The 72,089-nt window shown below is 40.9% G+C and overlaps 1 long non-coding RNA gene across 1 annotated transcript; it reads left to right on the top strand.

Annotated features, from left to right (window-relative positions):
* The first annotated feature begins 55,472 nt into the window (after positions 1-55,472).
* LOC136789074 (uncharacterized) lies at positions 55,473-69,275 on the top strand. The gene is made up of 2 exons (XR_010827849.1): positions 55,473-55,976; positions 68,980-69,275. It is a non-coding gene; the product is annotated as an uncharacterized lncRNA (long non-coding RNA).
* The last annotated feature ends 2,814 nt before the right edge of the window (positions 69,276-72,089 follow it).

The raw sequence follows: 72,089 nt of genomic DNA, 5'->3' as shown, positions 1-72,089 counted from the left end.
TATCAGATCTTTACCAGATCAGATCTCATGCAATTTATTGGCATGGCATTTTGGAAGGCATATCATAACACCAGTGACTGATAAGAATAAAAATGTTCTTAAAACACATTCCCTCACTTGACAGTTAAAATGGACCAACAGATTCTCCTCACAGAGACTTTGCCCAGAATTCAGTCCTGCAGATGTAAGAACACATAACTCTACAGGCAGCCAAGTTTCCAAACAATATTTGTCTTTGTTTTCAGAAACAGTAGTATAGTAGATAAGCAGGCATCCCTACTTTATTTCTTTTCTGACTTTTTGCCTGTTATTGTCAAGAAACAGATCGTATTTCTAACACCTTTTATTGCTGTTCCATTGAAGCTCTGTAGAGGCAAGAGACCACATCCATTCAGCAAAAGCAGGCGAATATATTCCCATTGTCAGACAAGGGGGAAAAAGCATCAATTTCCTTGTCCCTGCAGTTGTGGATGGCAATGATGTTCACTACTTCACATTTTCAAGTTTTATAGAACAATTCCTGCCACCTATGACATCCTAAAAGAGGCATCCAGCCAGGGGCATATGTTGCAGCTGATACATCTAAAGGCTTTTTCATTTCTCATAAGCACCTTCTAATTTCTTGGTAAATGAAGCTTCTTTCAGTAAGATTACCACAGTAATCACAATAACTGGTGCAGACATGGACAGTTTAGGAGAGGCTGTGAGGCAGCTCAGGTCCATGAGGACTACTGAGCAACAGGAGGAGGACATAGCCTTCTGAGGTTTGGACGGATAGCAATGTACCCTCACTAGACATCACTTAAACTTACAAGCTGTAAAAAGAAAAACAAACGAACAATCAAACAAAACAAATCATTTGAGAAGCTGGTAAAATGTTTGTTAAGCCTCCAAATGTTCCAGCAGCAAAGAAACTTTAGCCAAGGCAGGTGATGTTGGTTGATTGGAGTGGTTCCCATCACACCTTTCAAATGCCTTTACAAGGGTCCTTCACTCTTGTCAGGCTTTTTCACACTTATTGGAAAGCATGATGCAAATATTGGGAAAGGGGGAAGTTACTGATGTGCACAATACCCTGGACATCAGTTCTTACAGACGTGAGTTTTCTCAAAACTCCAGGTTGTGAAGGCTTTTCTTTGTAGCTCTTCTCTTGTTATAGCCAGTTCCCCATCCCTAGGGTAGGGCAGAGGAGGTGGAAGTGGAGTGTCAGCACACTATTGGATCTGCTGCTCTACTTCTAATGAGCTGGGGCAGAAATCAGAGCTCAGCTACTCTCTTAATTTGTGAACATTAAAAAAATCAACAACAAAAATAGTTCAAATCTACAGCCTGCCCTAAGCATGTACTGTAGACAAATTAAATCCCTAATAAAGTATCTATGAAATGAAAAACAAACATGTTCAGCTTTTGTAGTTCCAGCCTCCCCTAATGGAAAATGGCTGTATTTCAATCAGCCACATGTCCGAGCTGTGGTTGTTCTCGCAAGTCTGAATTCTTCCCTTAAATGGGATCCATCCGAGAATGGGGCACTGTTGTTTATCTTTCTGCAGACCTACATGGCAGTTAGAAACAGCACACAAATGAGCTCAGTCTTGCAACACTGAGGTCCTCTTCAGAGATGCCGAGACCTTCCAGCTCCAGATGAAGATGTTCAGACAGCTGGAGAAGCCAGCAATGCTGGGCTGCTCAGTGCTGCTCTGGCAGCCAAGAGAGAACAGAGCTCCAGTGCGGTGAGGCACTGAGATGTGCTGGCAGTGCAGAAGGCAGCCTCAAAGGGCAAGGTCCCTCTAAGCCACCAGAGTGGTGTAGAGAGCTGCAAGTGGGGATGACAAGTGAGCCCAGAGTGCTGAGCGCATTGTCCTTAAATGGGAGAAGCCAGGCTGACTCCTTGGCATCTCCCACCTAGTTGTTCTGCTATTACAGACACTCAGCATGACGCAGCGAAAGAGAATGGGTGAATAGTTACAGGGCTCCAGTGACATGCACTTCTATTTAACTCTCTTTGCATTAACTGGGCTGTTTAAATGGGCCCCGATGTAAATATCAATTGGGTCTCCCTGGCATTGCTTGTTTGTTTGCTTCCCTGGGAAGTTTTTTTTTTTTTTTTTTTTTTTTTTATCAGAGCAGAGACAGAGCTGTCACATATTAAAGCATCATCATAGCATAAAAGACCAAAATGCTGGAATAAGTGATGATCTGGAATAGATTGATTCTCCTGATTGTTGCATCTCACCTTTGCACAGGAAGCATAAAATACTCTTAATAGGGCAGATTTTTAGAAAATGCTACCAGAGCTTATCTCAGTGACATGTTCAGTTTTTATGGGCTCATGCTGTTTATGCATGGTAGTTTAAGGTGTCAGGACTTTACAACTTTACTTTTTTTTTTTTTTAATTATTATTATTTTTTTTTCAGTCAGCATTCTAGTACCATTAATTTCCCAGACTTTGACATATACACCAATGTCACCCAGGGAGTTTCCTTTTTCATCTGTTTGATGTATAAGGTTTAAGCAGTGCTGGGCCTTGGTATTTGTACTCTTCCCTATGTTTCTACAAAGCTAAGCCAATGTTTTTGCATAGTAGATGAAGCTGGAGAAATCAATTTAATAGAAATATTTCCTATTTATGCTAGTCAAATGTCCCCCATGATACTGATGATGGCTGCAGTTCACAGACATGGCTTCCTTTCCACTGCATACTGAGGTTTTCATGTTGAATAACGAACCTGTTCAAGTAGCCCCCTTTACCTAGTATTTCCCAATAACTATCTTGGTGTCACTCTGTACTTTGAAGCTAGGTGGATTTTAGGCCATCTCAATACAACATTTTTCTGGGCTTTCTTTCAGTTTTCTTTCAGTTTTGGCTGTATCTTATGCCCCATCTACTGTCTTGCAGTGGTCACACACACTGCTCCCAGTGACATTAGTGGAAATTGTTATGTGGGCGCTTGTCTTGACTTCGCAGCTTGCTGTTGTGTGCAGTGAAATGGGAACTCAGCTGTCATCAAGCCCCCTGATGTTGTCAGACCGAGGTTCTCATTTCCTTCATAGAAGGTATTCTCTGCATTTAATTTTACTACATCTTCCAGTAAGGAATGCCCTTTTGGGAACCAAGGAATCAGTACTGACTTAGAGGTCAATTTGTAAAGCGGTGCTCCAAAGAGAAGCAGCAAAATTTCTCACACAGTCATTTGCAAATGACTGGCTCAAAAGACATGAAAGATACTGCTGGACTGCGAACAGCCTTCTTAAAATTTAATGAGGCTGTTATTTAACATGAAAAATTAATGATGAAAACTGTGATATGCAGTGCCTTGCGCAGTTAAATAATAGATACAGTTTTATTAATATCCTGATATGAAGCCATCCTTCTTGCTATTAAACAAGATCTTTGCGCAGTGTCAGTTAATGTTTTCGTAGGAAACATCCCACTCCTTCGTGGTGGGACAGAACTGGGAGGGAGGGAGAAAGCTGGGGGTGCTCCCTTCAGACCCCATTTTGGAGATGCTCCCTGTAATGCATTTTGTCAGCCTTTTGTTTCCATTTCCCATCACCCCCAGCCATATAGGCTCCCCCACTTCCACTCAACCCACATAGGACACGGCTAGGGCTTCTGCAGATGCTGAGTTGTGCGACTGGGTACAGCCAGCTGCCACTCCAAGGTGTACGATAGAGCTGCCGGGGCACAGCTTCAGCCCTGCCGAGCTCGGTGCCTTCACCCCAGGCGCCATGAGCTGCCCAATGCTCCTCGCACAGCATCCATGAGCCCTCTAGCGAAACCCACCCTCACTTTAGCTTTGCTCTGCTCCAGCAGTTCTCCCATCAGCAGCTTCTCGGGGGCCAGAAATGTTCAGATATTAAGATTTTAAGCCACTTTCTGAAACACAAATCAAGAAAAAATACAGGCACTTTTGTTACAGCTTAAGCCAGCCTAAGTTCTTATTTTTTTCCAGGTTAAAAAAATATATATATTTTTAATCTGCTCATTTTGAACCTGGCAAGAAAATGCTCCTCTGACTTAAGGAGAAAGAATGAGCACACCAGTATGTCAGCCAAAGAGAAGCTTTCCCCAGGCTTTGAAGGCCTGAAAATCAGCATGCCTATTGCTGTGATTTTGGCACTGAGAGCCAGAGTCCCCTCCCTCCTGGGGGACCAAGTGGGCAGGGGGGAATCATGGAAAGGTTGTGTGTCTTGGCATGCATCTGGTCTCAGAGCAGTCCTTGAGGCCTGGCCTGCATCCAGAGGCTTGTGCAGTTACCTCCACGGTTTCATTTTTTAGGTCTTTCTACACAACTGATCTGATTTTCAGGTGCTGCCTGATGGGAACCCCTGGACTGATTTGAAAACAACCCGGTCCTCAGCACTTTGATAATCCAAGTCTTTGGTTTTGCATCTTGAGCAAAAATAGCAAGAAACTGCTTTGTGTGGAAGGCAGGAATGATCCTTAATAAAATGGGTAAATTTAAGGGTGAGAATATAGCACTTGAAGTGAGTGAACACTGGTTGAGGAAACTGGCTGAGGAAACTCAGCACTGATACTGGCTGAAGAAACTCAAAACTCCAGAGTGCAGAAGTTACACTGTGCTTGAAGAGTAGTAATTTACCACTGTGAGAGATACCCGGGTGTACCTAGTTCTCTGACTTTATGAAACAGTCATAAGTTCGTATTCTCTGAATCCTGATGGTGAGACCTTGGCTTGATTGGAGTCATTGGGAATGGTGGGTCACCAAAGCCATGGCTTCAGTGTTAGACCTCCTCTGTGTCTGTTTGCATTGTGCTCCAAGACCCTTGAGCGACAAGTGCTGTGGTACTTCATGTTTGATTCTGTCCAAGTCATATTGTTGGGAAGTCACAGAGTTTTATAGTGAATGGATATGTGCCTGACAGTTCACTGAAAGAACTGAAGACCATGCTAACCCCTCTGAGGATTTAGGAGAGAAAGGGGGAGGAAGGAAGAGAGGGAGGGATTACAAGTGGGTGGATTTTCAAAGGCAGGTCTCAGATGCACTATCAGGTAGCAAGAGGACTAACCAGCTATTGTGCATCAGCTGAGCTGTGGTAGCTCACTGTGCATGTGTTTTAGCCCAGCACAAACTCAACCTAAATACATTTGCTTACTCTTTTATCTAAGGCCACTGATGTGACCTTGTATTTGCCATGACAAAACCACTCAGACTCCGTCCCTTATAATCATTGTATCTCTGTCAGATAGGATACAGACAGACATGGTCCATCTTACACCAAGTCTGAGGTCATGGAACAGGTGTCAGACAAGGGTTATAGAGGCAATGAGAGCAAGGGTGACTGAGGTAGCAAGTTTAGGACTCTAAACCAGAGCTGCAACTGGAGAGGTGAACTAAAATTCACCCATGTGAACCGCAGGACGTTCAACAAATCCAAGTGCAAGGTGCTGCACCTGGGTTGGGGCAATCCCAGGCATGAGGACAGACTGGGAGAAGAACTCACTGAGAGCAGCCCTGCAGAGAAGGACCTGGGGGTTCTGGTGGATGAAAGGCTCCACATGAGCCAGCAGTGTGTGCTTGCAGCCCAGAAGGCCAACTGCGTCCTGGGCTGCATCAACAGAGGGGTGGGCAGCAGGTGGAGGGAGGTGATTGTTCCTGTCAACTCTTCCTTTGTGAAGACCCACCTGGAGTACTGCATCCAGGTCTGGGGCTCCCAACACAAGAAGGTTGTGGGACTGTTAGAGCAAGTCCAGAGGAGGGCTACAAAGACGATCAGAGGACTGGAGCACCTCTTCCGATACAGAAAGGCTGAGAGCTGGGGCTATTCAGCGTGGAGAAGAGAAAGCTCTGGGGAGATGTCATTGCAACCTTTCAATACTTAAAAGGGTCTTATAAAAAGATGGAGAAGAACTTTTTACTTGAGTAGATAATGATAGGACAAGGAAGAATGGTCTTAAACTAAAAGAGGACAGATTTAAACTAGACATTAGGAGGAAATTCTTCACTCAGTGGGTGGTGAGGCACTGGAACAGGTTGCCCAGAGAAGTTGTGGATGCCCCATCCCTGGAGGTGTTCAAGGCCAGGCTGGATGGGGCCTAGACTAATCTAGTGGGTGGCATCCCTGTCTGGGGCAGGGAGGTTGGAGTTAGATGATCTTTAAGTCAACTATTCCATTCTGTGATTCTATGATATGAGTCTATGATTTACAGTCTCTTGGAAAGAATAATTTCCTCAATTACTGGGTGTTCCTATGAGTGAAAAAGCTGCTCTTTTCCTTTTGGTCAAATACAGCAGTGTAACAAAATACTGAACTCTTACAAGACTTTTCTCTCTCAGTTAAATTTTCCCTTTAGATTTTCAGGCTTACATGGACTGTCCTGAAACTTTTTATTTTTCCTGTTATGTGATTGCCACAAACATGTGATAATTTTTCAATGTGATCTTTTTTTTTTTTTGAGGGGGTGTGGAGGTGTGGGGAAGGTCATACACATTTAAAGAAAAACAGAAAATGAGAGACAGAATTCAGGGGTTCTAAGAAAGTTCTTCATCTGATTCCCTTTCAGACCATCTACACAGCACTTATGGAGCAAGCATGAGATGTGACTTCAGCTGACAGGAAGCCTGAGTGAAAATGCAGATCTTTCATAGCAATATGCATTCCATTAAATTTTGGGGGGAGGATGGAAATAAGTAACCCCACAAAATCATTTTGCTTACTTTGATTTCAGGAAGGAAGGTAGAAATAAGGAATACAGAGAGACAAGCAATACTTTAAAATATGAGGAGCAGCTGAGGAGCAGGTCCTCAGGTAATGTAAATTTGCATTGCTCCTTCAGTGTATAAACGGACTAAACTACCTAAGGCCTTCAGAGAAAACAAGTAGGAAATCACATGAAAAGTCTACTCTAAAGCTTAAAATGTAAACAAACAATTCAATCAATCAATCAATCAATCAAACAAACAAACACAAAACCCCAAATCCAACACTGCATAATGTTGATAATCAGCTGGTGTTTTATTCAAACCATCTTGTTAGTTCATATAAAATTGCAGGTCATATTCAAGACAGAAGAGTCAGAGGCTAGGATGTAATGCCATCTTTTGTACTCTCTGCTTATTCCGCAGTGGGAATCCAAGAGCAGAATTCAACCCTAAGGGGCTAAAAATATTTATTTTTCAAACCCAAACCCTGCTTTGTTTTCATTTTATTTTTTCTAAAGCATGACAAAATAAGTTTCTAATAAAATATGACATGCGCTCACTTTATTTTCTTTACCTCTCTGAATCTAAAACAAAGACAGAGTGAAAACGTAAGTAACATTTTTGTATTAAATGAAATTATTCCTGACAATTTCAATGTCAAGTTTCAGCTTGATGTGATTTAAAATGGGCAAGTTACAAAGACCTAAAAAAATGGGGTTTTATAATGGAAATGCTGACAGACCCTTAACTACAGCAGCGTTGCTGGGCGCCACTCTAATAAAAGGTGGCAAGGATCCAGGAGTCTTCACAGCTGCATGTCTAAACTTTATTAAGTATCTGACTATAGTTTGCAGGTCCTCGCCAGATCATAACTCATTTAATTCTGACACATTCCAGTTTATAATTAGTGTTGTACTAATATGTTCCTAACTGGTACCAGGGTGTTTTTAAAACTTTTTTTTTTCTTCTCCTGTAAAACAAGGCTGTTCCCCAAAACCAAAGATGCACTGACATTTGGCAACTGAGCAAGCTCATATTTTTTGATCCTTGGGCTAAAATAATTCAAATGCTAAAAGCCAATGTCTGCAAGGAAGCACAAAGAACACTGAAACATCTGTAATTCCCAAGGCAGGAGAAATAAAGCAATTTCTAACTTTCTCTAAGCAAAGTATTTTACTTGCCTTTAGCATCCAGCGACAAAGCAAATTGTTCTTAAAATACATCAGTGATGGCTTGCAATTAGGAAATAATTGTAAAAGCGAAATAAGCAAACACAATCGTTTCAATACTTTGCCAAGTAATAAAATATCTGTGTTAATACATGGAAGGTGTAAACATATTTATTTAAATCTACTGATGGATGCCTGCCACTTGAAAACCAGTACATTTTGGGTAAGCGCACACTTCCGTAGCTTGTTCATGTTTCATGATATCACCAATCTTTGGAACATGACTGATCCTTTACATACAGGGATGAAGTTTACTGACACAGAAATACCAGCTTGCTTTGGTAGCTGTTGTTCGGGGTTTTGGCAGTTCGTTTCCAGCTGCTCCTATTCATTTCCATGCTGCTGCAGCTGTTCAGGCAGGTATCTGGGCAATGTCCTCTGCTCATGGTGGGCTTGGAGAGGTCAGGGAAAGTGGACTAGAAGAGCATGCCATTATTCCCTTCCAAATGTCAAGAAGCTGATCAGCATCGTTTTGGAAACCTTTCTGAAGCCTTTGGTGGAAGCATTCTGAGCTTTCTTTAGACAGTGTTCCTGCCCCAGTGCCCACGCTGAGAACTGTAGGGGCCACAGGGCAGCACCCACAGGGGCACAGGGTCTCCTTTTAGGTAACACTATCCTTACAGCAGGTCATTGAAAGACAACACATTTTGGTTCAGAGTCATTCCATCCCTCCTCTTCCCCCTCCATGCTACAAGAAGGACCTCATTACCCTGTGCAACTAAGATCCTATGGACAGCCCAGACTGAAAATCCAGCAGGATTTTGAATCATACTGTCTGATTTAGCGGGGAATTGAACTCTTGCATTGTAGTAAGCTTTTATGGCTGGCTATCTCTGTATTGTCTGGCAAAAAAGACGTGAACAAGTACTCTCAGTTGCTGATCCAGTAAATCATTTCAGTGTTAATGCTAAAACAGAGGTTTTCGTATTTGTATTATGTCAAACATAAAAATGCAGAGAATTAGGATTATGATAAGCACTGAATCACAAAATGGCCCTTACTTTTGCTGGTATTACAGGATAGGAAAGATAATATGCTTGTATGGTGAACAGTATTACGTTTCTAGTTCTTTGAATGCATGTTTTTCAGCCCGTGAATAACTATAACTGTGTAAATTCCTCTGACACACTGGTCTCATAACTTTCTGTCATGCTTGCAATGTACATTAAATCCTCAGTGGCTGCAAACTTAGAACTTTTCCTAACAATTTAATAGAGAGAAACCAAGATGGACAAAATATTCATGTCTATAGCACAGGGTTTTGTGAAGATGATGGAAAGAGAAATAAATTTGCCTTTCATCATTGGCTTCATTTTGGGAAAAAAAAAAAAAAAGAGCTTCATGTTCACTTGAAATGCTGCCCCTTTTTTTCCAGTTTAGGGCCACAGGCATAACACACAGCTGCTCAGCACCCAGCCCAAAGTAAACCTTATAGCCTTCAATTAAACTACAGACTAATGTTTGACTAATATTCAAACAAGTATGAACATACATGCAGCTGACAGTAGGTGATAACTGCAATCTTCAGAAGAAAGAAAAGGAAGGAAAGGAGAGTAAAGGGGAAAGAAGAGAAAAACAGAAGAGTAAGGAAAAGAAAGATTCAACTCAGTGTTTAAAGAGACTCTTGGCACATAATATGGAAGAGATGACTTCTACTCATATATTTTTCCATTTCCCAAATTACTGCTTTAGAAAATGGAACAACCTGACAAGTCAGAAATATGTTATTACCTATCTGCCCTAAACTTGTACACAGAACCTGAAGTGTTTGAACCAGCAAAGTTGTGTTAGCTTCATTTCTATATTATCAAAGATTTAAAAATGCTCTTTTTGGCCTCTTAACTGTGTCTAAGGGACAAGATGTCGGTCTACACTCTCTGATCTAAAGGGAATAAATTATTGATCTACCATACCTGTGGATGAGCCAAGCTTTGTATTGAAAGGAAGGAAAACAATTACTGTGTTATCCTTGAAAAATTCAGTGGATTGGGTTTAAAAATAGCAGATGTTTTTCAGGTAAAAATGAACTTTGTTAGAACTTCCTTATATATATGCATATGTATTGGTTAAAATGGTTTTAGAACTATCTTTTACAACTGTCTTTGAAGAAATTTGGCACCAGGTTCAGACCTGGATTGGATCTCAAACGATCTGAATGGAAATATGAAACACTTCAAACATCATATATATTAAAGCTTCCCAAACAGATCTGGGAACAGATCTTGTCTCAAAAGGTGAGATCCACCTATCTGCCTTCCCCATCTGGGTGTGAGTGTGGTATCTACCACTGACAGTAAAGACACCGGGTGAGAAGTAGGCACACAGTGCCACCTGAGACAACTTACAGCCTCTGAGGTGACCTCAGTGTTTGCAAAACTGGCACGTGGCCTGCAGAAGGTTCTGATTTTGTACCCTGAGGATAATATACGGTATCTGAGGTGACAGTGGACTGCCACACAGACAGATGTCAAGAGCCTCTTCTGGCAGGCTGGCTGTGGATGGACATTCAAGAGCTCAGACAGATTGACCTCGAGGCCTGCAACTTCCTCCCCTCTGCAGTGAAGGAATTGAAACAACATGGAATCCAGTATTTTTACCGCAGCTGCCATTGCTCTTGCTGAAGAGCAAAGTTTTCCAAAACTTTTCTGGTCATGGGCTTCTGTCACAATTCTAACAGTGAGCAAATGAGACATAGGAAAATATATGCAAAAACAGAGCTTGTAATTTGGAGTTCCTTGCTCCAAGCATTATCGTTCAAGTTAAAGCATCAATAATTACTTAATTCCACAAGCTGTAATGGACTATGATGAATGATCACACAACGAACAGAAGAAAAAGAACAGGCAGTTGCTCTCTGTCTACTGTTCCCTCCCCACTGTTGTTCACCATTTTGCTCTTTCAGGTTCTTTTACTTGTGTTTTTATCACTCGTAAGACTGATTTTATTTCTAGAAGACCCCAGCCTACATATTCAGAGCTTTAAAACCTTCACACACATGATCCAAAGTGCCAACTGTAAATGATGTTCAGATTCTTTTTTTTTTTTTTTGGTCTGTTTTCTTAGTGGAAGTTAAGATTCATGCAATGCATTTGAATCTCCAGGAAATGCGTGTCTTGGAGTTATTCACCATCTCTTTCTACTCTGAAACAGAAAATTTACTGTGTTTAAGCAGGGCATACTTTAATCACCGGCCTTTGTGTAAAAAGCAGAGAGACATGATGATTGACTAAAATATTAGTTGGCAATCATTTAATCTTCAGTCATGGATTTAATTGTTTTGTGAGTATCATTTTTCAATCTATCATTAATATTTCTTTCTTTCATCTTCCTTTCTTTTTCCTGTTTTGATTCCAATTTGCTGTTGCTGAAGACTTTGAAGGGAGAGCCAAAATGACTATCATCTAGAATTATCAGTTACATGAGCAAACGTCCTTTCCCAACACTTCTTGGTGATTTTTATTTCCTTTTCTGGCACTCTGTTCTCCACGCACACAAGCACAATGTAGTGTGTGTCCAAGCCCTCTGCAAAGATGAACTTTATGTCTGTGGATGCAAAAGCACGACTCTCCTCTGCTCCAAATGTTTCTGGTTTCATATGTAGTTTTTGTCAAGATGATATGAGTAACAGTGCGCAGGGAGAGAGTGCAAAAGACTTCAAGACTGGTCTTGAAGATGGAGACAGATCCTTTCTCCTTATATTTCATTTACTCTGAATTCATTCTTTTAAATGAGGTTGCAAGATTTCATAATGTTCAAAGCATGGCATCTGGTCTGTGCTTGTCTGAATTTTTGCTGAATTTTCTTCAATTCTAGCCAAGAAGATAGGTCCCAGAGCTGTTACCACAATTGCCAATAATTGATGCTGGATTTGCTGGGTCATGAAGGAGAAAAACAAGAAGAAAGGAATTAAAGCATCCACGTCTACAGAGACTTGTACAAGTTGTGCTTATCAGGTGTTCGACTATGCTGCACCCAACCCTTCCTAACATACCTGTTTCCAGAGAAAGAACCAAACTGTGGCTTTTCCTGACATTCATTTGTAAGGAACAAACATGCTGTGCTGGTCCACTCTGTACACCAACACAGAGATGAACGTGGTATAACTGAGCCGTGCAGGTGACAGAGGATTAATCCTAAGCACAGAGAACCTGAGGGTGAGATAACCATGAGAGAGGAACACACACTTCACCTGCCAAGTGGGCCTCTGCAAACCATCTCCCTGTGACCTTTTTTTGTCTTTCCATGTTTATGCAGCTGTTGTCCCACTGCCACCACGTCCCCAGTCATCCCGGTGAGAGGGACTGGGAGGGCATCAGTGCTCCTCAGGAGCTGTGGGACCCCCTCGCTTCAGTGCTACCATGGCAGTCCCACCACTCTTAGCAGCCACTGCCCTGCCCCTTAGTGAGGCTGTTTGGCCCACTGTGCTCATAAACACATTCCAGTGTTTCTTCTTTATTGCTGCTTTAACAAGAGGCAACTCAGCTTAAGAAAATATACTATACTTCTTTAATTGTAAAATTTTATTGTGGGCCGTGATTAAATCATTTTCAAGCATTGCTGAGTCATGCAGAGCTTTGTTTTCCAGTTTAATACTATTGGTAACCAAAGCCAGTTTTATATCCAGACCACATGGTGCAATAGTCATAAGGAAAGAAAAACCTCTAAACCTTTACAACCTAAAATTACACTTGCAAAGTGTTGTTATCATGTATCTTATTTAAAGGGGAGTAAAATGGTTTTTCTGGAGACTAAAGCAACTTCAAAATCTTCCATTTACATTTATTTCTGACAGAGCAGAGTTCATGGAACTGTGAAAGATCATATGTTGTCCAAATGGGACTAATTTACCCAGATTGTTATTTTAAAACATAGTGAATGCAAATACAGCATTTAAAAGTGGTCATGCCTAGGGCAATATCTTTTGCTAAACTTACACTAACCAATTTAAAGATATAGCAGTCTACAAAACGTAGTGTTAACTTTCCCAGGCCTTCTGAGTGCTGAAGTTCCTCCTTTGACTGACTTTGCTTTTGTAATTACTGTTTTTACAACTAGTGTTTGTGCCCTTTCAGGTTCTCACAACTTCAGCTCTGAACATGAGAACTATAACCTACTGGGCTGTCCAAGATATTTATAATTTTAGAAGTGGTGAATAGGAAGAAACACACTTCATAGCCTGTTTCTTCACCTTACTTCTTCAGTCTGTATTACAGTCACAGTTCATTTTTGGAGATGGTACTTTTTTTTTTTTTGACATTGGAAATTTTATTTGCCATTTTTGTCAAAATTTTCCATAGAGGAAAAAACGTTCTCAGTAGTTCCTGCAACCGGGCTTGGAAATGCACAGAGGAGATGTGCCTGAAGCATGGTTTAATACCATGTAGAAACATTTGATTCAGCTCACATACTAGACACAGCACTGCATAACTAAATATATTACCCCTCTACCTTTTATTGCAGAGTTTGTCAACCTAGAAAAAAACATCTGAGGAGCAGATAGCTATGCCAAAGCAAGGAACAAGGAAAAGCAAATACTGCTGAAGCTGGAGGATGTACTGGGCAGCTGTAGTTTGGATCAATGCTACTTATCACACCTATTCATGTCTGTCAGCATTCTCAAGGTGTGTGCCCCACCACCACTGTGGGCCTCACCACAGAGTCTCAAGCATAATTGTCATGGGAAGGGAACAAAATGCAGAGTGGTCATAGCAGTTAGAGGCAAAAGTGAAAGTATGGGTTTTAATGGGACATTGAGACTGTGGTGCCAGGTAAACGAGAGATGGAAACAACTGCACCTCTGCCACACCAAGGAAATCCCACATGGGTAGCAAGACAGTTTCAGATCCATATTAGCAATTAGTAAGGCCAGCTAAGCCCTCAGAGGGAAGCATGGAAACCAAGTACTTTATATTGCATTAGACATCTGACCTAATTACACAGAATTACCCCGTGCCTGGGAAATGCCTGCATCTGTCTCTGTTGACTCTGTAAGGAACTTAATGTTGATCCTCTGAATCAAACCTAAGTGAGATGTCCAAATCTGATGGTGTGAATAACCCTCTAGGAGTAATAAATAAAACCCTGCATAGCTTAGTACTGGCAGGAGGTGTGTTTTAGTAGTAGTCATGTTTACTGTTCCCTACTGAATAAGCATTACTCTTAGATTCAACTTTGTTGTGAGGAGACTTATAGTCTATAATTTCAATATCTCTTTCTACAAATGCTGTTAAGTTTGCTTAGCATTTTAACTAGTTCACTCACTGTCTTGGCTGGCAAAATATGTAAAAAAGTGTCTTTTAATGCTGGTATCCTGCACACCAAGAATTTAATTTTGAAAAGTGATTAATGATGGCTAACATCTCCATTTTTGATTCCCAGTTTGAGACGCTAAAAGGACATTTGACTTTCAGGAAGAAAATTTAGTGTTCCCTAAAGGCCACGTTCCATTACAATGTCTGCAGATGAATACCCTGAATCACTGTGCATTTTTGAGCTTCGCTTATAAAAGACAAAATGTATACTTCACCTTGTGGTCTGCTATAGGATTTAACTATTCCAGTGGTCTTCTCTGGTAACCCTTCTGCTCTACAACACTGCCACTTTCTATCCTAGCCTGACCAACCAATTTATCTATCAAACTTATCTCTGTGATGACACACAGTGCCAGATGAAACAGCATGAAAGCTGCAGAAAGAGTGGTGTAACTGCAGAGCATTTAGTAAATGAAAATGTAAACCAGAAAATATGTGGAGGAGAGAAAGAATATTCTCTCAGAGTGGAAACAAAAAGCAACTATTGAGTGATTGGATTTGAGGAAGTGAAAGGTTTCTTACTAGCTGAAAAATCACTGCTCTTGGCTCTTCCCTGGTCTGGACTGACTAATTGCCTTGGCATCTATTTCTTCAGCTAGCAGTACGGGTGCAGTTTTTGTGTTCCACCCTTTGCTCCCTTGCTGGTTAAATCATAAAAATTCAAGGCCAAAAACATTCTTGTCTACTCCATGTATGTTGCAGCTGGTTTTCTGCTGTGTTCTACCTTCTGTATCTGCGTATGCTGTATATTTGTCTCCCATGAAAAAAAAAAAAAAAAAAAGCAGTAAAAAGACATTGTGAACTATTGCAGTGCCCACTTAATGCAGAGACTGGCTACCATCTAGTTTCTTCTGGGCACAAAGTAGAACATTCTCCAAGACCCTGGTTGGGCATCACCAAGATAGGAAGCAAAGGACATGTCAACTTTTTCCTGGTGATGCCGTACTGTCTGAACTGAGAGAAAATAACCCCTGTGACAGCCCATTGCCCTGTCACACTGTTCACCAGGGCAGAAGATGGCTCTGACACTCAACTTAAGAGCTGAGAGAGGTTTTGAAATGAATCCCTTCTGATGTTACATGCATTGTTTTGTGTTGCTGTATGGCTCCTCAGTGAAGTGTTCAGAGTGCAGGTAGGCTTCTTGGTAGCACCATCAACTGTGTAGAAATCTTATGTGGCACATGTAGATTAATATTCTTTAACAACAACAACAAAAAAAGTGCATTAATAAGGAGCAAGCCTGTCATGTGCATTCCAGGAACCTACAAGAATAGACACTTTGAAAAGTAGACAGAAGAGAGAGGGAGATAAGCAGGCAGGCAGGCAGACATTAGAAAATCTGTCCTTGACCTTCATATGCCAAAGAAATTCTTTTTATTTGAGGTGGGGAAAGTCAATCCCTTAAGGGAAAACAGAGGAGGGGAGAGAGGTAATAAGGAAATGAGTCAGACACAAAGAATTGTTGGCAAATACAGACACTTCCTAGTAAAGGAGGACGTTTTTCAGCTGATCTAATGTAAAAAACCACAGATAATATGTGCCTGGTTTTTATTTAGTCCCCCTTGTAGCTAGAAATATTACAGTTAAATAAATGGGGAAAAGGTGAGAAGCGAGACCCTTTTCTTTCTCTTCACCACTTCCCCACATTACTACAGGGAGCAAGTTGAAAGTCTGAATCAGTGTTTTTCTTTGTTTTTCCCTTCCCTTCCCTTCCCTTCCCTTCCCTTCCCTTCCCTTCCCTTCCCTTCCCTTCCCTTCCCTTCCCTTCCCTTCCCTTCCCTTCCCTTCCCTTCCCTTCCCTTCCCTTCCCTTCCCTTCCCTTCCCTTCCCTTCCCTTCCCTTCCCTTCCCTTCCCTTCCTTCCCTTCCCTTCCCTTCCCTTCCCTTCCCTTCCCTTCCCTTCCCTTCCCTTCCCTTCCCTTCCCTTCCCTTCCCTTCCCTTCCCTTCCCTTCCCTTCCCTTCCCTTCCCTTCCCTTCCCTTCCCTTCCCTTCCCTTCCCTTCCCTTCCCTTCCCTTCCCTTCCCTTCCCTTCCCTTCCCTTCCCTTCCCTTCCCTTCCCTTCCCTTCCCTTCCCTTCCCTTCCCTTCCCTTCCCTTCCCTTCCCTTCCCTTCCCTTCCCTTCCCTTCCCTTCCCTCCCTTCCCTTCCCTTCCCTTCCCTTCTCACCTCCCCCCTTTCTTTTTCCAAAATACAACCTTTTTTTTTTTTTCAAATACAACTTTTGAGAAGTAGTTCTACTGTAGCCATTAAAAAAGAGTTAAAACATGGTTTCTTCACAAGGCTGTTTCTAATCAGATTGTATTAACTTGAATAACTGTATAATTATAATGACAATAAATGATGTTTTATTTTAGATTTTATTAACCAAGGAACCCTGAAGTACTCTAGATTCATTGATAAATCCCTGGGGTCCTCTTTGCTGCAGAGGTTGGTGAGGCTGAAACAGCCACAGAGTTCTTCACAACCCTTTTCAGCACTCAGATTAATTGCAATCTGAGGGGGCTGGCTGGAAATCTACCCAGATCCTAAACATTACAACCTAACCAGTATAAGATCTATGAAAGCATAAAGCCCGTGGCTTATCACTGTTGCTAATCAAAGTTGTAGTCATGAGCAGCAGAAACATTGGGGGTAGCAGCAACTCAAGTAGAAACAGCCATGGTCAAAAATGAAGAATGAGGCTTTTTTTCTTGCTTGGAAACAAACAAACAGACAAAAAAACTATGAGGGAAGGACAGAAGGTTATATACCCGCAGGAGTATACAGATGCAAAGGACGGCCCATTTAAGTAAATGAGCGATATGGGTAGAGGATCTGCAGTCTGTGAGAGAATGAGCTGAAAAAACACTGATGAATTGATTAATGTATTGTTTGTCTTTCTCACGAAGTTGTAGGTAGTGCATATTTGAAGTCCATATTTATTTTTTTTTTCTGTGAGGTACTGACTTAATTTACTGTTCAGATTTAAGACTGAATTTACTGTTTTGATTTAATTCTTGTTAGTCTGAGGACACAGAAAATGGGATGGCTTAGCCCCAAGGTACATAGGTGTCATTCTGCTTAATTCCAGTAACACCTGGAAGGCAGAACTCCTTCTCTGACAACATCAGTGGGATTTAAACAGCTGTGTAACAATGTGGTTCTTGTCAACCTCACTGTTCACAGGGCGATAACTGCATACTCGTTCTGTTCTAATAGGGGAGGGGATTCTCTGCTTAGTAAATATATGTATATATATATTTGACCCTTGGTATAATTTGATCTGTAGTATTTCATCCAGAACTGTTCTTCTGAGTGCAGACCTAGGCAAATACAATTTGCCATTTGCAGACAAATGCATTGTTTTCATAGTGATGCACCTAGTGATGCATTGCAAAGTCATGGTATTGGCTGTTCTCAGGAGAACAAAAAGGAACTATAGCCTATATGTCCTTACTGTCTTCCTCTGGCATATTTTTCATAAGAGATCAGGCTAGGATAGATCATATCAGCAGATTGTCTTGAGTGGCATCACACAGTTCTTACAGGAATACCAGGTGATCTAGCTCAGTCAGCATGGGTTTATCAAAGGCAGGTCCTCCATCTTCTACAACAAGGTGTCACACTCAGTGGAAGAGGGAAAGGCTGTGGATGTGATCTACCTAGACTTCAGTAAGGCTTTTGACACTGTTTCCTCCAGCATTCTCCTGGAGAAACTGGCTGCTCATGGCTTGGACAGGAGCACATTTTGTTGCGTTAAAAGCTGGCTAGGTGGCCAGGCCCACAGGGTAGTGGTGAATGGAGTGAAATCCAGTTGGAGGCTGGTCACTTGTAGTGTCCCTCAGGGATCAGTACTGGGGCCAGTTCTCTTCAATATCTTTATCAATGATCTGGATGACGGGAACATGCGCACCCTCAGTATGTTTGCATACAACACTATGTTAGGCAGGAACGTTGATCTGTGTGAGGGTAGGAGGTCTCTACAGAGGGATCTGGATAGGCTGTATGGATGGGCTGAGGCCTGCTGTATGAGCTTCAACACGACTAAGTTCCGGGTCCTGCACTTGGGGCACAACACCCCCATGCAATGCTACAGGCTGGGGTAAAGAGTGGTTGGAAGACTGCCTGTTGGAAAGGGACCTGGGGGTATTGGTTCAATAGCCAGCTGAATGTGAGCCTACAGTGTGTCCAAGTGGCCAAGAAGGCCAGCAGCATCCTGGCTTGTATCAGTAATAGCGTAGCCAGGAGTATGAGGTGGTTTTACCCTGCTGGGCAGCCAAACTACACCACAACTGCTCTCACTCCTCAGAAGAAGAAGGGGAGAAGAAAGTGTTCTGTAAAGAAAAAAATGCTCATGGGTTGAGATAAAGATAGTTTAATGAAAGGGAAAAGGATGAGGTAAAACAAAACAATACAAAAAAAAAAAGCTGCAAGGAAACAGAGGAAGGAAACAGAGGAAAAAAAATCTACTCTCTACTGCTCATTAATGAGTGATGTTTGGCCACAACCTGGGAAGCAGGGTCTCAATATGCATAAAGGTTGTTTGGGAGGACCGACATCATAACAAGAACCACCCCCTCACACACTGCACCCCTCCCCCTCCTCTCAAGGTTGCTCAGCCTGGAGAAAGGGAGGCTGAGGGGAGACCTTATTGTGCTTTACAGTTACCTTAAGGAAGTTATAGCGAGGTTGGCTTCAGTCTCTTCTCCCAAGCACTAAGTGATAAGACAAGAAGAAACGGCCTTAAGTTGTGCCGGGGAGGCTGAGGTTGGATATTAGTAAAAATTTCTTCACTGAAAGGGTTGTGAAGTATTAGAACAGGCTGACCAGGGAAGTGGTTGAGTCACCATAGTTAGAGGTCTTTAAAACACAAGTAGATGTAGAGTTTACTGACATGGTTTAATGGTGGACTTGGCAATGCTGGGTTAAAGGTTGGACTAGATGATCTTGGAGGTCTTTTCCAACCTAAATGATTCTAAGATTCGATGATTCTGTATTTGACCCTTCTGACCTTGACCTACCTGTGTGTTTAACGTTGTTAGCAAAATTCCATTATCTTCTTTCTTTGCTACAGCCGTGAGGAGTCATGCTTAGATGAGGAAAACTATGCATAAAGAGCAAAATCCTTTAATCTCTTTCCTTGAATGGACACACACCTCTTGATGTAAGGTTTATCATAGGCTAAGGGAGATGTTTTTGTCACATCTCTTTGTAAAACACTCATTATGATGAATGAGAACAGGACATTTCTTTATTTTTATATTATTGTCAGAGGTGTTTCAATATGCTTTTCTTCCAGGAGACAAAAAAATCTGCCTGAAACTTAAAAGGTATTGTTCACAAGATCTGCTTAGGAAGTCTGACAGAGTGAGGGCAAATAACAGCCAAACGTCACCCTCTCCCACTGTTCTTGATGTTGTTAAAAAATACCTAAATTTTAATGGCCCTCTAAGGATGTCTCTATTGTTCTTGACATCCCACATACATCACAGCTAGTGGCACGCATATCCGCTAATACCACAGAGACAACCTCACTGGAGAAAACTCACAGCAACCATCATGCCCCATTGTAATGCGGGGTAAGAAAACTCAGTCTGACTGCTTGTCCTAGTTGTTGCAGAACAGTCAGCTCAGAAAGTCTCAACGTCAAAACCAAATTCAACTAAAAATTAGCTTCGACATTGTTCAAACTCCTTTTTTTTTTAAAAAAAAATATTATAAGCATGTTTCAAAATGGAAAACAGCCCCAAATACATCTGCAAATGTATGTGTGTAACAATTCTGCTCTGTGCTTTCCATGAGTTGTGACAAAATTATTCTGCTTGGTTTTGTTCTTTCCACTCTGCAATTGCTAATACACTTTGGCAACTAAACCTTCTAGAGAAATTACCTCAGGCACAATGAGTTAATCGACGCATTTATTGGTTGCCTGAAAATATGCAGCATTAGCAATTCCTCCCATTCATCTTTTTGTCTCTGACAGAATATACAATGAAACGTCAGTGGATGAACTACCAGAGGTTCATTCCACTTCATTGTCTTTTTAAGCTGCTTTGGTTGTGGAAAATGTACTGAACCAGATGACTGCCAGCAACATAAATACTGATTCAGTCTGTATAAGTAACCTTACACTGACTGAGCTCTGCTGGACTTGTGACAGAGGTAGCAGTCTCTTGAGAATAATCACCCCCACAAACACTAAAAATGTTTTAGGAAGCAAGATATGCTTTATTCATCTTAATTATTTCAGATTCCAAAGCATGTCAGAGAGCAGACAGAAAAAAGACAAGGTGCTGTGTGCTCCTTTCTGCTTTCTATGATCTGTCATTACCAGGGGTATTCTTTGGACAATGATCTTGAATCATTTCATAGACAAGGCAACTATTGATGTTAGCAGGACTTCTGTGCAAAGACAAAGAATACCAATGTTGGTGTTTTCCTGTAAAATTCCAACGGGAGCTTTTGATTCATCAGCATTATCCAGGGCTTTCTGAAAAAATCACAAAGGTGTTTGACTTGTAAAACAGTCAATATGTACAATATTTCTCCAGCCAGATACGCTAGAGAAAAGATATTAATCAGCATATACATTACCAATATAGCTGTACACTGACTAAAGCTTTATTACACATCAGTTTTGAGAGGAAGTTTTGGATTTAGTGATGTTTGTGTGAACATACTGAGGACAATAAAGTTTAAAAAGTTTGGATGAAAACTACATTTGGCCCCATGCATTCACTAAGCTTCAAAGGATTTGTGCTCTGCTTTGTTTGACATGGCTGAATCTAAAGATATACTTTCAACTTTTCAAAGAACAATTACACTGTCAACATCTAAATTGGAAGTTGTTGAAATATGTGCACTGCTCCTCCATTTTAACTAAAGGTTTGTATCTCTACAATGGCATACAGCTATCCTGATGCAGGACTCACACATAATAATCTTATCTCTAGCAGCTGAAATCCCACTGAATAAACCCCACGGTGTGGAAGTGCTAGGACATATCTAGCAAGGACCATGCTATGAATTGTCTCATAGTACTAGAGAATACACTGGGCTCTGTCTGGAACTCCTTAGTGGTTCCTAATTAAATATCTTCTTTTAAGTTAAGCTTAAGTATATCACCATGTTAGGAACTGAACTGTACCACCTGCACAGTTCAGCTGTGGGTTCTTGCCCTGTCCTTAATTTCTTTCTTAAGTAATGGTAATCAGCCACTTTCAGAGATGGAGAAACAGGTTAGATGGACCATTGAGTTAACTGCCTGTGGCATTTCTGTGAGTACAACTTTGTCATAACGAACAAGCTCAATCTGAGTTAGTCTGGAAGAAGTACCCTCATTCTCATCAGAAAGTTTCCAGCAGACTAGTAGCTCCATTGATTTTAGTGAATATATTTGGAAAAATACAATGATCCAGATCTGACTTGTATAGCCACATTTTTAAGAGTAAGAGGTGACTTGGAACAGAAAGCATTAGAGTTAAAAATCTGCTTATACAGGTGAGCAGGACCGCCAATCAGATATGTGGCATTTCCATGGGATTCTGGCTTTAGGGCTACCCATGAAATGGATCATTAATGAGTCAGGTCTTGGCAAAAGTACAAGAAGGCCTCAGGAGAGAGGTGGGGAGATGAGCTGACATTCCTGGTTTTGGTGTCCCTACAGCACTTCTCACCATGATCTTCATTAAGAGGGAAACTGCCAGACAACTGAAGTTAGGAGCCCTTCCTGAGTAATTTCCCCAGAAACTCTGTCAGTTTAGAACTCTCTTCCAAACGTCTCATGGGGGCAGAGTGCAGTGGTACTTCACCTGCTCAGTATCTTTTTCTATCTGATATTTGTTGCTCAAGATGCCAAAGGAAGCTACACCACCCATACAGCATCACCCCGTAACTTCAGTCTCTTTCACTCTAGCTCTCTTCCTGTGGCAAGGAGCCAAAGGCATACTCATCTGCCTACACACCTAGCAGTATTTTACAAATGGCATTCTGGTAAATTTTGGTAAATACCAGAATAAATAAAGACTAAAAAATAAAGGCCATAAGCAAACTATAGAAGAAGGACATTTTTTTTTTTCAAAAAGACAAGGAATAGGAGGGGACATTAATTACGAAAACAGCATGAAGAGGAGCATAAAGAGGAAGAGGAGAAGGGGAAGATCACTTTAGGATGATTATGTGGGGAGTAGAGAAGAATGGGAAGAAAATGTTTTGCTGAAAATGATTCACAGATTCACAGATTCACAGATTTCTCTAGGTTGGAAGAGACCTCAAGATCATCGAGTCCAACCTCCGACCTAACACTAAGTACTCCACTAAACCATATCCCTAAGCTCTACATCTAAACGTCTTTTAAAGACCTCCAGGGATGGTGACTCCACCACCTCCCTGGGCAGCCCGTTCCAATGCTTAATAACCCTTTCGGTAAAGAAGTACTTCCTAACATCCAACCTAAAACTCCCCTGTCGCAACTTTAGCCCATTCCCCCTCGTCCTGTCACTAGGCACGTGGGAGAATAGACCAACCCCCACCTCTCTACAGCCTCCTTTCAGGTAACTGTAGAGAGCGATGAGGTCGCCCCTGAGCCTCCTCTTCTCCAGGCTGAACAAGCCCAGCTCCCTCAGCCGCTCCTCGTAAGACTTGTTCTCCAGACCCCTCACAAGCTTGGTCGCCCTTCTCTGGACTCGCTCGAGCACGTCCATGTCCTTCCTGTAGCGAGGGGCCCAAAACTGAACACAGTACTCGAGGTGCGGCCTCACCAGAGCCGAGTACAGGGGCACAATCACTTCCCTCGACCTGCTGGCCACACTGCTTCTTATACAGGCCAGGATGCCGTTGGCCTTCTTGGCCACCTGAGCACACTGCTGGCTCATATTCAGCCGACTATCAACCAATACTCCCAGGTCCTTCTCGGCCAGGCAGCTTTCCAGCCACTCATCTCCCAGCCTGTAGCTCTGCTTGGGGTTGTTGCAGCCCAGGTGCAGGACCCGGCACTTGGCCTTGTTGAACTTCATGCAGTTGACCTCAGCCCATCGCTCCAGCCTATCCAGATCCTCCTGCAGAGCCTTCCTGCCCTCGAGCAGATCGACACACGCACTTAGCTTGGTGTCGTCTGCAAACTTACTGAGGGTGCACTGGACGCCCTCATCCAGATCATCAATAAAGATATTAAAGAGGACCGGCCCCAGTACCGAGCCCTGGGGGACTCCACTAGTGACCGGCCTCCAACCAGATTTGACTCCATTCACCACAACTCTCTGGGCCCGGCCATCCAGCCAGTTTCTAACCCAGCGAAGCGTACGCCAGTCCAAGCCCCGAGCAGCCAGTTTCTCGAGGAGAACGTTGTGGGGAACGGTGTCAAAAGCCTTACTGAGGTCAAGGTAGACCACGTCCACAGCCTTTCCCTCATCCACCAAGCGCGTCACTTGGTCATAGAAGGAGATCAGGTTCGTCAAGCAGGACCTGCCTTTCATAAACCCATGCTGACTGGGCCTGATCGCCTGCTTGCCCTGCAAGTGCCGCGTGATGACCCTCAAGATAATCTGCTCCATGAGCTTCCCCGGCACTGAAGTCAAACTGACAGGCCTATAGTTCCCCGGGTCTGCCCTCCGGCCCTTCTTATAGATGGGCGTCACATTGGCTAGCCGCCAGTCAACCGGGACCTCCCCCGATAGCCAGGACTGCCGATAAATGATGGAAAGCGGCTCGGCCAGCTCCTCCGCCAGTTCTCTCAGTACCCTTGGGTGGATCCCATCCGGCCCCATCGACTTGCGCACATCCAAGCTCCGTAGCAGGTCGCCAACCATTTCCTCATGGATAGCGAAGGCCACATCCTGCTCCCCATCCCCTTCCACCAGCTCAGGGCACTGGGTGTCCGGAGAACAACCGGTATTGCCGCTAAAGACTGAGGCAAAGGCGGCATTAAGCACCTCAGCCTTTTCCTCATCCTTAGTAACTAGGTTTCCCCTCGCATCCAGTAAAGGATGGAGATTCTCCCTAGTCCTCCGTTTCGCGTTGATGTATTTGTAAAAGGATTTTTTGTTGTCTTTAACGGCAGTAGCCAGATTGAGCTCCAGATGAGCTTTGGCCTTTCTAATTTTCTCCCTGCACAGCCTCGCTACATCCTTGTAGTCCTCCTCAGTGGCCCGCCCTTTTTTCCAAAGATTATAAACCCTCTTTTTTCTGCTAAGCTCCAGCCGCAACTCTCTGTTGAGCCAGGCCGGTCTTCTTCCACGCCGGCTCATCTTTGGGCACGTGGGGACGGACCGCTCCTGTGCCATCACGATTTCCTTCTTGAGGAGCGCCCAGCCTTCCTGGACTCCTCTGCCCTTCAGAACCGCCTCCCAAGGGACTCGGCCAACCAGCGTCCTGAGCAGCTCAAAGTCAGCCCTCCGGAAGTCCAAGACAGCAGTTTTACTGGTCCCCTTCCTGGCCTCGCCAAGAATAGAGAACTCTACCATTTCGTGGTCACACTGCCCCAGACAGCTTCCGACCACCACATCTCCCACCAGTCCTTCTCTGTTTGTGAAGAGAAGGTCTAGTGGGGCACCACCCCTGGTAGGTTCACTGACCAGCTGCGTCAGGAAGCTATCTCCCACGCTCTCCAGAAACCTCCTAGACTGCTTTCTCTGTGCCGTGTTGTGTTTCCAGGATATGTCCGGGAAGTTGAAGTCCCCCACGAGGACAAGCGCCGACGATTTTGCAACTTCTGTCAGTTGCCTATAAAACTCCTCATCCGTCTCCTCATCCTGGTTCGGCGGTCTATAACAGACCCCCACCAGGATGCTAGCCTTGCCGGCCTTCCCGCGGATCCTAACCCACAGGGATTCAACCTTATCATTCCCAGCCTGGAGTTCCACAACATCAAAAGATTCTCTAATGTAGATAGCCACGCCACCACCCCTTCTGTGCTGCCTGTCCCTCCTGAAGAGCCGATAGCCAGGCATAATGAGAAATGAGGAAATGAGATGAGGTAAAATCATTATCTAAGTACTGCTGTTATTGTCAGGCTTGATTCCTGATGTAACAGTGGATGCACAAAAATTGTCTAGTAAAACGAAGGTAGGAGAGTGTCAAATTAATTCCTCTTGGATAAGGTCCTAAAAATCCAACATCATAATTTGATGGCCTTTTTTCTCCTACTGCAACTAATTCAGAATTGTATTGTTAATTTAAATAAAAATTGAAGAATTTCTATTTAAGCAGCCCTGTCCTCACGACATTATGTTTCAGAGTGAGATGTATGTAGAAATATTTGGAAAAAAATGTTATTTTAATGATACCAGGCAAAACTGGAGATTCTTATGCTGCTAATCGAGTAAAGCTGAAATGTAGTTATTTCTAATGATGTCATTATCACTAAGGAGAAATGCCAATGTCTGTGCTGGAGGCATTCGCCTTTCATACATTTTGTTCACAATAAGGGATTCTATGATTTGTAGCTCTTTCTGCAAAGGATCTTGGGACAATACCACTTTGGCAAATTATGGGACATACAGATGTCTTTTCCTTTTTACAAGCTTGCCAGACTGGATAAATTACTTGAAATGCCATTAAATTTGGTGGTTTTCTCTCACATTAGGATGAGAGTTCAAGTAGTCTAGAGTTCCTACTGTAAAAGTCAAATGGAAAAAGGAAACACAAACTTTATAATTTCTGTAACAATTGTGAAAGTTGTAGGCAGTGTGACAGCTGCTAACCTTTGCCTTATCATCATTTGCTTTGTCATATCTGTGTTACCTTATGTCTTCTTTTTTGAAGCAGTGATCTTGTTGTATCATGTTTATAGCTTACGTAGTGCAACAGAACAGGAGCTGTTCTGTTTGCCATCAGAGATTCCAAAGCAGTTCACCTTATCTTACTGACACCTCCCAACTAGGCCAGATTGCCCAAAGCCCCATCCTACTTGGCCTTGAACACCTCCAGGGATGGGGCATCCACAACTTCTCTGGGTAACTTGTTCCAGTGCCTCACCACCCTCAGAGTAAAGAGTTTCTTCCTTATATCTAATGTAAATCTGCCCTCTCTTAGTTTTAAACCATTACTCCTTGTCCTATCAATGCAATCCCTGACAGAGAGTCCCTCCCCATCTCTCCTGTAGCCTTCTTTAGGTACTGGAAGGCCCCTGTAAGGTCTCCCCAGGGCCTTGTCTTCTCCCATCTATCCATTTCAACCAACATAGCTAGAATATGGGAGATAACAAGTAGTCCCTTCAGGAGAGGACTCAGATATTAAATATTTGATTTTTTTTTTTTTTCTGATTTTGTGTACCACATGATAGAAATGCAAATTAGAAGGTAACCCTGGCAGAATAAAGGATGTATTTCATCTGGCTGTGCTTTTGATTCAAAGAGTTGCATCATTTTGCTTAATCAAATTATGATTTGCCCTTTCTTCTAATTTTCATTTTAGCAAAAGAAGAAAAAAATCACCTCAGGGGGCTTTGTTCTGACTTTGTGCCCTGAAGTTGAGCTTCCATGAAGAAGCTCTGAAAATTTATTAACCTTCAGGCATTATAGAGTCTACCTCCTCTGCCCGGTCACATATTTTCCTAGAGCTTATTTATGCACACTCACAAAATGTGATTACTTGAATATTGTACTCACAGGAAACCAGGCTAAAAGAATAGTTTTATTTTTTCCGCTATTCCTGGAAAGGTAATTTAAAGCACCATATAGCCGTTTTTGAGTTTTTCGAAGCTAGGCTAATGAAAGATATTAATTAAAATTTTCAAGTCATTTTAAAGTTTGTCTCAACATGAAGTTGAGCTTTGGTTCTGCTGATCTGATCTTTTCTTTCTTTTCTTAAACAATCTGACTGTACATTTCCTCTGTTTTTATTTTTTTTTGTTTCTTTTATTTTTTGTTTGTTTTTGCTTTTCCTTCCCCCAGTTTTTATTTTACCTTTTTCCAATAGTACAGTCTGAAATACTAACCAAGCACAAGCTTGTTAGGAAGGTTTTCTGTGACTGGGACATCAGCAAACCAAACAAAGACTTTCTAATTATACTGTACAGGAAAGAGGCTGCCCTGTTGACATGTTGTTGCAAGATCTTTCTTGTAAACTTCATCACAGTAAAGGAGGCAATTTGGCAAGATCCAACTGAGCAATGGGATCATGCCATTAAGCTGAACAATTGGAGACTTTGTCTCTATTACTTTGAGCTGCAGGACACTTTGATGTTTAGAAATAACTGTGCAGATTCACAGGAGAAAAACAGGGAGATGTAAAGGAAGAGAAACAGTACTTCCAGTGTGTGTTAGAGGAGAGACTGATGGCTTTCTAAGCCATGTCAGAGTCCTTTCTTCAGTCAGCTTTTCAATGTGTGCCTGGCCAAGGTGATGCACCCAATGAGGTGAGTCCTATATCCAGATTTTTGTGTTAGCTGCAGCACCAAACTGAGAAAATTTTATTTTCTAAGGAGGCACAGGCAAATTCTCCATTGGTATGAAAAAGACACAGCCCAAATACTATCAGTAGAGCTTTAATGATTTACATTTGCTCCAGAAGGTCTTGCCTAGTGAACTCAAATTCTCATTACAGTAGAAAATCAAAAAACACATGAAGAAATATTCTTTCTGTCCCCACAAACATAATTTTAAGCATCATGAGAAGGTGCTGTTCCAGACACAATCTATGATTTCTGAACAATTTCTGAGTGTACAATTTCTGAATAGGAAATTGGTTCAAGACACAAGTTATCACTGGCAGACCTCATCTATATGCAGAGAAAATATCACCTACAGCTTTCCCAAGATTGGCCCATGCTCAAAATGTCTTCACTGATTACATATGTTGCCTGCAGCTGCGTTTTGATTGCACACACTCTATCCCCAAGCTCTCTTGCATGAGAGGGTTACACAGAACATGCTGTTCCATAGGAGACTCCTTTTAACAAGAAGTCTCTCTTCTCTGCTGTATCTGTCATACCAGGCATAAATCAGTGTCAATAGCCCATTCCCAAAATAGTCCGGGCCTGTTCTACCTTCAGGCAGCCTTAGAGTCAACATACACTGCCTCTGTCACAAGACCTTGAGAGAGGCAGGTGCTTTAGCACTGCTGAATTTATGATCATTTGTCAACTGAAAAAGAAAGATGAGTTTCATCAAGAAGCAAGACCTTCCTGTATTTGTCCCTGGGACTTTTTTCCTTTTCCTTTTTGGCTTTGCGTATCCTATCAGTGGCTCTCTATGCCCTCCCTGTCTAACTAATTGATTCCTTTCTCTTGTAATTTTTCTCTGCCTGGATTGTCATAAATTATACCCTGCCGTTTAAGAATGTGTCAAATACTGTTTTAACTTGTTCAATGCAAAGAATTGAGAACCAGAGCCTGAATAATAAAAAGGACATAAAATTTTGCTGGTATTAAATAGACAGTTAATAATTCTGCTGTCACTTACATCTGCATAAATCCAATATGACTCTACTGGCCTCAAGTACTTTCTCAGCATTTACACCAGTGTGAGTGATGGCAGATTTTAACTCTTCATTCCTGTGGTAAGATAGATGGACTACTGGCCAAGATATACAGACTGGATTGGGAAAGCAATGAGTAATGCTACACAATAATTTGAAGCAACTAAATTAAAAACACTGAATATCATGGTTGCCTGTGTACATGGAAAGTGTTGGCTAAGAAGTACCCCTTTTGTCTGGTACCTAACAGTGCAATGAATCTCCCCCATGGATAAAAATATAAATTCTTAGCAGACATTCCCCTAAACTCAGTAAAGAATTATTTCCTCTACTGAGAGGGCTCATATAGTATGAACATGCTGCCAGGCAAAGACCAGACTTCTCTCAAGAGAGTAATTGTCTTCCCTATCGCTGTGAGTCAGTTTGGTCTCTGAACTGCTGCAGGCTCCTCTTCCTGCAGCAGACTGGCCAACTGCACTAGATAATGTGTCAAGGTTTTGGCAGAGCGACCTATTTCCCACAGAAGACCAAACAGAGAATTACACTCTTCATTTAAGTCACAGACTGGACTGCAACCATTGAGCTCTTTCACACTGAATAGAAGGCTCATGTTTTCACTGATACTTTACACAGGGACTTATTTTTCATTACTGTGGCCACGTACTATGGGCAGTTGTGCAGATTAAAGACAATATGATAATCCTCCACAGGCCCTTGATTGCACTGTCCACACAGCTTACAAATAAACACTTTTTAACACAACTGCTTCAGAAATTCATATATTTTGTGAAAATACTAAAAGGTGGATTTGATGTTTTGCACTGCTTTACCTGACAGAAAGAGGTGCATTCATTCTCTTTGTGTATTTATTTAAAATCCTGGACTTGAATTAATATGATTGAATCATATAGAAGCAAAGAAGGTTTGAGCCTGTTTTTCTATTTTCTTTCCTTCTCCAAAATGCCATCAGAAATCTTTAGTTAACAGTGACTCACTGAAGACTACAGAACCTTAGATGAGGGTGTTAAACTTCAAGATTTTGTTACTAAACGCAAAGAAAAACTGCTGTTTGGTACATTCATTGGAGATTCACTATAAAGACTTAGATTAAATGAGGAGTGGACAGGCTGCTACCTCTGGCTGTATCCCAGTAGTATAGCAGACACACTTAGTGGCATGTGTTAGAAGCTAGGTCCTGGCTAGGGAAAACTGACCACAGGATGGATGGCTGTTGTGGATTCAGATCTCTTCTTGGCATGGACCAGGACTGAAGGAAGTCTCAGCCCTGGTGTTTTAGATGTGGTGTCCTATGACGATAAAAGCAGAATTTCACCCATGAGAAATATGCTTGTAGCTCTTCTTCTAGTGCTTATAGTTCACGATCCTTCACTTTAATTTAGGACATATGGAAAAATGCACACATACCTTCGACATACCTGACACACCTTGTGATTAAAGTTGAGGGTTTGTTCTGGGCCAAAAAGGAAAAATTCCACCAGTTTCTGTGAATTTCCTGTCTAAATTTTGTCCACAAAGTTTGCAGCAGTGACTTTATGATACAGATTGTTTTTTAAAGGTCTTTAATTTTGTCTTGTATCATATGCAGGTCTGCATTTCTATTTACTGGGTCTAATTTAGGAATATCCTATGCTTTTCTGTCCATTTCATGTACATCTTGGAAAATAAATGAAAACAGACATGACTCAAGCAATAAAAGACTCTAAATAAGAAAAAGACAGATAGATGCTTTTGGAACTTTTAAATGAAAACCTGATACAGGAAGAAGAAATGAGTTTAACAAATAAACTTCCTATGTGTTGAAAGATCAAATGGAATCAAAAGATGAACAGTTAATATAACACATATTTATTGCCAATGCTGCAGAACAACAGTACTCTTCTTGCAAGCGGAACAATCAGAAGGATCCTGTAAAATTTATCACTTGATGCTTCATAGTTTATTCTCCATTGTTCACATTCATACATAGCCAAATCTTCAAGGCTGCATTATACTCAGTCCCTGCCAAGACAAAATTCACATTAGCCCTATATTGTTGCTAGTGCTGGAGCATGTGAAACATTCAAGGTGGTGTTTTCACAACCACAGTTTCTCAACAGCGCCTGGGAATTTCAAAGGGCTTTTGAAGGAATTCAACATCTCATTCACAGCAAAGTTCATAAGGCAGCCTAGGACCTAAATCACTTAAGGTACTTTGAAAACACTACTTTAGAAGAACTAAACCAAAGTCAGAGGGGTTTGGCCAAAGAAAGGCAACATTTCAGGCTGGGGTCCTGTAAAAGATATTAAGTTTGCAAGCCAAAACGAGATTCCTATGGCTGCCAACCTGCCGCATGCCTCAGCTTGTGCCTGACAGCAGTGCTGCGCTCTGTCTCGTGTATCACCTAGAGAGATCTTGGAGCAGGAGCTGCTGTGCTGACAGTCCTGCCGGCAGCGCTCAGGGCGGCATGCATTTCATTTCTCTTTCACAGCAGGGTTGGCTGTGCAGCATGGTCAGCAGTCAAAACTTGCTCCGGTTGGTAAATGAAGCAGGAGAGACTTGCAGGATTAACAGGGAGAAGCCATTTAGCAATGTTCCTCCTCTGCTTGGAAGCCCTGTGTTAATGAGTGCCCTCTGAACGCAGCAGATGTTGCTCCGACAGCTCCCGAGCCACTTGTGGTGTCATGTAGAGGCCTGAGTGGACAGAAATATGAATTCCCATGCCGTGGTTTTTGTTTCTGTAGATCTTGACAAGTCAATGGAATAGTCACCCTTTTGATATTTGTAAATAAGTTAACACGGCATTTTCACTCTACGAATTAACTGAGTCCCTAATTACTAGAGATAGAGAACTATTATCCATGGCCTAATTAGAATATTGAAATACTGTACTTAACCTCTGCTAAGGCCCATGTATGTCTATGTGAACAGTCTTTCTTTAAAAAAAAAAACAAAACCAAAGCCTCAAAATCACACATGGGTTTATGTGTTGGTAAAAAGACATGAGCAAACTTGCATATAGTGTGTCCTACCATGAAGGTATTTTCTGTGAACTGGGCCGTAAGATTGCAATTCTAAGCAGCCACACAATTAATTCTTCAGTTATGCAGTCCAATTAGGACAAATGCTTCCTTTCTAGTTTAATTAGAGATGGGTAAGCTCGTTTGAGCTTATTTGTATAAAATATGTGCTCATTAAAGAAGGCCTGGATTTTGTTCAGCTTGTTAGAAATGTTGTGAAAAAAAGCTTTCTCACACTGCCTCTGGCCTTTTTAACCCTTTAAAGGCCACATGTCTGACAATCTATCAGTTATCCTCAAAGTATAATATTCTTGCTTCAGCCAATAAAAGAATAAGGGAGATTTTGCTATAGTTGGTATATTTGTAAACTTCATGCTGTCACAGAGATAGATATCTCCCTCAGATATCACCCCTTGTGGCATCCCCTCCCTGTGGGCTAACACAGCTGAGGATGGGTTGGTAGGGTTTGCTAATCTTCTTTTCAGAGCTCCCTGGCAGCAGGATGAAAGAAAAACTCTGGGGCTGACACACACCCTGCCTTTACTGAGAAAAGAGCAGGGGACCTATGAACCAGTATGTGAATGTCTCTGTGGGGAATGGAGCAGGAAGATTTACAAGAAAGCCATACAGTAGGAAGCCACAAAGGGCACAAAGTCAGTTGAATTGTCCCAGGCAAAGACAATGCCAATGGTTTCAGCACACTGTGCCCTCTTTCCTTCCCCTTATGTTAATTGTTTCTCTTGCTAGCTCGTTCATTCACTGGAGAGCAGTGCACTTTTTTTGCGAAAGCACCTGAATGAACCTCACACTGAGGTGAGCCCTGAGGTTTGACATTGTGTATTTAAACCTCACCTGCAGAAAATCCTGCCCTGGGTACTTAGGGCAAAGGTGGGTTGCCTCCTGAGATGCTCCTCCGACCCAAGCCTTTGAGGTGAGAGGAAGGACTGAGCTGCCCCCAGCCTTCACATCGGCACAGAGAAGCCAGGCATGAGCGAGGGCACCAAAGCCTCAGCAGGCCATAGAAACGAGGGCCCAGATGGCTAGAAAAAGCATGAGGGCAGGTCACCAAAGATTAAAGTCTAATTTATTCCTCCTCGGGCCGTGCGCTCGTCCATTCTGCCAGCAAAAGGGACAAGCGCAATCCCCCAGCGCACACAAAGTGGGAGATGGCAGCCGCTGCCGAATGAGCTCCCGGCCATGCAAGGGCTATCTTACAAATGCAAATCTACCCATTTTCTCCTGCACGTGAGGAGGATTAAGCATGCAACAAGTGTGCATTCAAATATTGTGTGCACAAACACAGCCCTCTCCCTTTGAAATCCTGGCCCCAAATGCCTCTGGTTTCTGCTGAAATGCTTGGAGCCTTGGTCCGAGATGCTGCAAATGAGGAGAAAGCTTGAGTGCAGCTCCCAGGTCTCCAAGTCACTTCCACAGGGCAGGAAAAAACATGCAGGCCAGGCAAAGCTCAGGTTTGGAGTTTGGAGCCCCTTGTTCAAAAGATGAATCAGAAAGGGTCATCTCTGCAGTCTTGACTCTGCATGCAGCCATTTGCAGGTCAGCTGCAGCAGCCTCCAAACCAAAGAGAAAATGCAACATATACACAAGACGTTGCTCTAGGTTGTGCATTTGGGACCCCATCCAAGGTCGACTGAACTAAATGGGAACCCACACTTCAGAGGCTGTGTGGTGGTTTAGCAGTGACACACAGCTCAGCTCTGCTGGCAGAGGTTTCAGCTTTCTGCAGTGCACGTGCTGCTTTTCTTACTGTCTCAACACCCGCTCTCTCTCAAGATTGCCATGGGGGCAATATGCAGTGTGAAATAAAGACACTGCAATTTTCTTAATTTTATTTAAGAAGTGAAGATTTAAGATGACATCATGGTATTTATGATCTTGTATTTTCACAGGTGTCATGTCGTCATTTCTGTCTGAAAGATTGCTTCATTACAGCTAAATGGGATGGGCTGAAGGAGAAATAGTAGTTTTGTACCGGGACCTACAGGGACCTGTCATAATATATTAAAAAAATAACCAAATGCAGACCTTTCTGCAGCCATGTGTCAGAGGAAAATATTAGTAGAATTTCTTCTTCAGCATATGTTAGTCCCAGGAAACATTTTTGCTTTCAGAGAGACATTTCCTAAACAATGAAGCAAGATGCAAAGAAGAGACCTTTTTAATTGGCAACCCGAAAAGCTAACACAGAGCTCTTCCCTTCTATGTTTCACTTTACTGAAAGACAAAGGGAAACACTAAAAGAGTAGACCGCTATCTAATGAGTGAGGGTGTCACCATCAGTCCCACGAGGGGAAGCTCTTCCGGGCCAAAGCATCATGAAATTCTATCTTACTTTTGCAAGGGAATGCTGCTCCCCCGCAAAGGTAATTCTTCTATTCCTGTTTTCAGCTGTGGGAGAAGCTAAAGTCATAGGCTGTCACTTTATGGGCACTGTGCTTGTGCCTGAAAGTGGTGAAGACTTCAGACAACCTGAAACAAGTGAATAAAAAAAAAAAAAAGGAGTGGAAACATTACAGTGGAAATGTCTGCCAGTATCAAAGAGATTTCAGAGGTTTTCCTTTTTGGTCATGTACTGTAATGATCCAGATAATATTAGTCTGGCCATGGTGTGACAGCTAAATATAAAGATAATTTATTTCAGCTTAGGTTCCCCCAAATTCACCAATGTCTTAACAAGATTGTGGCAATTTTATTTCTGAACTGGAAGTGGATGTCATGGGAGGTTACTGGCCTAACTTCCAGCTCCCATCCACGTTTGACCTCATTTTAATTCAAAATGAGGCATTATCTCTAGAATGGCTAGGTTAAAAATATGTAAAAGAGTTAATTCGGGTTTTCAGATAGTATAAGTAACTTACCTATCTGTAGGAATGGTTGTTTTCAGTGTCACTCAGAGAGGAAAGAAAGCAAAAGAGCTACCTGAGGACGTAAATTTATTGTGTGTGCTGCTATGGCTAAAAGTTTTTCAGTCAAGTAGTTCAGATAATTCTATGACATGTAAATATTCTCAGGAACTGAGTGATACATCTTTCTAACCCTGATTTTAAAACATTTTTTTTTCCTGAAAATATAGCACCTGGGTTCACTACAACAAAGTGTATCCCTACTTCTCTGCCCTAAACACATCTTCATGATCTGACAGAGGGGTGACACAGGTATTCCAGTTAACACTTGTCCAACTATATTAAATTTGCCACAAACAATTGCCTTGTGGGTGAAAAATTCTTCAAGAGCTCACCGAGTACCGAGAGAAGGAACAACTGTCCTTTTGCTATAGTGAGCTCTGGGAGCAGGAGCTACACTGTGTGTAAAGTTCATCAACATTTACAATTGCAAAAGGTTAAAGGTGGTAGGGGAGTGTGGATGATAGAGATACCTCAGGAGTTTGGCTGACAGATAATGGGGGGGCTGTGAGGTCAGTAATGAGCTAAGAAAAGCTCCCTGTGAGAAACCTTGCAGGGTGAGGAATGTGCCTGGCTACACCTGCTGGAGTTGGGTATCTGACTGTGCCTGGGACTGGAAGGAATAATTTTCATCAGGGACAGTGGACACAGAGATCTCCCCATCCATTCACTGAACTGAGAGCTACCAACCTGCTGTGCTCTTGAAGGTGTTAACAGGTCCTGATAACTGAGGCCAAGTCTGAGCTCAAGGTGATTTTATTGCTTCTTTCACAGGGCAGTCAGTCAAGGAGCTCCTGACTTGATATCTAATAGTGGCATTGTCTGTCAGCAGGGGTCCCTCATGAAGCTAAGCAGACTTAGGACGAGATAGATAATACATGCATAGGCTAAATAAAATAGATAAAATCAGGTGGAAGGAACTAATAGACATTTTTCACAGTGGAAGAAGGTAAACAAGAGAGCCCAAAAAGATTTACACCAGGGTGTCTGATCTGGAAAAGGGAGTGAACTGGAAGATATTAAAATCTGACATGTCTAACCTATCTAGAAAGGTAGAGATAGAGCCTGATTAGAAAGAACAACAGAAAGCCATCACAGCTTTTCCTGAGACATAAAGCAAGAAAATGGCAGATAAAATTCAGTGTAAGCAAATCAGCAAACTGGTTCATATCAGAGAAAAAAAGTTTCAGCTTTATTTTTGCTATAAGCAGATCTGGTCTGTCTCTTTCTACATGGATGTAGAATCTTGGTTTTAACAGGACTGTAAAAATATAAACTCACTTTTCTGTGTGGATCAAAATGGTAAATCAAATGTTAGGAATTATTTGGGAAGAAATAAAAAGCAAAACAAAAAATGCCCTTATGGCACAATATAACCTTGATTCTCTCACCATGAGCACAGTGTGCTCCCCCCAGGATATAGAAGAAATGAAAAAAGCAGAGAGAAAAACAAGAATGATCAAATGTTTTTGTGCAAGGAATAACTGAGTGTACAATCTCTATGGCAAAGATGACTGAAGTTGCTGATGACAGTTGTTAGTAAGGCAATAAGCACAATGGGAAAAATTAACAAGGAATGAGTATTCACCATCTCCGCTGTAACAGCAACCTGGAGACATCAAATGAGATGAGAAAAAAAAACAACAACAAAAAAAACCAAACAAAAACAAAACAAAACAATACCTCTTCACTCATCGTGTAGTTAAGCTGGGGTACACTATGGAACAGGGGATGGTAGTATGACAGTATGCGTGTTTAGTTTGCAAGGTTTCAAGAAAGGATTGCACAAATTCAAAGAAAAAATCTAACGGGATATTGCTTACAAAGGTCCAGGAAATTACTGAACTACATTTTGTTGGTTACTAGGAAAGTATTCAAGAGAAATATGCCTCTTTCCTCCACATCTGGCTTTGGACACTGCTGGAGACAGGATACTAGTCTAGGTCAGCCTTTGGTCTGAACTAGTTCCTATGCTTTTTCAAAGCTTTTGGTTACCTTTCTGTTTTCAAAATACCACAACAATCCCTCTGGCACTGCTATGACACAGCTGCAAATCCTTTTACACCCTCAATCCCACCACGACGATGATCCAGATAGCTGCTAGGATATGAAATATGCTCTTATTCTTGAGCCAAAATAGAGCAGTCTATTCTCCAAACCATGCAGGACTGTCAGTACACTTGGTTAAAAATTAAAAAAAAAAAGAAACTACTTTAGAATTTTGCTGAAAAGAGAAGAAAATCAGAAAATATTTCAATACTTTGTAGAATGCAGCCCACCATATTTATGTTTTTCAACCCCACAAAATGATTCCACCAAGCTATCAGGAAAAGGCATGGAAGCTAATAGCTTTTTCCCAATAGTTTTAATTCATTCTCTCTCTGTCCCATATGTCAGACTGTTTTTTTTGTTTGTTTTGTTGTTGTTGTTTATAATTTGCAAAAGCTGATGGGCCTCTTTATAAACAACGTTTTATATATCTATTTATTTACTTATTTATTTGCAGACAGGCTGGTGCAAGCCAAGAATGTGGCTGAAATTATCGAGCTGGATAGTTCTTATCTTGGAAGAATTCTGGTTGCTGAATTAGAGGAGATATTTCTTGACAAGAGTAATCTTTATCCAAAGTAAAACTGGGAAGAGGTAATGGCAAGTCTGTGTGAATGAAAAAAATACAGGCTTGCAACTGAACCTGATCACATTTCCAAACACTTCTACTACTTGTTCATCTCACGGTATATTTCCTTCTTTTCAATTTCAGTTTTAAGCCTTCAAATAAATGGCCACTTTATGCAAAGGACTCAAAAGGCTGAAAAATGACTGTTGAGCATGCAAATATGGAGATTTCCTGAGGAATGTACTGATGCTAGATCCCACTGCTTTGAAGGCATAGTTGGTGCTGTCCGGAAACTGGACTGCACTGAGAAATTAAGACAGAAAAGCCAATAGGTAGGGGCAATTTGCCCAGGGAAAATATAGCATCTACATCCTATAGGTGAGAACTACTGCACCTAAAACTTCAAATTCACACCCCCACACCCTCCCCCCCCCAATCATCTCATGGGATAAGATGGCTGTACAATGACTCTCTGCAGTCTGTCTAGACAGGACACATAACCCAGACCCAGACAAGTTTTCCTCCCAGGAAAATGAAAGTGTCTGGAGCCGGGGGACACACTTCAGCTGTGAACTGTGGCAATGCTAATTGCTTCGTCCTTCCATGATGCCGAAACAAAAGTAGGCCTGTCTTTGAGTTTGTGGCTATGGAGTAGAAAGATTGTGTGTGCTCTTTCAACCTCTTCTGCCTCTGCACAATCTGGTTTCCCTTTGTGCCACTCTTAAGAGGTAGGGGATTGAAGTTATTCCAGTTTTGGATAATTTTTCTGAAACCTTAAGCCAACTGCCTGAGCTCACAGCACAGCACACTGCTGGCAGCAGGGAGTCTCTCTATTTCCAGTTCTGTGCTTTCGTCCCAAAACTGTCAGCTATGACCAGAGTTCAGGCAGCCTCTAGGCAGTTCTCTGGAGACCCAATCAAACCTTTCTGTGAATGCAAAGCAGCTGCAGGCAACCCACATTTGTGAGCCAGAGGACAAAAGCAAGGATGAGAATTTTAATTTCTCATTGTCAAAAATGAATGACTGAAGCCTTGTGTATGCTCCCGTCTTGAGGGCTACATTGTGGTAGAGTTGACTTTTACCCATGGTCTTCAACTCTTTCCTTGACTTTTACAAAGATTGACACATGTCTCTGCTATCTTTTAAATCACATCCTCTTCTTTTGTTTGGCAGACTACAGCATGACACTAGGACTCTCTGAGTTTTTTCTGTATCTCTGAAGACATGCTCCAAATAGACTTTCTGAACTATTTGCTCTCATGGAGGAATTGCCATTTCTCTGCGTAGAAGATGTCTACGCCGTTCCTGTATGCCCCAGCCACCTATCACTGTGCAGATCAAGTTGCGTTGCAGACACCTGTATTCTGCACAGGAACATGAGATGGATGCCAACAAACTGCTACCTTCCAGGACTAGTCTTCTGTTTAGCAGTTATCATAAGGCAGCAGAGAACAAAGATCTTGAGTCAACATATGCACGTCATCTCATCTAATCTCATGCTTCATTATAAGTTATGTTAGACAGGCTTTCAATTTTGTATACAAAAATAGATCAGAATCTACTTGCATTTGTTAGCAGCCCTGAGACCCAGCCTGGTTTCAGTTTATCTCCCTCTTCCCTCTCTCAGGGAGCTGAGTTTATTTTTTTTTTTCAGAACTCTCACCCACCTTGTGTGAGCCTGGACCCAATTACCTCCTGGCTCAATGGGATCTTTGTGATGAGGCCCATGTGGTTTCCCCAGTCAGAAAGCCAAGCTGCCTAGGAGACTTATCCAGAAGGATTGCTCCATTATTGGGGTGAACAGATCTGCTCAGCCTCATTGGCTTTGAGTCCCTTGCCTTGAGGGTCAGTTGTTGGGGATGTTGTCCATAGGGATGTCCATGCTTTCTGGTCCATGCTTGCAGGACTCAGCACATAGTCAGCACACTTGTCGTACTGGGGGCTATGAATCCAAAATGACACTACAGGTGTCCATGGTGACATGGCTTTTTCATGAGGCAGAACTCTTATCCAGGTCTTCACTGCAGGTGATCTCAACAGCAGAAGCTGTAACTTGTACCAGTTAAATCAGATGTCACATAGGTGTCAAGTTTATCTGTCTAAGCATATCCATGAAGCACAGTGCCTTCCCTCCTTAAAAATCTTGTTTCTCCTTTCTCGTTTCAGTTCTCTCTTTCATCCTGTCTCTGAGAGCCCTGTCTCCAGCTTCACACTCAAGCTCCTTTCTTTGGCACTTCCACTTTGAATGGTCACAGAGTACGAACTATTCCCCTGCCTTTTCCCAAACTCATTCCTGAGAGGGTCTGTCAGACTGTCCCCAGGGTGGCTCAAGAGACACATATGATTAGTAAGCAAGTCAGGAGAGTTTAATAAGGCATGTGCAGGTATGACAGACAATCCTTCCCCGTTTATATGACCTGAAGCACACAGTGAGTCTTTGCGTGCCATGTTCTGGCTGTGGAAATCAAGAGCTGTGGCAATACCTATCTCAGTTACAGCCTAAAGAAAAAGAAATTATAATTCATTGGTGAAAATAAACTTCAGGACCATTTACCTAAGAGTGCCTTCCTCCAAGATTAGAAATTCTCTGGGGACAGAACAGGATGAATACAAGGTTAAATAAAGTTTAGATTTAGGCCAGTGCTTGAAGAATATCTCTGCTTAAAACCTGTGGTACAGTGTGGCTATCATGATGCAAAATCACTGCAGCTCCCCTAATCCATTTCAGCCCTGTGGAGATAAGGGCAAATGTTGTGACTGGGCCTTCTCATCTGACTGTTTTTGCAGCTTTGGAAGAGCCAAAGATGTGAGATCAACATTTGCTGTTCCTTGTTTTTGCTTTTTATTTTTTTATTTTTCATTATTTTTATTTTTTGGCCAGTGCAGTGAGAGACTGCGGAAGTGCCTGTTTGGTTTGACCAAACTTCTCTGACAGATGTTTTCCAATTGTGAAAGAATCTGACCTTTATTAAAATCAAGAACTTTTTAATGTTGTGCCCAAACACTGGAAACAACAGCATAGTTTAGTGATGATTTTCATATTTTAAAAGGTAAATTTCTAGCTGGGATAAATAGTATTTGTAATTGTTCTTGTTTTGTTTAAATTAAAATCCAGCTCTATTGGCTGTTTTTAGTCCATTTGCCTTCTAGCATTGTTTTGAGCATCTTTGAAGTCATAAAATGAGACATCTCAATTAATGGCAGAAAAGTGGTTAGTAGAAGCAGAGTACCAGAAACCCACTAACTGACTAATCAGTTATTAAAGTGACTTTGTCAGACCATAAATTGCAGCTATCACATTTCTCTATAAACAAATAGACTTCCCTACTCTGACATTGAGGGCTGACATCTGGGATATGTTTGAAACATCACAAAATGGGTTGCACATATCATTTCTGCCAGAGCATTCAGAGAGATAAACCAGATTAGATGAGGTAAAGGATGAAACCAATGGTGCTTTTGGTCCTTTATTCCCCATACTGCCTACAGCTTTCTGTTTCTTTTGGATGGCTGTATACACCAGCAATTTTTTCTGCTTATTTATTCCAGTTGCATCCAAGTGCACAATTCATCATGGGCAAATTTCCTTTTCTTTCTTCCAACAAAAGGAAAGCCATAGCAAAATTCTGGCTCTGATAGGTATGATGTTTACTCTATTTACATCTGGAAGGGAATGGCTGGATATTCAGTTTTTGCAGGTGAAAACCTCTTCCAATCATCCTTTTCTTTTTGCTTTCCCTTTTTTTCAAGCCTGCCCTTTGCCCTCACAAAATTTGCTGCCCCTCTCTATTGAAATCAGCTCCCTGCTGCCAGATACAGACCCAAATCACTTCTGACAGTCTTGGAGCAATAGCAAAGTACTAGGCAGAGATGGTTTCCTGAATGACAAATCAAATGAAAATGCCAGATGCAGTAGTACAGATCTGAACATCTTTTGGCTTGAAGTTTTTAAAAACATGCAGGCGCAACTATTTTTCCAGCTTAAGTATACATTGTGTAAAAGAAATTCTTTTTTTTTTTTTTTTTTTTTTACTGTGCCATTTTTGGACATCTGATTATACAGATAATGTATTTTCTCCCTCCACTTATGTCCAGATTGAACTTTTTTTTTCTTTTCCTCCCCCAAAAGCTGTTCTGCCAGAAAAAGACTCCAGAACCTTTCCAGAAAAACATGTAGGTGAGTAAAGCCCCAAAGTTTGGCTTTACAGTAGAAGATAAAAATTTGTAGAACAGCTTCTCTTTGTAAAATGATACCAGTCAAATAAGAAATGTGAATAGACTTTGTGTTTTAAATTCTGATTCCAGTGTTGGGGTTTGAGTTTCAAGATACAAATGAATCATACACAAAGTAGAGAAAGAGTAGCCCTATACAAATTTGACTGTGGAGCAATAGTCTGTTCATGTGACCATTTTATCCTGTTGCATTTTGCCTTGTGCTTTTTGTTGAGCAAGCCAAAAATCAAAGTGCAGTTCAGATAAAACTACAAAACTGTTCACAAAGCTGGTGAAATAAAAATTTTGCAAGGTTTTCAGCATAATTGCATGAGTGGGCTCCAAATTAAGAGAACTGGACAGTGGTTTGCTTTGTAGATTTGCAAACCTGTGACTAATCAAAATTCATTTATGGAGTGCATTGCAAAACCTGAAGCCAGATGTGGTTTGCGTCATTTACGGTTTATTGGGTACATTTAGCTGCTCTACTTTTAGAGCACAATTTTTTTTCCTCTCTTCATTGGGCAATGTTTGCACACAAAAATTCCTGAAGCAGCCCACAACCCATCTTTAAAATATTTTTTCTGTTTGTAGCTAAACACTTTAAAATTATAAATATCAGCTTATCAAGACCGTGTGACACTGCTTTTCTTAAGATACATGTAAATATCTACACACAAGATATATGTGCTGCATGTGGCACGTAGGCACTGTCCACATACAAGAAATCTAGCGAACTAGACACCTATAATAGGGAAAACAATGAGAGAAATCTCTAATATACTTTTTGCACATTCCTATTTGTCATGAAATTTGTCATTCATCTGAAAATAAAACAAAACAAAAACAACAGGACGACAGTAGAGAAGCTGATTTTTGTAACCGAATAGGCTAAAATTACCCTAGCTGAAGGACAGCAATGTATTTTGAAGAGTTAGAATAGTTAGATATAGATAGTTATAGATAGAATCATGCACGTGTATTTTAAATTTATAATCCCAAATATCCAGAAGCTATCCTGAGATGTATCACCCTGAATAACTTTTTATTGGATTTATCATTAAGGAAGGAGTTCAGAGTTACTGTAGTAACAATCAAATATTTTATGTATTTGAAAATCCATAAAACCGGATGTTTTAGGCTTTGCCATACAACAAGTAAATCCATCATTTTTGAAAACTCAATTAGCTCACACTGTGGATGATTTCACTGCAAAACTGTGGCTTTATTACATTTCTGAAATTCTTGTAGCTAGTGTCAATCAGAAAATGTTTAATAACCTAGGTGACAGAGGTACGGGGACTTAAAAAAAAAATCATTTGTCAGTTGTGTTAGAAGCTTTTGGCTGGCCTATTTCAGCCTTTTGCTCTTCAGGGTTTTCTGTGAAGAACTGCCCTTCTCAGCTAAGGGACAACCCATTAATTACAGCACAAAACAGGCCTTGGATTATTTGAAGCTATTTAAAATATTACAGCCCATTCTCCCTAGAGAGCAAAGATAACCGTATATAGAGAGCGAAGGGAATTGAATCAAGAACCTATTGTTCTCTAGGTTTCATACTCCAATAAAATCTGTGTTTTACTCCAAGTTTATGATAATCTTAGTTGTTGTACAGTCCTTTGAAGGAAGAAAGAAACCTTAACTGAAACATGGTTTAAATCTGTTTCATCCAGCAAAATCCAAGCAGCAGCTCAGGTTTGGTTTTACCTTTGCACATTGGTCAATACCTTAAGAGAACATACTGGGCTATTTAGCAGCACAGAAGGAACCAGTATTATACAGGCAAAAGCTCCAGCAAGACTCTTAATTTCACAAAGAAAAAAATCTCTTATTTCAGAAGATAAATGCTTTATATTGTAACTACAATGTATAAAGTAAATACTACGAGAAGAACAATTCTCTATGCAGCCTCCTGTGTTCATCCAAGTATCTTCTTGAACCCAAATAGCGTGGAGTGAACTGGTAGATTAAAAATCTATTTCACCTGTGGGATCTGCTTATAATTATATAAGCCTTAGTTTAGACACTAGAACTTTCGTAGGATCTATTAGGAAATGAATGTTTTGAGAAGTCTTTGCTTAATTTTGGTTTTATTAAGAAAATATTTGTTAGTAACTTTATTCATTGGTAGTCAGCTGTTTTAAAAAAAACTCTCCTTTCTCTGATGAATAGCATGAAGCATACATTTTCTAAACTGAAGTTTATTTATAGCATATTTACTTTGTGGAAGAAGTCTTCTGGTACGGATTTCTTTCTAAGTTACACCAGTCTTTTTCTTCTAATTTTATCTCCCCCTAGCTGATAAATTCACTTGTGTGTACAGAGCAAATAGAATTTTAGAGCCAAGAATTGATTTCTGTTGTTTTATATAGGCTTGTATATCTCTAAAACCCTGGCTGTTCTGCTTCTGTCTGTATAAAATACAATTAGAAAAGGAGAGCTGAATTTTCTCCTGTACCTTTTGGTAGAATCCACAGCTAAAATTGCACTAAACTTCACTTTTTCCCTATATTGACATTTTCGGAAGTTTATAAGGAAAAGAAAAAATATGTATCTTGGAAATATTCATAGCCACATGCAATTCCTGTAAAGCTATGAGTAACTTTTAGGATTAGACCTGAGGTTCAGAAAAGACATGATGATGTGCCTGGGCAGGCAATGGCCACTCCTGGGACCCTGTAGCATGTTCGCAAAGCTGCTGGGGTCAATGTTCTTCAACAAGATATAAAGGATAAGTAGATGTATACTCATGTTTACTTACACCAATCATCTTCATTTAGTCTGTAACCTGAGCTTCAGTATTATTTGTGCTATTTTATAAAGCTAGATCTAAATAAAGAAAAAAGAAAAGAGAAATTAGTAAATGTTCTGCCAAATACTTCTTGGAGTAGAAGACTGTAAACTCTAAATGTGTTCCTGAGAGACTGCAGGTGTATTATACTCAGCTGAACACATAGTTTTCCAATGTATTTCTGGTTGTGTGCAGCCAAGCAGGGGCTCCCTGCAGAGAGGTGGAAGACAAGCTCATCAGGGACTGAGCGTGGGTTATCTGGAAGAAGGACTCCTGCTTTTCCATTTTATATCATAATGACCTTCCCTGTATTTGAAGAAAAGGCAGTCTTAATGGCTGTTCTTTTTTGCTGAAGAGCAGCATGTTGCCTGGGCTAAACGCCTCATGTAGCAGCATACTGGCCATGTTGTAGGACAGCCTTTCGAAAACCAGAAAACAAACAGCAATGCTTGTGGTGGTTTCACTCAGGATGGAAAGAAGTTAGTTGCTGGAAGAGATGCAGGTTTGTGTCAAACTTGCAGGAAAAAAATGTTTGCTTTTTGCATAAAGTCACCCATTCACAGGTGGAATCTGACAGTTTTGTTCTGGACAAATGAACTCCCTGTTACCCTGGATTTATTTACTTGTTTTTATTTTTTTCTAACCTCACCAGTGGCCTAAGGAAAACAAAGAGAGGGGCAGCACAGAGTTTTCCAGGCCCTGTCCTTTCTTCCCTTCTGCCAGCTGACTCTCCTGTGCAGTTACAGGCACACGAGGAAAGAGCATAGCTCTATTCTAGCATAGGAGAATGGAAAAGCATATGAAGACTGTTGCAAGAATGCCATTAGGCCACACTAGCAACAGTTAACTGGTGCTAAGATTTTCCTCAAAACCAACTGAAGGAGATAAAAATGGACTTCAGCCACAGAAGGATAATATCCCTGCAAAGATGTTATGGCTTATTTTTTAAAAGGCTTGCTGCTGAAGTGCAGCTTTACAGAAGGGTACCTGCTTGACAATGAATCCCTGCTCCATCTCCACATGCTTTATGGCTTCATTTATGAAGAACTGACATTTACAATGTAATTATTTTAAATTATTTGGGTTCTTTTATGTCTAAATATGCACCTTTTAAAATGTTTTATTTTTTATTTTTTTTTCATTAAAATATATACGGCAAAGAAATGCAATATATTTTGGGCATTAGATCAGAAGACTTTAGTTAGGTCTTTTTTCCATGTCACCCCCTAAGGGGAGTGCACATTAAATTGCATAGTTTGCATGGCAAAGTAAGTACAGCTTTTCATCATCAGTGGTTCTCAAAGAAAGCTTAGTTTTCTAATGGGACACATACTCCCCTGCTGGATAGTGCTCTGAAAGGAATCTAGATATTTCTCCATTAAATAATTGTGAACACCAGGAATATTCCTCCTGTTGCTGCTGAAAAAAAGTTTTTGAATGAGCTCTTGAGGAACTTAGGCTGAATATTGCTTTCAGATTTGCAACAGTTTTTTTTTTTCTTTTTCATTTTTTTTTTTTCTTAAAGTGTGTGTGTGTGTGCATGTATACGTATAAAAAATCCTCATGGTCAAACATCAGTCAAAGGGAATATAATTTGTGTTTTGGCTTAGATGGGCAAAGAGGAAATTAAATGCTTCGAAGGATTATTAAACCATTCTAAAAAATTGAACATTTAAATGAGAATAGGAAAAACATGAAGCAGAACAGGAAGACAAAAGAGAAAGGCATGCATGTAAAACTAAACCCAACAGATAAGTGTCCTTCTGCTCTCAGACTTTCAGTAAACACTGACTGGAGAACTTGGTCTTGACTCACTGCCAGATATGATGATCTTAAGAGATATGCAGGGCCCTATAACAAAAAAGACACCTCAAATGAGTTATTTACCACTCTTCCCTAGCCTTTCCTTTTCTCTTTCAAGTGTTATCCATAATATATTTCTCATATATGGACACTTTATCTACTATACAACCCTCTCTTACTATTTTTTATAATACACACTTTTGCTTCAAAATTAACTGCAGTGTTAGGGGAGAGCTCAAAGCTGTAGCTCCTGGGGAAGAGGTGTAGGAGTAGTACTCAGCCCCCTAGGAAGGAGGATCAGTTTGTTTTTCCGAGCTGCTACACAGCTATTTTCATTTTGGTAACAATGAGAGGATGTATCTTTCCACAGAGCTCCCTTCCTCCCATGACCTCCTACTCCCCCCGCTTTCTTTCAGAAAGAAAGTAGTTGTGAGCGTAGTTTGGATTTCTTTCAAGATCTTTAAAAAATCTGTCATTAGTGTCGTTAAAAGTGACTCCAAATGCTACTCTAGAACATGTGGAGTAACATTTTAACAAGTGTAGGCAAAGCTGAGGACACTTTTAGCAAGTAGTAGGTAGTTGATAAAGTCAAGGCTTTGCTTTCTTCTCAAACTTACTGAGTTAGCATTGGTCAACATAGAACTTTGGTCAGCCTGAAAATTCTCAAAAAAAAATGGAGATGACTGTCCTAGGGACTCTTCTTCAACAGAGCCCTGAGTTTCAGGGTCTTCTTAGCCTTGCAGAGCCTTTTCCAGTTACCTGCCAGCACCCTCTTTGGGGATGGGGTAAGATATTATCTCACACTTCTAAATAGGGCAACGAAGCTGGTGAGGGGTCTGGAGAACAAGTCTTATGAGGAGCAGCTGAGGGAGCTGGGATTCTTTAGCCTGGAGAAGAGATGGCTCAGGGGCGACCTTGTCGCACTCTACAGGTACCTTAAAGGAGGCTGCAGTGACGTGAGGAGTGGTCTATTCTCCCACGTGCCCAGTGATAGGACAAGGGGGAATGGGCTAAAGTTGCACCAGGGGAGCTTTAGGTTGGATATTAGGAAGAGCTTCTTTACTGAAAGGGTTGTTAGGCATTGGAATGGGCTGCCCAGGGAGGTGGTTGAGTCACCATCCCTGGAGGTCTTTAAAGGATGTTTAGATGTAGTATTTAGTGGTATGGTTTAGTGAAGGACTTGTTAGTGTTATGTCAGAGGTTGGACTAGGTGATCTTGGAGGTCTCTTCCAACCTAGATGATTCTGTGATTCTGTGATTCTGTAAATAACCCTCACTGATCTAGTTTATAAATCACGCTTGGAGAGGTTTTAAAGTGAAATAGCATTATAACTAACAGGAGCGAGTCTCAACTTTCTAAACTACGTATTGTTTGGTCTGAGTTCCAAACTATTTCCCAAAGTAACTACATCCATTGTGCTTAAGACCATTTAGCAGATTATGTTATATTTCTGTTTTCATTCTTAGTTTAGCATGTTTATCATACCTTTCTGCAGTTGGCTGAACTATTTTTGCTGGAAACTGGTTATCTAGAAAATATTTATTTTCTGTGGATATGTCATTCTCAAAGAGAACCTATTTTTTTAAGCATGATTTGCTAGTATTTTCTGGATAACAATAAAAAGCCTCTGAGTTATGATTCATTGTACATATCAACTGTTTGTTTTGTATTCATGGTTCCTAAAACACCTTGTTTTCATGCTTTTTGCAATTTTATTTTCTAAAGCTGAAAATAACTGTACAAATCATATCTAGTAGCTAATAATTCAGTGTACTCATGAATAATCTTGTTCAAAAGTAAATAAAGCTCCACTCCTTCTCCTCAGATAAAAATCAATTCATTTGCAATTAGAAATTTTTATGGGGGAATAAAATGTTCCAGCCGATCATCCAAACAATTTTTGTTTATTCTACACACTCCTTTGCTTGAAAGACAATGAGACTGCAACCAGACAACAAAATTCAGATACTGTCTCCAGTCATGTTAATTATGTTAACTAGTCGAACAGAGATGATAGTTTTGGATCTATTTCTATAATTAAGAAGAATTTTTTTAATAGATTTAATAATAAGTTATTCTTTTCATCCAGTCTCTAGTGCCAAGGTACAGCAAATGTAGGCTTCAGCACTGATTTTTATATGTTTTTCCTACTACAGATCACTCTTTGCCCATTCTTTGACTACCTTGGTTGTAGTTGTGATACCGTCACATTTTCTGTATTGTGAAGTTAATGATGCCATCAGAAGCTGTGTCAGATGACTAGGACTACAGGGTACATTTTTACTACATGAAGCAGATGCTCTTCGTTATTTAATGTTGATTAAATATCAATCTGTCTTCTGAGCTTTCCCATCTGCAAAACACATAGGCTCAGGAAATGTGGCTGGGATTTTGATTAAGTACATGTTTTCCTTTCCTCTTCTTTTAAAGGTATGAATGAAACATGAGGAAAATGACACCCAAACTTTTGTGGCATGTGAAGATTTTGAAATGCTTAACCAACTCCCTTTCTCCCTCTCTCCCTCTCTCCCTTTCTTTCTCTCTTTCTCTCTCTTTCTTTCTCTCTCTCTCTCTCTCTCTTTCTCTCTCTCTTTCTCTTTTCTCTCTTTCTTTCTTTCTCTTTCTTTCTTTCTTTCTTTCTTTCTTTCTTTCTTTCTTTCTTTCTTTCTTTCTTTCTTTCTTTCTTTCTTTCTTTCTTTCTTTCTTTCTTTCTTTCTTTCTTTCTTTCTTTCTTTCTCTCTTTCCTTCCTTCCTTCCTTCCTTCCTTCCTTCCTTCCTTCCTTCCTTCCTTCCTTCCTTCCTTCCTTCCTTCCTTCTTTCCTTCTTTCCTTCTTTCCTTCTCTATATTAAGTGATATTAAGTGATTTCTGACACCTGGGATCAGGAGAAATGGAAAGTTGATGAGCCAAATGACCATAGGGATTGCCTGCATGTGTGTTTTAAAGATTTTGGGAAGAATCACAGAATCACAGAATGTTAGGGATTGAAAGGGATCTTGAAAGACCATCTAGTGAGGTAAATCACCTTAGACCTCAGCTCTTGAGGCTTTGGTGAAGATCATATTGCTGAAGGTGTTTTAAGATAATAGTGGATGAACAGCCTTGCTTTTGTGTTGGCGTTTTCCATAACTGTCATCTACTGTCACATCTGTCTGAAGCCAAATACTGTTGCAACAACCACCAGTCCTTAACCAAACATCTCTTTTAATAATGGTTGTGTTTTCTTTCTGCTGTTCCCATTTGTTCTTCTCACGTCACAACATAAACTCTCCTCTAACTTCATTGATTTGGGTCAAATCCATACACAGAGGTAGCCAAACAGAATATATGTCTTCCCCAGGGAATTCATTAATGGGATGCAAGAAGATCCTGAGGAAAATGGTTTATCTTCCAAGGCCATCATTATTTTATGGCAGTTATTGTTATCTTCTTGAAAAGGAAAAGACAGTCATAAGAGGTTAGTATGATTTCTGCCATGATGTTTGCAATGATCTATCTACTGTCTGCATCTGAAGGTGTTTGGCTGCATCTTTCTGAGTGTGTGCTAGCCTAGCTGGAGGATGAGGACCTGCATGGGAACCCATACTGGGATTTTGTTATGGACCCTGGGAAGGTAAAACATGAAAGCTCCCATCCCAAATGCATTTCCCACAGACAGTTTACTCAATCCAATGCAAAAAATGTTATGCATGTCTTACACTATAATTTATATAATGTACTTAATAGAAATTAAAAGACAATTAAAAACAGCTCTCCTAGCAGTTTACTTGATACTGGAGCTATATAAACAGGAAACTTTGAATTGCTTAGTGAAGAATGCTCAGTACAGAATGTAACACACCCTAAATAATTTAGGAAAAAAAAATGACATAAACAGCATTTTGCTACTCATAGTTAATTTCTGTGGGTAAATAATAGTCACCACAGTAAATTTACTGCTAGGATGTTCAGTTAGAGCACTTCTACCTTTGGAGAGCCAAGTGAAAGATTCTTTATATGAGCTGTTGCAACAATGCCAACCTTCAATAAGAGGGAAAAAGAAGAGCAAAATAATCCAGTTGTCCTGTTAGAGATGGTTTAAATTCAGAGATTCATGGTTTCATTCACAGGTTGGTAAAAACGCCTTGAACACATCAAATCCCAACTCCAGTACATGTGATTCTAGGATCTGTATATGGAAAATAGTGAAGTTTATGTCTTCATCTTTCTTTTCCTTCCTCCAACAAAAAGTAAAAATGTTGGAAGTTTGGGTAAATAAGAGTCATACATAGCACTTAATTCATAAGGAAGCTGTTTGAATTAAAAATATGAAAAATCCCAAATGGAGGATGTTTGGGGGTTTAGCTAAATATAAAACAAATTTGGAAATCCAGCTTGATTTGCCTTCCATTGCTGAAGAACAAAAATTACCCAACTTTTATTTTTTAATATATTTCAGTCATGTCTTATTCTTTACAGATTTATTTATTTATTTATTTTGCTGTTGTGCAGGGACATTATAAATGATGAGAAAATGCCCTCTTTATAAATCTACAATATGATGTAAGATTTTGAAAATATACTATACACTTAAAAACAAAAGAACCAAGCATGAAATGAAATCAGTGGAGAACCTGTCTACAGTCATGTTTTCCCATATGAAAGCAACAGATAAAAAATGTAATAAATTCATTCATCTACACCCACTTTAAATATCTGAGCTGATCAGCAGTTTCACTGATGTGCGGCCAGACTTTGAAGTCTATCTTAGCTCTCTGGAATTCGACCAGCCACTTTCCAGACCATGTAATGCATTGCAGATCTTTCCACATTATGTATTCCAGATGGCCATATTCTTTGTGCATTTTGTCTTTCTTATTTAGGTTACTGGAGTAATTTGGGAATAAAACTTGCATGCTACAATGTGACAACTGACATATTGTTATGCTATCATGCTGCTTAGATACTGATGATGGACTTTAATGAATGTTTATGAAGTTAGGGTTTGTTGTTTTTTCCCCCTCTTTCAATCATTTTTATGCTCCTGTATAATGAGAAACTGAATGTGGCAGATTCTTCATGTGTCACATGTAAATCTACAGTTTTAGAGGTCCAAGTAACCAGGTCTTTACATGAAACCAAGGGGAGCTGATAGAACCTTACGCCTTACACCTTTGTAGATCAAGACATCGGGGAATGCAAGTTTCTCCTAGGATTTCTGTAATAAGGAGAACGGCTTTTGAATTAAATTAGCTGAAGCCAACAAACTTACTTTAGGGACCACATTATCTATCTCATTGTAATCTTCTGCCCGAGGTTGAATTCAAACATTCTCAAAGGCTTCAGCACAATGTTATCCACTGCCACCCAGAAAATAACAGGTAGGCGGCCAACTAATATGAGGCTCTCATTCTCCTGAAACGCTCTGAGGGCATAATAAACCTTCAGAGGTATGTCTGTGTCATTTGTCACTCAGACCTCCAGATAGATCTTCTTCTTTGTCTTTGCACTATCTGTCCTCCTTCATAGACCTGGAACACAGCCTTAGGTTTCCTAAGGCTACATTATTCTCATCTCACTGCCCTCATTTTGCATCAATTTCTCATTCCTTCCTTGAATCTGATAAGTCACAAGAAGTTGGAACCCATTTGGGAAAATGTAACACCAGAAATCATTATTTTTTCCCCATGTTTTATACAGTAAATGGAAAAAAAAAAAAGAAAAAAATAAAAAAAAAGAAAAAAGAAAAAAGGCATGAACAACTGCCAAAAGCCTTAGAGGAACACAGATCTGAACCCTGCAAACACTTAGGCAAGAGCATAAGTAAAAATGCCAAATATTGGGAATATTGGGGGCTATTAATGCTATTAGTAATAAACTTTATGGAATACCATTTAAAATATATCGCCACAAGTTTTATTCAGTAAACATTAAAATATCATCATTGGAGAAATATTTTTTGTCTTTTCTAACGCAGTGCCTCAAAGAGCATCTGCCTTTAGGAAAAGATATTTCTGTTTGAAGAGCTAGCTAATTGAAACAGCTTGCTTTATATTGGTACTTAGGTATTGACATCAGAAAGATTATTGGATGTCCCCTAGGGAGTTATGAATGTTTGACTATTTCTCCTATGGCTTTCTTGAGATTGATCCTAAAACCCTTCTATACCTACCAAGCTTATTTTATATTGGTACTCAGGTAATGACATCTGGAAATACAGATGTGGCTAGAAAAATAGTTTTTTTTTTCTTCAAACATACATTATTTGCTACAGTGACCTACTGTGCCCGCCAAAGCTTATATCAGCTTTGAGTCTGAGACATAGACCCTCCAAACTTGCACTGGGGTGTGTTGTTAATAATATCAAAATCCACACTGTCTTCAGTCTTCAGGTGATCTCAGGTCTTTGGTTATATTAACACTTTACTTTGCAATATATATATATTTTTTTCCTTGAAAACTTCCTTTACTTTCCTCTTCCCTACAAACAACTATGGTCTTTCAAACTTCAAACTGATGAAGACTGGGCCTCCAAATGACTAGCTTCCTGGCACAATGAATGTAGCTTAGGTTGCAAGGACAAATGTCATGGAAAACTACCTCTCCAGTATGTTGTATGACACCACAAAGAAATAACAAATCCCTGCTTTCCCTTCTGCCTGTGATTTTGTTCCAGTGCCAAAAATGGCACTGACTACTATAGATCATTCCAAAGTATAGTCCAGTGTTGTTTACTGAAATGGTACTAGTGCAGCTGTGGATACATCCACTCCTAGTGTGATTTTCTGTCTCCGGCTGGAGACATTTCCCAACACTAACTCAGACAGCTCATGGCTGCTTTCTTGGTCTCTTGCAGGGCTCTTGTGTGACCTGAGGGCTTACTAGTGGTCCTATTTTCAGGAAAATTCTGGGAAAAGGTATTGGTATCAGGAACTTCCTCAAGGAGTCATGAGTGCTTGACTATTTCTCTTGCGGTTTTCTTGAGTTCCCATAAACTCTACCATACCCTCCGAGAAGGTGTTTTCCTCAGCACTCTGTCTGTACCTCTGACAGGTACAAAAGTACAAGCTATGTTTGTAGAGCGGTAGCATGGTTACAAAGTGAAACTACAATCAGATTTCACTCCAGTGTATTTTGTGCACAGATATTTCATGGTTGTTTCCTTAACTGCTGTATTTGCTATTGAATTCTTCTGTATTTATTCAGGTTCCTTCTGGAGTTCTTTTTACTTTCACTGTATTCATAAGGAGCACTTCAAACCAGAGCAAATTAGGAACTCTCTGAATGTAGTGTTAAAATAACAAAGTGCTCCCCAGTAAATTTCAGGAGGTTAGTCGGGTTTTTGCCAGCACCTGTGATCAACTAGCTGGTAGTGGAGAAGAGAACCGTGAAGTCGAAGGGTGCTTATTCCATGTTCTTTGGCAAATCTTACCTCACAGAATAACACAGTTCAGCCCCAAGAGGCCAGGTCTTGTTTTCTGCCTTTGCTCACTGAACAGGAAATGAAGCTATCTTCATATTTGCTGCAGGGTGCAACATGGAACAAAAATATAACTGCCCACTTTAAAAGAGGGAACTGGACTCTTTACCACAGTAAAAGTTGCATGGGTCCCTAAATGTCTTCCTGCTCCCTCGTTTAGGTTAATATTAATTGTTTATTTTAATTCTCAAGAGCTGTGGGTCTATAGCATTGCTCTGCTCTTGGATATTCTTGCTTGATTTAGTGTTTTAGGGGATGAAAAAAATTCTTCAGTAGAGACTTCTTACAAGATATCTATTATCCTTACTACTGCAGGAAAAAATCTTGGGAAGGAGCTACTTATCATATCTCCTGCAGTTACATGCTGGTCATGCTTTTATTTGAATGTCACCATGCCACCGAGGTTTTTAGGCACACGGTTGTACTCTGTGTAAAGATCCTTACATTTGGCCCACGTGTGGTTTTTTTTTTTTCACCCTAATACAGCTGCCACTGTGCAAGTCACTGCTCCCAGCTGTTTCAGGGGAGGAGGCAGGAGACAGTGATGGCTAACCTGGACACAACAGATTAATTTTCCCAATGCTAGAGGCAGGGGCTGTCCCTGAGTCAGCCAGTCATAAGTGGGATGGATGTGAGGCACTGTTTTTGTGCTGTCTCTTTTTGGCCACTTGGGTCAAGGACTGACCGAAACACCTTTCCTCTCACCACTGATTCCAGAGGCAAAGAGAACTACTAAACCAGGTGTTGAGGATGGCCAGACCTGGCCTCAGGCACATTGCAAGAATGCCATTTTCTTTGAAATGGCATCAGGCCGTGCATGTGAGCAAAAGGAAACAAAACAGTACAAATGACTGTTGTTACTTTCATTCATTTATACAATTTTTTAGCATTATTACCATCAGAGTAGCTAGGCTGTGTGTATATTGAAAGCTCTGATTCACGAGGATCAATTTTTGACAGAGTTATATCTCTCCCATTAAACACTTGATTGAACCAAACTGGGTTAGATGAGCAAACCTGGGAGTTACTGCACCCTCATTTGGCCTACTGAGCACTGTTTTCAATCCTGATAATCCAGCAGCCCATCCACAGCCAGGCTGGCTGTTCATGCGTGGCCTCTGGGCAGGGAGCAGAGGACAGTAACTGCACAGGCTACCCCAAGCAATGTCATTCCTGCTTGGCAATGGAAGAAGGACCCTCAGCTTGCAATGCCCCTGTGGAGGCAAAGAAGTAGATTTCCTCTGTTGGGGGAGAATGCTGAAACACAATGCAAAGTAAAATTTTCACTAAGGTGCATAAAAGGTTTTTGTTGCAAGAAGAAACATTGCAAATATCCCATACCTGTCTTGTCCCTCCTTCCTTGTAAATAATACATTTCTTGAGTAACTGGATGTGCCTCCAGTGCTGGGGCATCAACTGCTGCTGGAGAAAGCTTTTATGTTTAGTGCCGTGAGTTACTAAGGATTCAATTCTCATTCACTGTAGACACCACATCTGTGCAATTCCAGCTATTCTGAAAAAGTGTAAATTGTGATGGGAACAACTATTTACTTTAAGATACCTTGATTTCATTGTATCTTACAATATATATCCTTCTGCTACAATTCAGCTACACCTCAGCTGTACTTCTACAGATGCCTGATGCTGGGAAATTGTGGCTGACACAGTATTAAGGATAATTCTTCAATCCTTAGGATCTGATTCTAATCCCAGTTAAATATCCTTCAAACCTTCCATGTATTGCAGTTACAGCAGAATACATCAACTGGCACATAAATGCTACTTTTACTTGGTCAGGATTTGACTCACTGCTTGTCCTAAAAGGCATAAATGAGAAATGACCTTAATAAAACTGAGAGCTGTTGCGAATGACCTTAGTAAAATGGAGAGCTGTTGCATCCATTTTTAAACCATTGCAAGATCTTTACTTTGCAATTGATAAAGTCTTCAGTATGCCCCCAAATAAATAAAAGTAGGATGGATGACAGATGCTCATCGCATGCTTTTAATGACAGAGAACACTTGCTCAGTTGTACTGAAAATATCTGGAAGTCTGCTTCTCTGTACTGCTTTCAGACAGATTGGCTCCTCCCTCAGAAAGGCTCAGACTTTACCAGTGATCTTGAAATGTGGATTTCACCAAACATTCCTATAAAGATGGAGTAGCACTGAGGCTTTACCTTCTGTTTTCTTTAACCTTAAGCTCCATGGCAAGTAGACCTAGAGGGCATGTGAGGCACCATGCGCACCTACTCATCTTACAGATCTTCCTCTTGAGACTCTCTGCCCCGTGTGGAACAGTGACAACTGTACAATAATTCATCATCCTCTGTGTCTCTCTGGAGTAACTGCACAGCCCTGAATTCCACTGAGAGAGCAGGCAAGCTACTTGGAAGGTCGAGGACCTGGCAGCCAGGGCTGAGGCATGGGTGACCTCATGGGTATTCACAGCAGATTTATCAACCTGCATCTCCTGCTTCACTGGCATACAGCTGGTATCTGTTGTGGATGAGTGTTTGATACAGTAGTCTCCTGCAATGAAAGCTCTATAACAGGTATGTAAAGGGTTTTCTTACTGTAAGCTTCCTTGCTTGAACATTACTGTTGCTATTACTATTTTCATTATTAGTAATGGGCAATATTGCTTGTTGAAGTATATGCCCATGTAAATACATAGCCATACATGTGTCCTCAGTAAGAACACGGCCCTGCTAACTGCAGTGTTAGAGGTATACCGAAGCAGAGAAGAAGGGCTGTGGCTGAGAAGAGAACTGTCTCTAAAAACTTTGATTTGCTGTTTAAGAGTAGAGGCAATATCATTAGCATGAAGGGAGGAAGGCACAGTGCTAAACATAAACCACACCTGCTGTAGAAGGCATAGTACTAAACATCAACCACACCCATTATAGCAGAATATGCCACAATAGCCTGATCTGGTGGGGAAAAAAATGATGAAAGGAACTGACAAAGGTTTACATAATAGGAATAGCATGAATGTGCTGTTCCAACATGCATGGAGACAAGTGGTCTTGGAGCTGGTGTTACACGTATGTCTGGGAGGCCATAACGGTACCTACTTAGCAACCTTCAGTATTCATCTTCAATAAGAGTGGCAATTTTCTTCTGCTGTAAGATAGACTAGCACCACCTCCTTCTTCACCAAGCTATACTTCAGGCAGTACATTTTTGGCAGGAACTTTGCCGAGTGAAATTGCAAACTCTCAGGGATCCTGTGAAAGAAGGTAATTATGAATCAGTTCTCTACAGTCAAAAATATTTCTCATTTATAAGCAACTCCTTGCCAACATGAGAATGTCAATCACAACAGCTGTGCATATTCAAAGACCAAACAGCAAATTTTCAACTCTTTCCCACCTTCTTTCCTTCTCACATTACAGTCCTACTGATGGTACTACTCAAATTTCAACACAACCTATATGAAAAGGTGTACACATCTTAGAAAGGCAGCTTTCCTATCTTATTTGTGTATTCTTATATGAGTTCTCAGTCCATGGTAAGGATTAAAGACTTCCAGGCACATGGGACATGGGAAACATTAGCAAACACTTTTTTTTTTTTTCAGTGAAGAAATGAAGAGTTGTGTGTCTCTTTTCTAAAATCAGAAAAAAAAAAAACCCACCTTTTTAGTTTTAAACTTTTGAAGTTTTAAAAAATTTAATGTAAAAAAAAAAAGTTTAAAGTCTAAAAGCCAAGATTAAAAAATAAGTTGATAATTAAGTTCAATGTGTTCCTCTACCATGAGATATGTACAGAAGCAGTGACAGCAATGACACTGTATTAGTGGCTCATCTGTGGCAAGACCAAGCCCATGTCTCCTGAAGAGCAAATGGCAATCCTCCTCCAGAAACACTGCTTAACAAGAATGTTCATCATGTTTGCAATCAAGAAAAGGAGTCATTTCATCCTGTACCCTAGAAAGTTATAGCCTCTGATACTGATTTCCTTGTTGGAGCTTGAGTTACAAAGTATTTCAAGGATGCTATTAACTATAGGAACCTGTGGAAATCTTTCAGGAATTCTGACTGTCTATCCAGAATGGGAGGTGATATTTAGGGGGAGCATGTGAGCCTTGGATGTTTTTGAGCCTTTCCTCTTATCCTTCCCCAGCATCACCAACCATAAGGTGGGGGTATTTGAGGGTGCACCTCTGTCTCATCTTCTTACTGCTCATTTATAGATCTATTGTCCAGGAATTTATCTAATTCTTTTTGGGGTCCTGCTGTCACTGCCAGCCTCCTTAGCCTTCCCTCGCAGTAAGTTCCAGAAGTTCACTGTGTGCACTGTAAATGAGTACTTTTTAATCCGATTTAAGGTTATCCATGGGTTTTATTGAGTGCCCCCTAGCTCTAGTATTGTGAAAGTTATGAATGGCAGGTTCGCATTCAAGCTATCCACCACTTTTATGATTTTGCAAACTGGTCATATCATCCCTCAGCCTACTCTCTGCACCAAAGAGTCCCAACCCTTCTTGCCTTTCCTGCTAAGGCTGGTCCTCTGCCAACCTAAGCATTTTGCTTTCCCTCCTCTGTATGCTTTCCAGGTATGTTATGCCCCTCTTGGGTTTCAGAGACCAGCTTTGCATGCAGCACTCCAAGGTTTTATTAGGTGGCAAAACAATGTCCTCTGCCATCAGGACTCTTCCTGTTGTTGCCCAATGTCTTGTTGGCTTTTCTGGAAAGGCAGCAGGGTTTACTGAGCTAAAGTAGAGAAGAGAGCAGAGCCATATCCAAAGACTTCAGTGCTTTGACTGCAGACAACTGGTCAGCAGAGAGGGTGTTCACAGAGTTTTTAAAGCCCTGGCTGATGCATCCAAGGGCATAAATAGTGGCATATGCTGAGTGTTTGTGTAAGATGAGGTAGCAGGAAGGACAGGAACTGGTATCAGCTTTTCTTCTGCATGTTGCTAGCCCAAAAACAAAAAAGTGTTTTTGTGTTTGTTTTGCTGTTCTCTTCTGAAGAGGGGTAGTGGCCTGGACAAAGAGCCACCTCTCAGGATGAGACATGTTTTCTCTGGATAGCATTTATTAGCTCATATTGAAAATTTTTAATGTGAAAAATAGAAAAGAAAAATAGATCCCTTTAATTATTTTTTTTTCCATCTGCATTGAGACAACTCATGGTTTTCAGCCTGACTCTCAGATAAGTAGCCAGCTGGCTCACATGCTCAGGGTGAGTCATCAGTGTCTGGCAATGTCCTGATGGATGACCTATTAGTGGTCAGAGATTGGAGTTTTGGTGCCCATGCTGTGCAATCACTCACAACCAGAGGTCCCTGCCTCCCCTCAGAAGGCACAGTCACCAGTCTCTACTCCCTCCTTACCAATGTGTTTTGAAAGCAGAGTATCAAAGCAAAGCAAAACAAAACAAAACAAACAAAAAAACAACAACAAAAACACCTGAAGTCCCATTTCAACTGGTGCAGTGCACATTTCGTTAGAGTTCATTTTCAGTAAAAGCCATATATTCCATAGAACTGCAAGTCACCTTTAGCAGAACTACCAAAATTCTAATTATGATTAGAATTTCCTTCAAGAATATCTCTTTTACTTAAGAGTCTTCATGAATCGGAAGAAATCAGCAAGCTTCACCTACAATTTACTGTGGAGCTAACTGTGTATGTTAAATTTTGTGATCATATAAAGCACAACTTATATTCTAACTTGCCATTCACATATTTTTTAAATCTAATTCTCATCAAAACCCCACCATTACAGGTGCACCTCAGGAAAGAGAGCTAATAATCCAACATGATTAATGTAGTGAGGACCTGACACCTCCAGCCATTCTTTTCAAGTGCTGTTGGCATTAGTTAATATTTTCCACCTTTACTTTAGGTAATTTCCTAGTTTTCAATAGACAAGAAAAACATTTCAATAATGACACCCACAGCTCCAAACCACTACTTAGCACATAATGAACTAATTTAAACCAAACCAATTTGATTCCAATTTTCCGCCACGTGAAACAGATGCTTTTGCCAAGGCCAAAAGCTGGACATAACGAACAGTAGCATGTGAGCACATTCCTTACACTAGGTGTAAATCATGCCTACATAGCACTATATTTCAAACAACATTAAATATGAAGTAAGAAAATAAATGAGCTTACAAGCTTAATCACTTTAAGTTTGCAGCAACTTCATTCCAAGTCACTTCACAGTCCTCAAATTTTGCTTTTTGTAAATTTGGGGCTTTTTTTTTTTGGTGATGAAAGGAAGGTTCAGTAGCTGTTTATTTTGTTTGTTGTAGTAAAAGTGTGGTTTTGTACTAAAATGTCTGTAATACTTTGGTGAAAATATCTATCTCCACAACACTTAATTGCTGAAATTTATCCTTCACAATAAACTACGATGTTTATACCACTTTTTTTTTTCTTTTCTTTTTCTTACCATAATGCATTCTACTTCTACTGAGGCAATGGTGACTACAGTACATAAGACAACACATGTCTGCAAATTATGTGAATCATTTGGGCTATGTACACGAGTGTATTTGCATTTCAAGCTTTTGTATACTTTTTATCACCACTGAGCATCAAAGGCAGGGTTTAGATTTATTAACAAAGCCAAAGTACACAACCGTATCTTTCTAATACTGCCACACGTGGCTAACAATAGGTCTGTAATAACAAGCTCTTCTTTTAAAAGTCAAGGCTCCAGATTTTTAAGTCATGGATTACACAGAGCACTTGCTAACACAATTGGCATGTCTTAACAAAGGCGAAATGCTAGCTTAGGAAAATATGCGATGCTTTCAAGTCATTCCCAGTGGACAAGGGGGATTCTGATTGCTGTGCTTTTGGGAAGGGGATACATATTTGGTCCACTCCCTTCTGCTACTGGGGAACTTAGGGATGTATCCTAGCAAAGCCTTTGCTAAAAGAACAAAATTTTGGTTCACTGGAGGGAACGGACCTAATCAGCCACTGGGCAGGCTGTGACTAAACGAACACAGCAGAAATCTGTCAGCAGCTCTGGGATATGTTGCAAGTGATTACCTGAAGGAAAGAGCTGGTGGAATTTGCTATATAATGTTTTCTTATTTCATAGCAATACAATGACAGACTTAGCTATATATCCTTGCTTTACTGTCTGATGGCTAACATTAAACTCTTATTGAATACAGTCTGTAACAGAACTCAAAGGCAAAACCAAACAAACAAAAAGAAAAAAACAGCAACACAAACCAAAGGTCTGAGATGGTAGAAGCTGAACACTCCTATTACACCTCAAGGTTGTTTAGACAATGGAGACCATTTCAGAACCTTCCAAGAAAAGATATGACAGTATTTGAATATATTTTGATCTGCAACGACCCTTTGTGGATACAGTTTAAACTCTGACATTGTGATCGATGGAAGTACAGAAAATCACACATGCAGCAGGTAGCAATCCAAAATACATCAGTGAACCTGACCTCCACATATCTACTAAGAGGATTAAAATATGCTGCTGTTCTGCATCAGTGTTTCAGGCCTTATGCTTAAATATACTGTCACCAAGAACACGTAGTATCTGGTTAACCAAGGGCAGGAGTGCCAGCAGCCTCATCTTACTATGAGCTGATCCAGTCAGTTTTACTTCACATCCAGTACACACACGGAACAGGTGCAGCTCGCAGGGGAATGTTAAGGTTGGAGTGATGGTGTTAATGCAGCCTGTATATATGTTCTGTCACCTACTGCTGTTTGGGCAGATGACAAAGGCCACTTTCACATAAACAGCTTCTGGTGCACAACAGGAGCAGTACTGGAGAGCCAACATTCATACCAGATGTGTTTCAGGCGTTTTATTTTGGACTAGCTCTGATCTGTTTTTTTGCTAAATGTTCATTAGCAGTGGGAATACAGTCAGTGCACTGTTAGGGTGTCTTCTGGTTTAGTTTAACCATAAAAAAATGCAGCTTGTATGCCCTGAGACTAGCCAGTGGTCTGAAACTCCACTTGCTAAGCAGGAGTGCTCCCTTCAAAGCACTTTGTTATCTAAACAGAAACATAAAGTTTACCTGGTGGAACTAGAGCAGCAGTTCCTTTTGTGGTCCAGAAATTCTTGCTGTTGCAGTCATTGATGCTGCTGCAACAGAGAACTTGCAGGAATAATGAGAGCAGATCAGCTTAGTGGCATATCATTTTATGAGACCGACAGTCTCTTCACTGTACTTGTTTTGTAATAGTGACAGGTATTGACAAATGCAGAAGTCCTAAGTATATGCTTAGTATGTAATAAATATGCTGAATAAAAAATTAATGTTTTCTAACATGAATTTTATACACTTTGATCTGAACTCTTCCTCTAAACTCCTAGATACCTGTATGTCAGATGTAGGTATAGGTCATATGGTATCAGGCAATTCAAGGACTGGGCACACTTATTATTTGTAGAGTAGGTGTCAGGGGTGGTGTTGCCCCTTAGGGTGTCCCCTGTGATCTCACCAGAGCTATCATCACCTGTGCTAGACTGGAACTGGTTCCAAAGACTGAAAACTCTACTGTGTGTTTTACCACTGCAGGAAGGAGTGAAGTGGTGATAGGAGAAGGGCATGCAGCATGGCCAGCTAAGACTGCAACTGCCAGAGCCTGATGCATGGATTGCTATTTCTGTGGATGCTTCCTTTTTCTCCTCTCAGGTGACTCAGCTGTGGTTTAGGTATAGTTCCAGCCAGGTTAGCTAAGTATGTATTACGTGTTCCCTGGCAAACCCAGGGAACTTGGTCAAAAACAGTGTTTTTGTGTTTTTGTCTCCTTTTTTTCTCTCTCTCTCTCTTTATTTTTATTTTTTTAATTTATTTTTATTTATTTTTTCTAGCATTCCAAATGAAACAATGAAGATAATTATTTCTTTGGTTTGGAAGATCATACAGAATTTGTCTCTAATTACAAGAACTACCTGGAGGTTTCCCCACAGCGTTTTTTTCCTTCCTTCAAGAAGGTCTTTCAGCAGAGCACCATTGTTATAATTCTCCTTTCCCCTAGGGATCTGCCTTCCACTCCTTGCTCTGGCAAGGGTCCCACTGGCTCTAAGAAGCACTCATGCTGAGTCAGTGTTAAAGCATATTGTTATTGGTAAAGGGGAGTATGCTGGATCTAATAGACACTTCGCTGAAAAAAAAAAAGTTTCATGTTTTCATGAAAAGAGAGACTGTTTGTATGTCAAATATTTCATATGATGCTCTTTAAATGATCCAAACGTGGTCTTTTAATATTTTTCATTGGAATATATGTATATTTTTTGATTTCTAAAATGTAAGGAAACATATAAGGAAAAGAAACATCAGTATAGAGGGGATGAAATATGAGGACTGGCTGATGTCACTTGTTTTTTTCAGGTTAGAGAAGAGGAAACTGAAGGCTGACTTCATTATTACAACTTCCTCACAATGGGGAATGAGGGAGAGGTACTGATCTAGTAGGGTTACACAGGGTTCCATTTCAGGGCCAGTTCTCTTCAATGTTTTTATAAATGATCTGGATGCAGGACTCAAATGCACACTAAGTTTGCAGATAGTACTAACTTAGGGGGAGCTCTTGACTCCCTCAAGGGTAGAGTGGCCTTGTAGAGAGATCTTGACAAATCAGAAGGCTGGGCAATCACCAGTTGTATGAAGTCTAACGAGAGCAAGTGCTGGATTCTGCACCAGGGACACGGCAATCCTACATGTATGTACAGGCTGGGGCATGAGAGGTTGGAGAAAAGCCCTGTGAAAAGGGATCTGGGGGTTTTTGGTTGACAGCAAGCTGAACATGAGCCAGCAGTGTGCCCTGGAGGTCAAAATGTCCAACTATATCCTAGGGTGCATCAGGCTTGGCATTGCTAGCTGGTTGAGGGAAGGGATTGTCCCGCCCTTCTCTGTGCTGGTGCAGCCTCACGCCTTGAGTACTGTGTGCAGTTTTGGGTGCCATAATATACAAAGAACATAAAACTATTAGAGAGTGTCCAAAGGAGGGCTACAAAGTTGGTGAAGGGTCTGGAGGGGAAGATGTATAAGGAGCGGCTGAGGTCCCTTGGTTTGCTCAGCCCAGAGCAAAGGAGGCTGAAGGAGGCCTCATGGCGGCCTGCAGCTCCCTCACGAGGGGAGCGGAGGGGCAGGCGCTGAGCTCTGCTCTCTGGGGACAGCGACAGGACCCGAGGGAACAGCATGGAGCTGGGACAGGGGGATGGTCGGGCTGGGTGTTAGGGAAAGGTTCTGCACCCAGAGGGGGGTCGGGAACTGGGACAGGCTCCCCGGGGCAGTGGTCATGGCCCCAGTGCTGCCAGAGTTCAAGAAGCATTTGGAAAATACTCTCAGACATGGGGTCTGATTTTTGGGTAGTCCTCTGTGGGGTCAGGAGTTGGACTCAATGATCGTTGTGGATTCCTTCCAACTCAGGATATTGTATGATTTTATGACTCATTTTATTTCATATTTCACTGAGCTGATTTTTGGTTTTTATTAGGTCAAGCAAAAACCTCTGAAAAGTATCTTATAACAATACTTTTAATAAAGAAGCTCCTTTTCCCCTTTACCTTTATTCTCTGTTGACTGATCAACATCAATGCAGTCTCTTCCAAAATCTCCAAGTGCGAACAACCTCATCCTGAAATGCACAGGTTTCCCAAATACCTCAGATAGCTGATAGATCTGTGACTGTCAGCAGGTGACAGGCCACAAGAGTTTTTTATGCTTTCACCAGCTGGTCCAATAAAGCAATTATGCTTTGAAACAGATCTTGTATGATCTCAGTGATTTGTCCCAGAGATTTAATTTATTACTGCTTCACTGTTTCGTACCTTTCAGAAGAGACAACTGATTCTTTGGAAACCTGTTATCAGAAGATATCTTATGCCGTTATATCTAATCTAATGCTAATGTTTCTCATGCCAGATAATCCCAAATCACTTTTTCTTGTCAATTACTTCCCTGGAAAAGTCCATTGAAATAGTCTGTTATCGATGCCTGTTCTGATGCTCTATCACACTTCAGAACAGGAAGACTCTTACATAAAAACAAGAAATTCAGTTAACTGGTCCTCAGGAAAGCAGTCAGGAAAGACTATAACTGCTGAATTACCTCTAGCTGTGTATCAGTTCTTCAAGATGGGAGCACAGTCACCTCTTTGGTTTCCCGACAGTTCCTTAAAACCGTATCTCCAGGCTTAAAGGGGACATTTGCATGAGGACACCCTCCTGTATCTGCCACTGAGGGGTAGGTACTGCCACTCTCTCCTGTTCAGTATGGTTTTGCAAGCAACAGAAACCAAGAGTGTGTTGAGGCACTTGCGGATGACACCAAGGTGAGGGGCAGAAGCACTGCCACCCTGGGGGTCCCCAGCCCTCCCAGAAGGGGCAATCAGAGAGGCAGAAGGGAGAAGCATGCACTCCTGGGTAGGGTGGGAAACACAAAGGTACTTGATTGAAAGCTGAAGACCAGCAAAGGTGACCCTCCTCATGGGCACCCTTGAGAGTCAGAGACTAGCCAATATGTGAAGATGCAACAAAGGCATCTGACACCTGCCTCCTTTCACAGTGCTATGCTTTGTCATTTAGGGCACTTTAAGTTTTCATAATGGGACCTACAGCCTGTTACCCTTTCCCTTTCTTTGCCCTATCCTAGCCATTTTTCTGGGTAAGTTTTGATGTATCTGGAAGTGTTAAATGTCAGAATTTTTGTCCTATTGCTTTCATAAATGCCATCACAGTATAGCACGGCTTTCACTGGACTGTATATTAAACGATGTTTTGTTTTTCAGGCAAACTCCAGCATGCACTAGCGCATTTTTTACCACCATAGTATAGCACTGCTTTCACTGGACCATGTATTAAACAAAGTTTTGTTTTTCAAGCAAACTCCAGCATGCACTAGTGTTGGAAATTTTGTATCTTCCTACTTTGATAGTTTGCTAGAGGACAAAAAAAGGTTGTTTCAATAGTGTTTACCAATAATTTCATAAAACTAAACAAAACAAAAAAAAACAAAAACAAAAAACCTAAACACACTCATTTAGGACCCAAGGGAATGGAGTCAAGCTGCGACAGGGGAGGTTCAGGTTGGATATGAGGAAGAGGTTCTTCACTGAGAGGGTGGTTTTGCACTGGAACAGGGACATAATCATGGCACCAAGCCTGTCAGAGTTTAAGAAGCGTTTGGGCTATGCTCTTATTTATATGGTCTGAGTTTTTCGGTAGACCTGTGTGGAGCCAGGAGATGGACTTGATGATCCTTTTGTGTCCCCCCCAACTGGGGACATTCTGTGATTCTATGATTCTATGATTTTTCTTTCTGGAACTCAGAGATAAAGAACCACCAGAGAAGAAAAAAATGTTGACTAACCATTTGGGTTTAACATTCCAAAAAAATTAAACAGTTATGAAGGTCTATTTTATAGATTACTAGGAGTATTTAAGTGCACCAAAAAAAGTGACAAAGACAGCAGATCCGGAGGATAAGAGGTTGGAGATACCAGAGGTCAGACAGAGGTAAATAACGTACCAGCTAATCATGTTGGAAGACCAACATGAAATTCCAAGAGTATAAAGGCATTGAAAGATTTCCTATGAAATAACAGAACAACTTATTTTCTGATTATATATGAATGTAGGAGTGTAGTCCATGAAAAAAAGTTGTATGTCAGGTTTAGAATTACATAGATCACAACCATCTCACTTCAGTCAGTTTTAAACCAGAAAAAAAAAAAAAGAAGAAAGAAAAAGAAACACCAACAAAAACCCCATCTACATCCATTTTGAAATATAATACCTAAAACAGAGACAAGCTTTTTGCTAATGCATTTATTAATAATTCTGGGCCCCTGCTTATTTGGGAACTTTCAAGGCCTCCAAGTTCCAGCTGGGTTGCTTCATATTGGCTAGAAATATGTCAGATTGTATAGTCTGTGATTGGGTACAAACCTTTTGCATGCATGTTTTCATTTGAACCCAGATAACAATCGCCCTTTTACAAAAACAAAATGGATGTGATTAGATACTATGTATTTCTAATTACCTCTCCTTAGTATTCATTGGAAGCAATTCAAGTGTCACACTGGCTTTTGTAGCTGCTTTTGCAACCCTCTGCCTTGTCAGTGCATAGCTTTTAAAGTGCACTTTTGAATGTGCAGAATTAAAAGCAAGGCAGATAGCAGCACAACCTCAAAAATGCTTGTACTTTCCAGGACAGAAGATGCACGGTTACAATTTGCCTGTGATACTGAGGTCAGAAATATGTTTTCACTTTCAGTAAAGCCACACATATAAATGTCAAGTACACACTGATTCTTCTCTGAGGTCAGATCAGACCAACTCTCTATGTTTGAGCTTGACAGCATCGGTCAGTTGCTTCCTAATGAACTCCTATATCTAGCATGGGCATGTGACACTTGCAGAATGTGGTTTGGCATTTTCAGATTGCAAGCAGACATGCACACATCCTCTGAAAGGCCAAATACTGCTCATGACACACAGGGGAGGTTTGCCTTGTGGCTTTGGCTCCATACTTCTAACTTCATTTCTATGCTAAGAAGCTGCTACTGTTCTTAGTAAATGGCCTCAGATCACCCTAGATTCTTGGGGCTCGAACTATGGCTCTGGCTGCCTCAAGAAAATCACGGTGATCAGTGATTAAGTTCTTCATCATCCCCTGTTGCAGTTAGCACATAAATGAGAAAACTGTGGAAGATGGAATTCTGGGATCCTCTTTTTTCTTTATTTTCTGGTGTTTCTCCAGGGAACCATCATCAGAGATGGATAGGGTTGAGGTACTCCACTGAAATTACCCAAACCCTTTGTTGGGGAAGGAGCAGAGAGGGTAGTGGAGAGCCTGGCTCTGACCATCATGTGGGAATCATGCAGGTGTCCTCTGCAGTGTTTGCAGTCGTACTTGCTGATCTGGGAACCTAGCCTTAAGCAAGGAAATTGCTGGTGGCTAGGACTGAATGAGACAGTTTGTTAGCTTTGCTGAGCCTTGCAGCAACACCTGCAACTCCTGGCTTGCCAGCACAGCAGGCTTTGGCACAACAAATGCTGGAAAAGTAGTGCTGTAGATGCAGCATTTTCATAGGGTAGAGCCAGCTGAGCTGCCTCTAGAGGCTTTGGTGCATGGGAGGAAGAAATCACTGTGGTCAGTTAAGCTAGACTTGTGCTGAAGGCATCTTTCCACATTTTGTAACCCACTGCTAAGCATAGGAGGCATAAACTGGTGGGATGTACAATGCACAAGTTAAAACACAAGCTTTAAACACAACTTAATCCAGAGAAGAATTTCCTGTGATGCTTTAGGACTCACACATGTTCTTAAGAGCCCTACCTTGTTTTAATGCTATACAACATTAAAACTATCTTTGGTTTACATTGAGCTTATTTGCAGGTCCAGTCTTGAATCCAGTCCTAATTTTTTTTAGCAGCCAAAACTCTTACTAGTCTTGAGGTCTGTTCTGCTGCAGAGAGGACAATATGTTGGTCCTTACTTCAGTCAAACATCATTGAAGTTACAGGATCTTCCCTCAAATTTCTGCTCACTCAAGCCATCTTACGCAGGAATTCTTACTTTTTAAACTTTTTGAAAAAACATTCAGCTAATCTTCTAGGCTCTGATTCAGGAAAGGACACTCCTAATGTTAAACATATGCTTTGCAAATGTCATTTCAACCAAGGGATCTGAAGTACATGTTTTTATTAAAGACAGTAATTAATGTAGTCCTAGTTAGGAACATGTTCTAGATTTGGGCTTTGATGAGGGTGTTTGGGAACAAACATTATCTTCTTAGCTTTACATTGGCTCTGCATTACCTACTGTAAAGAAGTGTTGATTACAAATTAGCCAGAGACATGACTATACTTTGCTAGTTTCAGAGAGGTTACTAGATGTAAGGCCTTAGTTGTTGGAAGCATTCTTTTGGAAGACCTGAGTCCTTTGGACACTCACTGCATTTAGTGCTTTGTAGGATTAGGTCCAGCTACACAACTCTGAAAAATCTCTCCTTGATGCGTGGCAGCTATATTTGAAGTTTGCAGCATCATTTTTTATTATTATTAGTCATGCATGGAGCACAGACACTTCAAGCATATTCATATGTCTTAAATGGGGATGAAACCAAATACTCTTGGGTTCAACAGAAGTTTCCAACTCTTTCTCTTTCATATATGTGACTTTTGAAGGCAGGCCTTTCGGATACATCTCTGGGCTGTGTCCACAAATGCACGTGATGAAGGCAACTTTTGCTGTGTACTACCTGTAGTTGTGAGTGCCTTTGCTAGAGAGATGGACATATCAAGTCAGGAGGTGGTATGATCTTTCAGCAAAGATGAGAGAAGTTCTATGAGTCCTTTAATGGCAGGCATTTGTCACACTATACATCAAATGGTCTTCCAAGTGTCAGCTGTAACATAACACTTCTCAGCTAAGGCAATAAATTTGTCTAAATTTAGCAGGAAAAAGACACCTGGCTCTGTAGTGGGCTCAATAAGTGATAAACAAATGACTACGAGAAGAAAAAAAAAATAGGGTGTCAGGAACACTTTTGCTCTTTGTTTCCCTTTTGGACTGATTTTTCTCCTTTTCTCGTCAGGTGCAGCTGTGGAAGCTGATCGTGCAGGGCTGTGCTAATTGCCGTGGATTTCTGAGCCGTTCTCCAGCAAGACCAGTCCTGAAGGCTGAGTAGAGGCCAGGGTTTGCCCGCCTGCCTGGAATGTGACCGAGGCTGAAAGCTGACACCAGCTCGGTGGAAAAAGGCTTGTGAGCAAAGGCTGTCTCCAAGACAACAGAGTATTTTCCCTGTGATGCATTTACACAGTGGGGTTAAAGTTCTGTGAAAGCAACAGCTGCTGTAAAAACATTGTATTAAATATGCTTAGAACTGTAAAACGTGTGCTCCTCTTGTTGCACTGTGCTCGAGAGATATGTGGAGACCTGTGGTATGTCTGAAGGAGAATTTCTGCTCTCTCACAGGCCGTTTTAAAAACGTCATACTCCACTTCCAACTTTTTCTTGCTGAGAGAGTTTCTTTTTAGGAACGTTTTTCTCTAAAGTTGACTTTCAAGTTAAAACTGGATGACTGAAACATGACTGGGTCTATGAATTACTTTTGCCTCTTTCAACCATGTGACTGGCTGGAAAACTTTGTTATATGTATGCTCTTATGTTTGGGCATAAGCAGCTGCAAATGGAGCCTGCTTGCACTGGTACCACTCATATGTGAGTATATACATATATGTGCCCAGCTCTCACATGCAGTTCAGGCTCACCAATATTCCATCCCCAGAGAGCAAATGTCCTGCACTGAACTCCTGTTACAGACATTATTAACTGGTGGGAAGAAACTTTCTATGTAGATAAAATATGACCAGGTTCAAAAACCAGAGGCCAACACAGGCCAAGAACAGATTCAGAGCTGTTCTCTCCCTCTTGTTTTGTGATTTTTAATAGCTTTTACAACCATTATACATCTATCAAGTCAAAAAGAAAAGAGCTAGGAGCCATAGGAGACTAACCTTACATGGCCCTCTCCAAATGGGAGCACAAGGATACAAAAGCATAGCTACACACATACCCAGTGAACATCTTCAGGCACTAATATGATGGCTGTATTTTTGGTCCTTCCTAGGCAAACTTTGTAAAAGGTGTAAAAACCTATAGCAAAGTGTGTCTGCATGTCTTGTTTAAACTTCTGCCACATCTTCCTTGATTGGGGTTTTGTTTTGCTGGGGAAAAAATAAAATGCCGGGATGGACGACTTCATATATTTTTGTTAAAAAGGTTGCTTTACTTAGTAAGAGGTGGACTGCAAGAGGGAAATTTCTCTCTTTAAATCCCTGATTTAAATCCCCTTTACATTTCCCAAGTAAATGCCAGAAAGTTATATTTAGGAGACTAATATTCTATAGCCTGGGTTTATTCATGATTTTCTGTTTCTGTTTCACTGCACTGAGTCCTCCACCCTGGATTCTGTCTTTTCACTAGACATTTTTGTCTTCTTTTTCTGACAGAAATGGTTTTTTTCCTCTCTTCCCAGAGGTGCTCAAAATAAATAATATGTGAACTTTTACTGAATTTTCAAGTCTGCTGGGTCTGAGCCCATTTAGACAACATGAACCTGCCCATTCCTAGCAGTAACACTAATAGGAAATTACTCTTCCAACCAAATCAAGTCCCAACATCTGGAGATAGCTTGTCCTAATGGACTTGGCAGTGGTGCCAAAAAATCTTCTCCATCCTTCACCCAGCAGCTGCCGTCATCACAACAGTCCAGTTCCCACTGGGATGGCTAAACATTTCTACAAAGTTATTTGAATGTGTTTCAGGAATCCCAGGAAAGAGTGCTTGAGAGGAGGGTGTTGTTTGCACATGTGAACTTGCAAATATGCCATAGAAGATAGCAGGAGAATATTGCAAATCCTATTCTTCCCCACCCTTTAAAACATATTCAATCAATTAAAATAATCAGTGTAAGGATTAATTTTGACCATATGAATGTATGTGTGGGAAAAACTTGATGATTTAAAATATGTTGTGTTTTGGAAAAGATCATTCAAACACATGCCTGAACACATACATATGAGAAAGACAAATCTTAATATCTGGGCTTGATTTACTTCCATGCCCTTGAAGGTACAAGCTTCACATACATTCTACATCTGTTGAAACCTGGCAGAACAGGAGTTGTGGGCTCTTTACTGTTGCCAGTGTCCACATGTATTGGATTATGTGGTTGTCCCACTTCATGTTAGAGAATGGATCTTCAAGTGTAGCTAAAGTGTAGACTGTCTGAAAAGACAAGATCCATTCATCTTAAATGTGAAGAGCATGCTTAAGCTACTTCAGCAGTTTAGAGAATCTCAGCCTAAATAGTTTTAATACATCAAAAGTGAAAATCTTGTCTCACCTGACCCACTTTCAAACCTAATGATTTCATCTGAAGCTTTGGATGTTCAACACTCCTCAGGTCTGGTCTCAATAGGGAAAGAAAATCCAGCCACTCAGGAAAGTCCTCTCAATTTGGGGAGCCAAAGCTCATCAGGATAGTGTTCAAAATATTGCTTCAAGGACTTGAGTAGAACAGGATGGGCCGAATGTCTGTTCAATACCAGCTGGGGCCTGCAAGTGTCATTTTTTTGAAGCAGCATAAATTAAGCATGTTGTCTACTTCAACATACATTCATTTCAAATTTTGAAGACACTTTCCCATCCACCACTCCTTGATACCTCTGTCCTCATGAAATGCACGCCAATCAGAAAACTGTCTTCTAGTTCGGTAACTAGAAGGCAGCAGATTACCCCTGTTAGTAGAGGGCTGAACAAGTGAAAATAATTTTATTCAGTAGAAGTGTTTCCAATCATCCTTTTTTTTTTTTTCCAACTTTGTTTTTTAATATTTTCTCACAGCCCAAAAGGTTAAGGGCCAGATCTTCAAACACAGCCTGTAACTGGCAGTGTCTCAACTTGAAAGATGGAAGAGGAAGTGATTTTGTCTCAAGGGGGAGGCAAAGAATGGAAGGCACTTAAAGTTAAGGGGCATTTTGAAATAGCATGCCTAGGTCTCAATCTTATGTGCTGAATTGTTAGTACTATCATCACAAAATTGTTCTTCAGATGAAGGGTGTGATTTTGTTTGCTTTAACTCTGCTCCCTGCAGAAGTCAAAGGAAGATTCACTGCTGACTGCCAACAGCCAACAATGATG

This window comes from Anser cygnoides, chromosome Z (assembly GCF_040182565.1).
Source record: "Anser cygnoides isolate HZ-2024a breed goose chromosome Z, Taihu_goose_T2T_genome, whole genome shotgun sequence".
Classification (NCBI taxonomy): domain Eukaryota; kingdom Metazoa; phylum Chordata; class Aves; order Anseriformes; family Anatidae; genus Anser; species Anser cygnoides.
This window is presented reverse-complemented; position numbering and strand designations above follow the sequence as displayed.